The sequence below is a fragment of the Ixodes scapularis genome, unplaced genomic scaffold (genome assembly GCF_016920785.2).
Source record: "Ixodes scapularis isolate PalLabHiFi unplaced genomic scaffold, ASM1692078v2 PGA_scaffold1__304_contigs__length_218370807, whole genome shotgun sequence".
Lineage (NCBI taxonomy): Eukaryota > Metazoa > Arthropoda > Arachnida > Ixodida > Ixodidae > Ixodes > Ixodes scapularis.
The window spans coordinates 182,895,101-182,967,189 of record NW_024609846.1 but is presented as its reverse complement, the minus strand read 5'-3'; the positions used below and the strand labels follow the sequence as shown (position 1 = coordinate 182,967,189).

At 49.0% G+C, this 72,089-nt stretch overlaps 1 pseudogene; it reads left to right on the top strand.

The window, feature by feature from the left end:
- Window positions 1-29,722: 29,722 nt before the first annotated feature.
- LOC115326233 lies at window positions 29,723-59,493 on the top strand (annotated as a pseudogene).
- The last annotated feature ends 12,596 nt before the right edge of the window (window positions 59,494-72,089 follow it).

Genomic DNA, 72,089 nt, shown 5'->3' with positions numbered 1-72,089 from the left:
CCCGGGTCTCATGCAACCGATCGCAAGCCAGAGCCCTTGGCAGATTTGTTGCTGTGACGTCATGGGTCCATTTCCACGTAGCCCACGCGGAAACCAGTACTTGTTCGTAGTAACAGACCATTTCACCAAATGGGTGGAGCTGTTCCCTTTACGAAAGTTGGATTTGCAGAAAATATGGGACTGCCTACTTCAAGTTTTCGCGCGTTTTAGTTTCCCGGCAAGCCTAATTTCGAATAATGCGTCGTATTTTACAAGCAAAGTGTTCGTCGAGGCATGCGCGGTTCTGGGAATTGAACATAAACGGACTTCGCCGTATCATCCCCAGGCAAATATAACCGAAAGGGTGAATCGAAACCTTAAGATGATGCTTGTTGCTCATACGGAGCGCCACAAAGACTGGGATGCGAAGCTCCCAGAAATGGCCTTCGCCACTCGCACCACGGTTAACCGGTCAACCGGGCTCACCCCTGCCCAGCTCAATTTTGGCAGAGAGCTTGCTTTCCCTCTCACTAACACTCTCCGTTCGACAGAGCCCAGGGCACAGGACCGCAACTACACAAAGTTCGCAGACGACCTGCGAAAGCGTTTCACCATCAACCTCAAGGAAGCCCGGGAGAACCTTGACGTTGCCAGACTGCAGCAATCCGACCAGTACAACCAGGGACGCCGAGACCTGCAGTTCGAGGTGGGAGACTTAGTGCTCAGGCGCACTCACCCCCTGAGTGACGCGGCGAAAGGCTTCACGGCCTCACTGGCCAACAGGTGGAATGGTCCATTTCGTGTAGGCAAAAAGCTTTCCCCGCTTACATACACACTAATTCACCATTTCAGTGGTGAGTCCACAGGACCAACTCATGTCACCGACCTTAAACAATTCCACATCCCGGAAGATGGTTTTTCGCAAGATCAGACCGATGCCGACGACGGCCCGTTCCCGGACCCCCCCTCGCCGGCACACAGGCGGTACAACCTGCGACGTCGGTGACGGCTGAGAGAAGTTGTAAAGCGGTGGACAGGATTATTCTTTTTTTTTTCCTTTTTTTTTTCGGGCTTCGAGCGTTGTACCTCGATCGTATATCATCGCACGGGTCTGATCGCCTTTCTGAGGGGGAGAGGGGAAAATATTGCGCGATTGTGCCCACCCCAGATCCTTTATCCGTTTTTTTTTTATGCATCATAGAGCCAGGGGTTACACATGAGAGTAACCCATGGCAATTGCTCGTTTTGATTCACGAAGATGGATCATGGGCGACGCCACTACAAATCCCGGGCATCTGGACACCAGGGTCCCAGGTCACGTGGCGGTACCAGTCCCCGAGGGCAGCAACCAGCGAGGCCCACCCCGCGGAACTGCGGCCGGTGGGCAAGAAGGCACCGAAAACTGCAGCTGCCGGCGATTCCGGAAACGGCCACCAAAGGACAAGCGCGACCTGGAGCGCGCCCTAACGCCGACACAGCGCCGCCGTCCACACCCTCGACGACGACTCCTTCCCAGGGACGACCACGACAGCACTGGCATCGACATGCCAGACGCTTAAGGGGGGGAAGTGTGGGAGCAAGTCTCCCACCACGGCCAGAGGCCGCTGCCGAATGCCCAAACTGGACAACGGCCGAGGCGCGCAATAGCGCACGTATAGGACAGGCACAGAAGCCTATAAAAGAAGGCACACGCCCACAGAAAAGGTGGACGGAACGTGGCCACAGAGGCGTGCAGTTCGAACGCTCCGGCAATGTTTTACTTTGACCTTGATACTAACAATCCATTCCTGTTACTTTAATAAATGTAGTTTCTCGTTTTGGAAACCCCGGCTCCGTGTTGTTCCTCCCGGATGGGCATGCAGCAAGGCAACCCTACCACAAACTGTACAAAGTTTTTGTAGTTTTCGGAGATTTGGAAGAACTCTTGCCTAAGATCTTCCGCTGGTACATTCTTCTTGTCATATTTGGAAAGAGAAAAATTAATCGGAAGTGGTGTGATGTTTCAGGCTGCAACTGGGCTGAGAAACGCTGCTACCGGACTCGATAAGTCTATTGCAAAATTCTTGGCCTCAAATTTAAGGCGCAGAGGAAAAGGAGGTATAACAGAACGTTTGTTCTGGTACGTCCTTTCGTACCGCGTGTCCAGAAACACTTCGAGTGCAGGATGTCGAGGCATGGAGCGAACTCTTAAGTGATATTGAAGGCCCAAGAACAGACGTCTTTTTCCAAGAGAGTATTCATTAGATTTAGCGTAGATAACTGGGAACTGGAGAGGTCCGGAAAGACCCCGTTGCTAGTCGTAGTCCCAGGTGGTGAACAGGATCCAAGATCCGAAGAAGAGACGGCCGTGCCGAACCGTACACCTTGCAACCGTAATCTAATTTCGATCGAACAAGGCACTGATACAAACGCAGCAGGCACCTTCTGTCACTACCTCAGGACTTGTGAGAAAAAACTTTTAAAATATTCAATGCTAGCAGGCATTTCTATTTTAGTTGCAAGATGTGACTACGGAAGCTAAGTGTCTTACCAAAAATAACCCCTAAAAATTTATGCTCAGGATGTACGTTTAGGGTCTGACCTCCCAAAGTTAGAGTCGGTTCCGTAATGATACCCCGTCGAAGAGAAAACAGAACACAGACTGTTTTCTCTGCTGAAAAACAGAAACCATTCTCATCTGCCCAACGTGTCATTCCATTAATACATAGTTGAACTTGGCGTTCACAGATAGCTGAATTACACGAAGAGCAGGAAAGTTGTACAGCATCAACATAAAGTGCATAGGACAGAGATCGGGGAAGAACCTGTCTAAGAGAGAGAGAGAGTGAGTGTTCTTTTGTTTGTGATCACACAAACAAAATAACACCCAGCACCGACCCTTGGGGAACACCATTCTCCTGGACAAAAGTTACAGAAAGTGTCGTGCCCAACCTCACTTTGGAACGAGCGCTCATCGAGGAACCTCTTGATATGAGCTAGCATTTTCCCACGAATTCCAGCTGAAACTAAATCACTTAAAATTTCGTACCGCCATGTGGTATCATATGCCTTCTCAATATCGAAAAACACAGATAAACAATGTTGTCTCTTAACAGAGGCATCCCTGACTGTTTTTTCTAGGCGAACAAGGTGATCAACAGTTGATCGCCCCGTCCGATATCCACATTGGAATTTGTCGAAGAAGTTTTTCTGCTCTGAGAAATACACCAATCTAAAGGTTACCATTCGTTCAAACGTTTTTCCAAGGGAACTGGTTAGTGCAATGGGTCTGAGGCTGGAAGGTGATGATGGATCCTTTCCAGGCTTTAGCAAAGGAATTACAATTGCCCTTTTCCAGAGAGTGGGATAAGCTCCACTGCTCCATACACAGTTAAAAATGATAAAATGGGATATATTGTTGCAGGATGTAAATGCTGAAGCATACTGTAATGAATAAGGTCTGGACCAGGGGACGAACTCTTTCCCTTGCCAAGGGTGATCATCAATACCTTAGTGGTAAAAGGTTGATTATAAGCCTCTTTAGAGCCTCCAGTGCATTTTATTGGTGCTTTCTCTTTAGCAGCCTTGTATTTGAGAAAGGTGTCCGAATAATGGTCAGATCCCGAAACAGATTGGAAGTGTTCACCAAGAATATTTGCCAACTGTTCTAGTGTGGGAACACGACTGTCATCTAGTGTAAAGAGAGGGATGGTAAATGCACGGTAATCCCCTCTAATTCTATGGACCCTGTCGCATTCTACTTTTACACCTGTGGAACTGTTGACAGAGGAAGCATACGACATCCAGGTGTTTTGCTTTTTTATTGGCGTCTTACACAGCGGGCCTTAGCACGTAGCTTATAAAGTTAATGACATTTTCAACTGTTGGGAAACGGCGCACTATTGTCCATGCACAGTTTTGCCGCTTACGAGCTAGGCTACACTCCTCATTTCACCAAGACTTTGGTTTTGATAGTAAGCGTCCTGATATTTTTGGAATAGAGCGCTGTGCTGCTTGGACAATTACATTAGTCAAAACTTCACAGCCTTCATTAACATCTAAGCTAGATAGTGTATCTGGATGCAACTCTGACTCCTTTTTAGAAGTGGCCCAGTCAGCCTTTTCCAACTTCCAACGCGGAGTTCGAGTTTGTAATGGCTTAAAAGAGACTGTGCTTTTTAAAACAATGGGAAGGTGATCGCTACCATAGGGATTCTGATCTACACTCCATGAAAAGTCAGGCAGCAACGAGGCACTACCAATGGAGAGGTCGTTGGAGGTCGATGATAAGAATGAGGCGCTAAAATAAGTTAAAGTACCAGTATTAAAAAGACAAAGGCTTCGAGAAGTTAAACTGGTTCAATTATTTTCCCACGAACATCAGTTCGATTCCCACCACAAAGGGTAATGTGGGCATTAAAATCCACCATCAAAAGAAAGGGCTTTGGAAGTTGATCTAGAAGAAAGTGATGTTCTGCCCTTGTTATAGCTTGTGAGGGTGATAAATATAGTGAACAAACAGGAATAGTTTTATGTACTAGAACACGCACTGCCACTGCTTCTAAAGGAGTGTGTAAGGGTATGGCCGTACAAGCCGCCAGCCTTGGAATTACCATCGCTACTCCTCCAGATGAAATGGTAGCATTTAGGCGGTCCTTAAGGAAGACAGTAAAATTTTTGAGGAAGTTGGTATGTGAGGCATTTAAATGTGTTTCTTGTAAAGACAGGGCTGCAGGTTTGTGTTCCTGCAGAAGATAGTCTACGTCGTCAAGGTTAGTAAGCAATCCCCTGCATTTCCATTGAAGAAATGTTGCAGCCATGTGTTAGAGATTGTTACTTTGGAGGTATTATTTGTTTTTTACTTTTATGGTGTGCCTTGGGCGTCTGCCACTCCATGTCTTCTGTGTCAGACGCATGAGAGGAGGCCTGGGTTGCGACTCCTGCGGCGAGACCCTTCCAGAGGGTGTGCAAAGACTCTGACCACGAGGTGCCAGGCGTCGGTCACGATCACCTCCAGCCAAAGAGGCGGTGGAGGTGCAAGGCAGGGAGGCGCCGGAGACTCCCTGTTCCTGCGCTTTGGGTGCTGAAGTGGCACAGGAACCATGCCGCTCCTTGGATGAGGATGTCTTCTCCTGAGAGCGTGGGCCACTCTCCCTTGAAAGGGATCGCGGGCTACGGAGAGGCTTGGCCGTTGCCGGCTCAACCTGTGAAGGGGATGCCAGTCTGTGCTCCCTCCCCATTAACTGGGAGAGACTGCTGCCCCGTAAGAGCGGGAGGGGTGGTCGTCTGGCTAGAGGAGGCAGTGGACCCCCCAGCCGATACTGCACGCCCGGGCAGCTTGATTTTAAGCTTGGGCGTGGGGGACTGCAGTGGCTTCCGGTAGTCCAGAAAGGACGTCTGGGTAGCCACTGCAACCTTCAGTGGTGCATGTCCCCGCTGCACCACCTGCGCGTAGCCCCCCTTTGGCAAGAAAGCAAAACGACGGAGTGCCTCTCGGTATGACAAGTTTTCTTTTACTTTCAGAGTCAGTACTTCTTTCTCATCTTTCCATACTCTACATGATCTGGAGTATGCCGGGTGGGCCTCGTTGCAGTTTGCGCAGTGTGCGCTGTTTGTGCAGGAGTCTGTCTTGTGGTCAGTTTTACTGCATTTCGCACATGTGGCTTTACCGCGACAGTTCTGGGAGCCATGTCCGTACCTCTGACACTGAAAGCATTTCCGGGGGTTAGGGATATACGGCCGAACCCTGCAGTCGAGGCATCCGGCCTTGACCGCTTCAGGAAGCGTGGTGGCTTCAAATGTTAGAACAATGTGTTTCGTTATTATTTCCTGCCCGTCACGTCGCATGCAGATACGCCTTGCGGCCACGACTCCTTGGTCAGAAAGATCTTCAGTAATTTCATTGTCTGTTGTCTCTAGAAGGTTCTCCTCAGAGATTACTCCCTGGATCGTATTCAGTGCGCGATGTGGCGTGACTGACACCTTATGGTCGGACACCGAACGCAGTGCAAGGAGCGCCGTGCTCTGCACGCTGGTTTCAATTTCTACCAGAAGGTCCCCAGAAGACATTTTTTTGGCTTTGAAGCTCTTTCCCACAACACTTTCAAGTACTTTTGCAACGAGGGAGGGTGATAATTTTGAGAGCTGTTTGTCACTTTCAGAGTGAATAACCAGAAATTTTGGGTAACTGGAATGGATACATAGTCTTGGCTGGGATGATAACTTCGATGCGGCCTCTTTTGGGAGGCCGGCCAGGTTGGTTTAACTTGGAACCCATAAAGGTGGGAAGGTTTTCAGAAACTGTGGCGCACCGCCCACCACCGAGCCCAACAAGGGGGTAGGTAGCACCCCATAGCAAGTATGGCTCGGCTGGGTATGCTACACTACCAGTGCTACCCAGTAACTATAACCAAGTGTGGTTCAAAAAGGTAACTGTCGCCACCCAAGGTTAGCCCTTGCCGCCAAAGAAGCGAGAGAAAGGAGCAAGAGAAATGAGAAAGAAATGAAGGAAACAGGACAGGTAAAAGGGAAAAATCGGAGGGGATAGTAGAAGAAAAGGCGACTAGACTGAATCATCCTGGTCGGGCCTTACCAGAACTCCCATCTACGAGAAGCAGGGGCCGAAGTGTTGTATCGCCTCACCCGGGGGTCCCCGAAGGGTCCAAACCTACCCCGGGCTCGGCTCAACCACCAGGATGCCCCTTTCCCCGGACACGGGAAAGCCACGCACAGCCATACGTGGGCGGGCGCACCCGCATGGCTCGGGGTCCGTGGAGACGCCACTCTCCAAACACCTGCTTTCACAGGTGCCCCCTGCGGGGGGCGCTGCTGTCGGCACTGCGCATGCGTACACGTTACATCGCAGGAAAATCGGGTTTCAAATCAAATAAAATCAAATCTTTTCACTCTCCAGAAATTCTGGAGGGGAGCCTGGGCTCATGAGCTCATGGGATTAATTTCCGATTACGGGAACATTGTCCCTCGGAGTCCCTCAACAGGGCTTGATTCCGGAGCGTTGGTTGTCGAGCTCCAGCCACGGTGGAAGAAATACATTTAGGTGATGACTCTGGCCGCTCTTTCCGCGGGAAGCGAGCGACCAGATCGTGTTCGGAGCTAGCCTTGAACCAGGAGTAGTTAGTTCTGCGCCGCCGCGGAGGGCGCCGAGTTATGAGCACCGTGGCAATGAGGTCCCTCCTCGACGGCCACAGTGTCGGCGGTGTAGCGTGCTCGCCTTTTTCACGGTGTGGTGGTGTGGCGGTGTGCGGCCAGTGGGTCGCCTCGTGTTTTGCTTTGGTGCTGTGTCGATCACAGGTGCGACCATCGTGCAAGAAGGTAAACCTCAATTTGAAGAAGAAGGTATGCTATAAGGCTGAGAAAGACGTGCTTCGTTCCTCACTGCAATTTGGGGTACCGGAACTGTGCAGAGCGAGTGTCCTTGTTTAAAGCTCCATCCAATGACACTCGCCTGGAGCAGTGGCGTCGTGCAATCCCGAGGGCCGATAGCAAGTTACTACCTAGTGATCATGTTTGTGCCAAGCACTCCCCGACGAACTGATATCGAAACGGTATCATGCGGAGTTCGGTGGTAAAGTTTTTCACGCTGCAAAGAAGCGTGTGCTATCTGTAGACGCTGTTCAGAGCATTTTCCGAGGCTGCGCAAAGTACCTTACACGTAACCTGTAATGCCTGTAAGACCTGTAAGACCCCATATTGTGAGTGTATAAATGAAAATTGATTTATGTCCTATAACTACTACTACTACTGCTTGAGTGTTAGGCAGTATGTCATCATACTGTGTCATCATTTTAGTCACTATTTGTCATCATAAATAAAAATGTTTTATACACACATGTTTTTTGTACCACAGTACCATTTCACATGGTATGTATGAGCCATTTGCAATGTTAACACCTTTCTGCGCATGTAAATAATTATTTAGACCCCTCTATGTAACGTTACAAGAATTAATTTTTTTTTTAATAAAAAGGCAGGAGCAAGGTAGAAAAAGTCCCCCGACCTTCTATAAAGCCACGCAATGTGTGTAAACAATTTAGGGAACTGTTATCAAACAAGCTGTCGGGCAAAACGTGCGTGCACGACCCAGCTGTTTAACGGAATTATTTTAAATTACTCTAAAATATTGAAAGCCCAGTAGATTGTGTTGGGAAGTTTTGTATTTATACGAGTATTTTTGTCACGTGGAGTCATCATCGGAATGTTCGCGTTTGAAAAACAGCAACCGCACGGGTTGCTGTTTATGTTGGTTCCAATGCGCCAACATAAATTCATCATTTCACCACACAGTCCACAGCGACGGAGTAAAGAATACCTCATTTCCTTCATAAGCCCTCTATTCAAGCCTTCACAGGCCCCTCTATACTTGGGCACCATCTATCCCCGTGCGAGGGAAGCGCGCTTGGTGCGCTGAATGTAATGTGGTCGCCGCGTGAGACAGAGAGTCATTGCCTAAATGTATTTCTTCCACCGTGGTTCCAGCACAAACTGCACACGCATCGCCGAGACCTTGTGTGGGCAAACGCGGGTTTGTTTGCAAACTGTCTGTTGGTGTATATAATAGATGCAAGCCCTAGAGCACATTTTTTTGTTGTTATTACTCAGTGGGAAGGCCCGCAGGGAAGCCTATGGCTCCTATGCATGATCAGACAAGCTGCGCCTTTGATGATTCCAATACAAATCAAAGCGTGAGGCACGTTTAATTTACTTTAGCGAAATTCCGCCTCTGATGAGGAGCCAGTCTTTCTGTGGTAATACGCGAATCGAACGATGGAGGCCTATTTCGGTGAGTTAGTTTACGCTTTTTTTTTTCTTTTTTTTTTCCATAGAATGTGGGATCCTCAAGGAGGGTGTAACGGAACGCAACGAAAAACCGTCTGTACTTGTTTTCACCTCAAGAGCCGTAGTAAAAAAGAAAAAAAAAAGGTCCGGTTCCTCGTGGAGCTATACTAATTTCTCTTTTTACGGAGAAGATGAAGGTGTATTAGGTGCACCTTATATATGTTATCTTATCAATACGGTACACACTTCAAAAGCCAACAGATCGTTCTTTGTTCCGACGATCAAATCTTGTAAGAACTACTTCGCACGGCGTATGAACAATCCGCAAAACGTCGTCTTTTCTTCGGATGAAAACGGGTATAAAAAACATTGACACGGATTTCAGGGGAAACAATGAAAAACACTTAATTGGAAATAAATAATAATACATTTCAAATAAAAACAATTCCGAACGTCCTAAAACCCCCAGGATTTTATGCTACTGAGCCCGACGCTCTACCACTGTCCCAAGTGGGAAACATGTGAAGCGATTTCTTCACTTCGCTACGTCAAGGGCGGAAAGTGTTGGATTAACTGTGTGACAATTTTATAGAAACATGTCTTTGATTTGACGTAATGCAAAGTAATCCAAGGGCAGCACACAAGAGTGGAGAAGCAAGCAAAAGTAAAAGATTTTGTGCATACTGACTCGATCCGTAGATTCAATGTAAATCAAGATAGGATATATAGCGTAAGGTGACACTTGGCTGATAGAACGCGATTATGGAAGTTTCTAGTACAACTGCAAAGAACCTGAGGCTCAGAAGCTACTGCATTTTATAACAATAGCGGTAGGGCTGTGTGGAAATGGTGGTTAGAACCAAACAGCGTAACTCGCTCATAGCCTTCACGGCGTTAGTGAAGCATATAACATATTCCTGATCTTCATGCAGTGTCGAAAATACGGATGACGCTGTGCTATTGGGCTCAAACCAGTATTCGCCGCGGCTGTGCAATGACCGAGGATTGATTGCGACCACCTGGAGACCTTTTCACGTGTAACCGAAACACGGTTTTCACGGTACCTTCTCAGCAACCATCACATTGTGGGCACATCGGCCGGGTTCAACATGTGTAGAAAGGTTCACCACCCTTCTACACATCGGCCGGGATTCGAACCCGCCTCCTCATAATTCGTAGGCTTGCGCTTTGCCTCGGAGTCGCCGAAACGACGCGTCGTTTTTCATTGTTTTTGTTTCGTTTTTGTATTTTTAAGTAAAGACATTTAACACGCACGACGAAGTGCACTGCGCAACAGACGCTGTTTTCGCAAGAACACGAATTCAGCCCTTCTGTGCATTTTACTTCGGAAGGGTTCTACTGGCGGGCGTCAAAATTTACCGCTCATGTTGGTACTCCCCCCCTCCCCCCGCGCCCCCCCCCCCCCCCCCCCCACAAAAAAAAAAAAAAAAGAAACTGAACATTTTCGATCACTATAGTAGTTTCGATGGCAATTTCTCACTACTGCGGGAAAAACAAACAAAAAAGATGTCGCGGACTTGTTCGCTCTAATAGCGCCGCAAAGTGTACATTACACAGGAAAAGAGAGGCGCTTATCGGTTCATTCCCCTCCCTTGCTAAACAACTTTTTCTCTTTTTTTTTCTTTTTTTTTTTTGGGGGGTGGGGGGGGGGAGGCGCACGAGCGACGTCGCAACTGAAGCTCTAAAGAAAATTTGTAGTCCTTTCACATGGTGCGATATTTGTACAATCGGAGTGCGATTTCCATCGTTCTAAGACTGCAACGATGCAAAACGAAAAGAACCGGGGACGGTAGAAACTAAAAATCACACCAATCTTTTTTTTCACGCAGTCGTTTTATGTGAAGCGGCCTTCAGACTTTAGCGGCCCTCCAAACGTTGCTAAAAAGAAAAAGCATTTCGCTGCCGCACAAAGGGGCTTGATCATAGCCCACATACACTCGAGCCATCCCGAGCTTTCCCATATTTTATCTGTCTAGGCATATCGAAGGCGTGCTGCTTTATTAACAAAAGACGTACGCAATAACAGAACTATATCGAAAGCAAAAACCCAGCGGGAAATGGTCTTGCTGGGTTCCCTCTGCAAATAGTGGGGGGCAGATGCGCTGATGAGAGAAATCTTTTTTCGCGAAGAGCGGCTTCATTTGCATAAAGACGTTACTTGAGTTGCGATAACGTACCGGCGGCCACGAGGCAGTGTTTTTTTCTCATGATTTTAGTTTTGTTTTATCGGCGAAACTTGCGGCAAAAGAATCGAAAAGTTTTTGATCCACGAAGCCTGTTTTCGTTAATGGAATCGACCTCGAAAACACGTGAGAATCAGGGAAACCTGTCTAGCTAGAAGTGAGCTGATTCAAGATTATGTTAAGTATGTTCGCAATCTTTCCTGTGAGTTTCACCGACTGCTGCATATCAAATAGAATAAAAATATAAATTTCAGATGCGTGCGAGTAGTGTTTGCGTAAAATAGTAAAATTTCTCATTTGTTCTCATTTGTTCCTATACCCCTCGGCGGCACAAGCTCTGGTGATTAAGGGAAGCTGCCAGCGCTATGAGCTCGCGCTTCTTGCCTTCGCTACGGCACAACATAATGTGAAACGGAGTATATAATCATGTAAGTTATGAATTTGTATTATTATTGAACATGGAAGGAGGACGACGACGAAGTGTCCCATCGTTTAGATCACGACCTAGTGTAATCCTGACCTGCCGACAGACGAGAGCGGCAGCGCGCGGTGTTAAGTACACACATAATCCGCAGCGTCTCGTAACGCTATGAGTGCATGGCGCCACTTAAAGGTCTTTCTACTTCCTAAGATATCCGCACGCAAATTCGAGGCGCGCAAGTCGCGGTTGCGTCATCTGGTCCTGACCTGTTCGCGAAATAGCTCTTCTACCGCAATTTCGCCACTGCGCGTGTGAAATGTTTTGCCACTAGGGGCGCCAGCTGCCGTCATTGTTATTGCCGCGCCAGTTGCAAAGAAGGCCTGGGTCGAACATGCGCGTACTTATTAGACAGCTTCAATATCAATACCCGACGGAGGATAACCGGTTTCATGGTTATCATTATGTATCGATAAATGTTTGATAATTAACACATCAAGCCTACTTCAGTTCTTTCAGAAGACGTGGATCAGTGCGGCCGGCTCATACCGTCAAAACCTTCCTAGCGTAGGCTTTGCTTTCACTCTTTTTAACTTTGCATATTTTTTTTCTCTTTTTAACTTCACATAATTTTTTTCTCTTTTTAACTTCACGAAAACTAACTCCAGCCATCTTTCTACTTGCCGATTTACAATAGGGTACGCGGCAGTAAACCATACCATCGGTGGATCGTTACGGTTCAAGCTCAAATACAAGTTGCAGAGCCCAAAAACATAAAAGCACTTCAGAGCTGTAGTCCAATCTGGTTCTCCCTCCTGGCATTGCCTCATCGCCCTTTAATCAGCCATAGAGAGGCGATTAGATCAATATTGAAAAACTTTTATAGTCCCTCTACGAGCGAAAACGGTTGGTCCCGCCACTGACACCGCTCTGTGGCGAGGTGGAAAGGAAGGAATAGCGGTAATCAGCTAGTGGCAGGGGTGGCAGGCCGCAGGGAAGGCAGGGTGTGAGCTGCGAGTGGGTCCCAGATGGATGAATGGATGAATGAATCCGGCTGAGCCCTTTGGATCGGGCGGTAGCTTACGCCACCTAGCTATTTTGTTTTACCAGTTAAGCTTAAAATATTTAAATGTGAAAACTATATTCACTCCGACTGCAAAGAAAATGAGGCTATAAAACCCCCTTGCCATCAGTCAATACGAAAATACCTAGTTTTCTCTCGCTTTCTGCCACCATTCACTTAATCTTTGCTTGGTAATCTCTGCTGTCTTGAAATCCACTTTTCCTTCGCTGTCTCTAAAACCCAATGACTTTATTAAATCTATGTTGTCTTTGGTAGGCATAGGGTGAAGCTCTTTACAGTAGAGTATCAAATGCTCAGCCGTCTCGTCCTCCTCTCCACAAGCAGTAAATTACTGTATCAATTCCTTGGTACTTCACTCTGTATGTTCTGGCACGCAGAACACCCGTCCTCGCCTCAAACAACCATAACCTTCCCCTAAAATTATCATAAATGCTTTCTTTGGCAATAACTGTTTTGTTTAATCTATAGTTTTCCAAAGCCGTCTTTGTCTGCATTTCCTCTAGCCACCGATCTCTTTCTGTGACCTTAACTTTCTTCTTAACTGAGACTAGCTCTTCCGTAACTCCACCATAGCCCAAAAACTTTCCTCTTAATTTCCTAGCGCGCTGTCTCCACTCTGTGTTTATGTATAAATAGCTGAAAGCCTTTCGTGCCCATTGCTCCCCATCCATTTGCCTCGAGCGATCCTCAAATTCTATCTCGCTCACAGCTTCCCTGATCTCACATGACACCCATCCCATGTCTCCTTGTATTCCCTGGTTTGGCGTTTTGCAATGTGCCCCCAAAGGCAGCCTACCTACTCCGCGCTGTTTTATTTCTAGTCTTGCATGCACTTCGGATTTCATGCACAGCACTGCGTTTCCAAAAGTCAAGCCAGGCACCAAATCTCTCCCACCACCTCATGCCTGCTGTAATTCCAAAGTGCTCTATTTTTCATTACAGCTGCATTTCTGTTGCCTCTACCTATTATATACTTTTCATGCTCACTGAGATATTCTGCACCATCACATATCCATACTCCTAGACACTTGTATTTACTAGCTCTCTCAACTGTAATATTCTGTATCTTCAGCCTCTAACTTCATCATCGTTAAAAATCATGACTGCTGATTTTTCACTACAGAATTCTAAACCTAATTCCTCTCCTTTCCTACCACAGATGCTCATTAATTCCTGCAACTCTGTCCTGTTGTTAGCCATTAGTACGATATCATCCGCATACATCAATCCCGGTGAAGATTGCTGAATTTTTTTGCCGAGCTTACTGTATGAAAAGTCAAATCCAACCCAGAAAGATCTTTACCGCGCGCCCTCAACGGAGAAACCAGGCACTCCGCCGGCGACAGCTGGTCCCATCGGGGACCCTTCTGTCGGCAGGTCAGGATTACAGTAGGTCGTGGTTTAGATACCTTTTCATCGCGCTCAAGAATCCTATTTATATATAATTGTAGCTTGGCCTCAGAAGGCACTGGAGAAATTATCGCCCCCAGAAACTTGACTGGTCCCCGAAACGCTGACGGCTCCAGCATCGGAAAGTCGGACGTCCTTGCCCCCCGAGCCGCTCTGGGCCTCCCGCGCCGCGGGTAGGCCTAGTACCATTACGGCCTGTCGCCGGGCACAGCCCTCCTAGTCGACTAAGCCTACCGGCTTCAAGTGGCCCGCCACTTCAGCTGTTTCTCCTCGAAAGTGGTCCATGCCTCTGCAATGCTGACCAACGCCCCGCAAGGAACTGCGTCTACGCTCAGGCCACCGGTTCTTCAGCTTCCGGACGCTGAAACGATTTTTGAAGATAACTTCGCCGTGACGATAGACGACAAGGGATGGAAGACCGTGACGAGGAAGCGCAAGCCGCCCAAGCCGGAGCAGCTACGACTGGAGAGGGTGAGTCGTCCTCCACATATCCTGGCTGTCATACCGCTCAACAAAGTAAACGGTAATGACTTACCCAAACAGGCCATAACTCATGCTGTTCTTCACACGTGCTTCATCCAGCTTGAGCTGCTCAGGTGCAACGGCAGCTGTCTTGTCACGAAAAGCGGTCGCCCGCGCCTTGACGGCGTCTTCGTGGATGCGTGCTTGTTGCCGGGCCTCGGCCATGGTGAGGGTCGGACAGCGGCAGAGCTTGTCAGAGATAACTTGCAATGGGAAGGAGCCGAGCTAGTTGGTTGTACATACTTAGATTGTGGAAACCAGCTGAACTTACAGAAAAGGGTGAGGAGAGAAAGGAGAAAATGCAACCGATCGCTGGACTACCAACTATTTACTAACCCTCGGCTTCGTCTTCTACTGGTCTGGTGGCTGTCCTTTTCATGTCTTCTTCTTTTTCTTTTTTCTTGATCTTCCTCTATCTTCATGGGCATTTGCGTCTCGCAGGAACTTCTTTTCACTTGTTTGTAGGGCAATGGATGGTGAACTGACGCAGTTGTCTTCTTGTTGTTCTATGGCTAAGGCCTCAAGTAGTTCTCGGGCAAACCGGTCTTTGTGGTGAGCTAGGATGCTTACCGTTTCGAGCTTAGCCTCGCATATGCATTCTCTACAATGAGCTGCTCGATGTCCAGGTGCAGCCAGGTTTCTTAAGTTTGCGGCATCTTCTCGCGCTCGGTCATTTATACAACGTCCCGTCTGTCCAATGTAGCTACGTCCACATGACAGAGGTATGTTGTATACGACTCCTTTGTCGCATGGAACGTATTATGTCTTGTGTTTGGGGGTACACCTGCCTGTATTGTTAACCTGGGCTAGATTGACCTTCCTGCACATTGCGTGTGCCTTGTTGGGTGCCGAGCATACGATAATTACGCCGTGTCTGCTTGCGATCTTTTTTAACCTGTGAGTTACCCCCTGTATGTATGGGACCACCTCAAAAGGTGAACGGGGGATCTGCTTAGGTGGATCAAGTCGGTGCGTTGACAAGTTCTTTTTATGTTGCTGCAACTTCTCGCACATGGAGGCCAGGAAGGGTTTCGGATATCCGGCCTCATGAAGCCTGGACATTTGGGTTTCAAAGCTTTTCAAAGCGCCTCCATGAGGAAAACAAACGGCTTCTTTCCCAAATAGAGCAGGTGCTGGCCCACCTCAAGGTCATGGGCGTCCCAACACCGGCGCCCGACGTGAACATAGCTAAACAACCCGCCTCCGGTGCCGGGTCCTGGTCGCGGGCTCACAGTTGCTCCCACTCTCGAGATAGAAAAAACTAAAGCAAGTTCTCAGTCGCACCACACAGCCTCGAAACAGGCCCCTACAATCCCTTTATTAGACGAGCACTCCAAGTATACGAGCGTGCTCAATATCATCCGGGGCGAGCGCCAAGCGGGGAATCATTGCCTCGAACGGAGTCTCCGCGATGAATTCCATAGTGTTACCACTGTCCTCCAAAAAGAAAAAAATGCAGAACATGCTAGCAGAAATTTTTAAAAAAATGTAACGATGAATGATGAGTCTAAACGACGGCGACCTTCCGAAGCGCAATAGCTTTCTCACCGATCTGTATACAACGGAATTGCCGGAGCTTTGGTCAGACAGGAGCCTTGCTACGCGAGAACATACGGCGACTACGACCTCTGGCCATTGTACTGCAGGAGACTTGAGGCAGCTGTACACTCCCTGGCTACACAGTCTGAGGCAGCTGTACACTCCCTGGCTACACAGTTTTTCAGAAGCCATCCATCACGCATTTATACAAGGTACACTCGCAGCCGTTAGCAAAAGGCCAAGTGGCGCTCTTAATGCGCGCTGACTGCACAGCTGCAGCCTTAGACTTACCAAACCTTTGCACAGAGGTGCGGGAGATCGTTGCTGCTAAAGTGCGTCCTCCTGAACAACCTATCATCACTACATCCGTCTATTATCGCCCTTTTACGGGTAAGCATGTTGACGATGACCTTGCATGGCTTCAGAATTTGCAGGTGCACGCAAACGGGACCCCTCATTTAATTGGCAGCGACTTCAACGCCAGCCACCAACACTGGGGGTACCGAAACGCGGACACCAAAGGTAAAACTCTGGCTGACGCTATTGAATTCACAGAACTCGATCTTGGGAACATTCCGGGCACCTACATGCGGATTGGCCTCCATGCTAAACAACAAGAAACCTCTCCCGACCTCACGTTGTCAACAACGAAACACATCCGGCACTGGGAGCCATACCTCGGCAAACCTCACTCATGAGGGGCCTCACTCACCCTCACTCACCCTCACCTTCACAAATGAGGTGAGGGTGAGTGAGTTTCTGAACCAGGAAAATTCATGACTGTGAGGGTGAGTGAGGGCCGTGAGGGCGGTGAGGGCCGTGAGGGCTGTGAGGGCGGTGAGGGCCGTGAGGGCGGTGAGGGCCGTGAGGGCTGTGAGGGTGGTGAGGACCGTGAGGGCCGTGAGGGCCATGAGGGCCGTGAGGGCCGTGAGGGCGGTGAGGGCGGCACGGGGTATGAGGGCCATGAGTGCGTGAGGGGCGTGAGGGCGGTGAGTGGCGTGAGGGCCATGAGTGCGTGAGTGGTGTGAGGGCGGTGAGTGCGTGAGGGTTGTGAGGGCCAAGAGTGCGTGAGGGCAGTGAGTGGCATGAGAGGCGTGAGGGCCGTGAGGGCCGTGAGGGCGGTGAGTGCATGAGGTGGTGTGAGGGCCATGAGTGCGTGAGGGCGGTGAGTGCGCGAGGCCCCCTTCAGATCGAGCATCTTTCTCAGCAGTTTTGGTGCTAATGGCGGGTTGTTCTCTAGCTTTCCCTAGAGCGACACGAATTGCTGAGATCGGGTCCGGCTCAAAATAAGCAAGCAACTCGGAGCAATTCGAATACGTTTGAAGCGGCTGCATCCATTCAGGGACGCAAAATTTGCACGTGATACCTCGTACCGGTGATGATGACACCGAAAGACTTGGTTCTGGTTTGAAATCTATCGTTTCTTTGCAAATAAACTGTTTCAGAAAGGTGCATTAGTATTCTTAACGAGGTTTAAATGCATAAAAACACGTTTATAACGCGTAATTGTGTCCGAATAGTGCAAGAAGAAAAACATTTTATGATGACGATGGTAAATTGCAGCAATTGGTTGCTGCGTGTGATCGCGGGCGGCCCGTGTTGCTGGTGTTGCGATGTAAAGTTTCTGGGCGAAATTGCCCCATCTGAGGCTGGCCTGAGTGGCGTGAGGGCAATGCGTGCGTGAGGGGCGTGAGGGGTGTGAGGGCCGCAAAGGCGGTAAGTGGCGTGAGGGCGGTGAGTGGCGTGAGGGTGGTGAGTGGCGTGAGGGCGGTGAGTGGCGTGAGGGCCGTGAGAGCGGTGAGGGCCGTGAGGGTGGTGATGGCGGTGAGTGGCGTGAGGGCTTTGAGTACGTGAGGGCCGTGAGGGCGGTGAGGGCCGTGAGGGCCGTGAGAGTCGTTAGGGCGGTGAGGGCCGTGAGGGAGGTGAGTGGCGTGAGGGCGGTGAGTGGCGTGAGGGCCGTGAGAGTGGTGAGGTCTGTGAGGGCGGTGATGGCGGTGAGTGGCGTGAGGGCTATGAGTACGTGATAGCCGTGAGGGCGGTGAGGGCCGTGAGGGCGGTGAGGGCGGTGAGGGCCGTGAGGGCCGTGAGGGCCGTGAGGGCGGTGAGTGGCGTGAGGGCGGTGAGTGGCGTGAGGGCCATGAGTGAGTGAGGGGCGTGAGGGCCGTGAGGGCGGTGAGGGGCGTGAGGGCCATGATGGGCGTGAGGGCCGTGAGGGGCGTGAGGGCCATGAGGGGCGTGAGGGCCGTGAGGGCGGTGAGTGCGTGAGGGCGGTGAAGTTCAGTGAGGGTGAGTGAAGGGCTGAAGGTGAGTGTGACTGTGAGGGTGAGGGTGAGCGAGGGGCTGAAGGTTAGTGTAGCTGTGAGGGTGAGGGTGAGTGAGGGGCTTAGGTGAGTGTGGCTGTGAGGGTGAGGGTGGGTCAGGGCGACCTAAAATGCCGACCTCTGCTGGGAGCTCGCGACTGCGAGCGCAGCGGCCACTTTCCAACCTTTACCACTTTGGGGCACCGACCACTTTCCAATCGTTATCACTTTGAACCGAAAGAAATGCAAAGTAAAAATCACCCACCAGGTTAAAAGCTGTGACCTTTTTCGGAGGCATCTTACTACGGATTTTAACAATTTTTTTACCTTCGCCTCCGTCCTAGAGCACACCAGAGACACGGTTTCGAAGAGATTACTTGCGACGATACGGTTGGGCCCATAGATGCACATCTCGCCAGCCTATGGAAAAGGGCACAGTCTCTAACTCCCAAGTATACCGACACGGAAGCAAGCGACACGAAGACCCTATGCGCTTAAAGGACTACTCTAAGGTCCTTATCCAATACCAATGCCAGCTGGAAAGATCACGCTGGCAGGACACGTGCTCTAAACTCAGCCTTGAACCGGGCCCACCGCATCTCTGGGGCGTCTAACGCTCTATGCTAGGGCGGATGAAAGGTACCTCTCCTCTTGATGAACTCTTTCTCCGCAACGATCCCATTGCCAGTGGAAGACCAAGTTATTCGCACTTTTTTTCCGCACGCGCGAGCCAACCCCCCTCCAGCGCTCCCCGAAATCACCATCTCAACGCCACATGAACCTCTTAAGCGGCCTTTTTCTCTCGGCGAGGTCATGGCAGCTCTCCCACAGGGGAAGGCTCGCTCAGCACCGGGACATGATCGTTTAACTTGGCAAGAACTCCGAAACCTGAGCGAAACGGCTTTGCGTCAGCTCCTGAAATTCTCAATGAATCCTGGGCACCTGCGCAAGTCCCAGAAAGTCTCAAACTAGCTTTGATCTATATAATTTCTAAACCTGGAAAAGACGCGTGCACACCGAGTAATTTACGCACCATATCCCTAACTTCTACCGTTCGCAAACTTATGGAGCGCTTGATCCATACACCCATTGAACACTATCTCCAATATTACAACCCGGCCTGCACCCGGCTCAGGCAGGTTTTCGACCTAACATGGGGATGCACAATTGTCTGTGGCTCTTACGCCATGTCATTAACCGCCGAAGTAGGAAAGTGCTTCCCGACGTATATCTTAGCCTTAGAATGCGCAAAGCTTTCAATAACGTTTCGTAGGAGGCCATACTCCAAGGGTTAGCGCAGCGCTACCGGAGCCAACGTGCCCAAGACTGGATTCGCTCGTTCTTCCAACAGCGACCTATTCAATTCAATGGAAAGGCCTCGGGATGGACTCTGATGGCCTATTTCTTGGATAGGGGGGTCCGCCAGGGGTCCATCCTCGTACCTACGCTGTTCAATCTAGCAATGACACGGGTGGCCCAATGGCTGGAACGTGACACTGCAGCCGGTTTACTATATATGCAGACGATGTTAAAATTTGGACTGAAGCAGCGGATTACACGGACAATCAAACGATGCAGATCGAACTACAGGCGGCCGTCCTCAGCGTCTCGCAAACTCTCGAGGAGCTGGGTTTACAGCTATCCCTGGAAGAAACAGAACTGCTCAGTGTAGATGGCAAGCACGTGACAAACCCCGCTCACCAAATTACCCTCCACGTTGGCTCGCAAGACATCCTGTCCAGCAAAAGCCAGATTCGCATCCTAGGGATTCAGATCGCCATCTGTAGTAGCCCTAAAGCGTGGACTAAACATCTGTGCAAACGCTGGATCCCACTGCTACACACCATTCGACGGGTCTCCAATAAATATGGTGGAGCCCGGCAGCAATCTTTTCAAACAGTGGCGCGTGCTGCGGCTTTTGGCCGGATACTATACGGTACACCAGCCTACGACTGCACCCCTAGCCTGCTACGAGACATAGAACGCCTGCACAGGGTCACGCTGTGCACCATCGCCGGTCTGCCCAAACACGTACGCAACGACAGGCTCTTGGCTACGGTGCCAATACCTCCGATAGATGTCATTATGGCTGAAGCACGTAGCCAATTCACCTCTAGATTAGAAAACACCTTACAATTTCGAAGCACCCTAGCATGGGACCTTCAGCGTCACGTGGTCTGGAGCGGCCCTGATGAAGCTTCGCCGTGGGATATCCCCGTCATCAACCTAAAGCCCATCAAAGCGATACCTACACAAAACTCTGACCTCCGTAACCGTATAACCTACCAGCACCACAATGCTGAAAATAATGGGCACATTCACATTTATACGGACGCCAGTTTTTTGGCTGACCGACCCGGGCTAGCGTGGCATGGCACCTCTCGACCTGAGCTCACAGCCACTCATACATGTACTGTACCGCAAGGCACCACCCTGCAGGCTGAACTATTAGTAATCTGGGGAGGGACCTCCTCGATTCCCACCCCCCCCCCCCCCCCCTGATCTTCAAAGAGAACAGACGTTAACGCGTACCTACCGAATTTACACGAACTCCGTCGAAGTTCTAGAACAACTGTCAACACCAACGACCGAAGATGCTACCGCTGTGGAAATCCGTAAACGCCTTCAAATGCTTCAAGAATTGGGCGCGTATGTTCAGATCCTCTGGACGCCAGACCATACCGGGGTCGCAGGAGGAAACGCTGCAACACATGCAGCCGCCACGCAGGCACGTGGGAGCAGCCGTAACTACAACCCCACCCTCCTTACACATCCCCTTCAAAATTCCCTATTTGACCTTGTGACGCCTCGGAGTTTTCTTCACTATCTACGTACGCGTATCAGCAAAGGTAGTAAGGATTGCCTCCAGAGGGCGACACTCGAAGCCTTTTTCTCCCCCATCGACAAATACACGCGCACGCAAGAAGTATTTCTCAGCAAAATCATGACTAACGCTGCATATTATCCAAAAATGGCCCCCTATCGACCTCACTATTCCCCTGAGCTGCCCTCAATTCCAGAAGACAGCGAAAGCAGACCTCCTTCACCTTATATGTATGGGATTGCTCCGCATTCACGACAGGCCGGGACACGAGTGTATACATCCCCCGTTCCGACCATGCAACCGTTGCTCAACACTTCTTCGATCAACCAGCCAGTAAACACTCTCTCGCCACTTTTGGTAGCGTTAGGGGTCTGACCAGGATAGTGTAGGCTGACTTACTCTTTCGATTTCACTGCTCTAGGATACCCTGCATGACTTAGGTGCTGTAGAAGACACCGAAGACCAAAGACGGCGGAGCTGATGCGACTTCCGTAGAAACCAGACAGTCCACCCCCTTCCCTCAACCCCCTAACCCCCACAGCGGCCTTGTGCCATTCTCCCTCCCAAAGGATCAATAAATAAATAAATAAATGGAACATGGTCTCAGTGTGAGATTTATAAAGGGCATTGTAGATAGCTCTCACGATTTTTTTTTTGGAAGAAGGTAAAATTTACAAAGATTGCTTTCCGTGGTTTTACCCCAGACAATGGTGCAATAACTTACGTGTGGAAAAATAGCAAATTATAAATAATTATTTTAACTGCAATTGCAAAATTTGAGTTGTTTCGGTACGTCGAACAATTTTGAAATCAAATAATTAATATGACTGTCTCATGACATATAAGTAGAAAAAACTACACCCAGCATTTTAAAGTTATTCACAATTTCCATGAACCTTTAATTAAATAAGATTTGTCCGGTCCGTATAAACTTGTTTATTTTTAGGACGAAAGATAATAGCCTTCGTTTTATCAGTGTTATGGCTCAGTCCGGCTATCCAGTGCCCATGTCTCTAACCTTAGTAAAGTAAAATTAACAGCCCCTACACGCTCATCACTGTTCAAGGAGCAGAAAAATATCCTGGCGTCGTAAGCATACATTGCAAGTTGTGGTCGGTTTGCCTTGCTGCATACCCGACCCGAGGAATAACACGGAGCCAACGGTTTCAACAACAAGAAACTACATTTAATGGGACATGGACGAGACGATTAATATGGTTACCAGCGGCGCCTGAGTCCAGGCAGCGACTCCCCGTGCGCCGCCTCTGATCTGCCTTATCAAGGCGGCGCATCCGATGTGCGCGTGGCTGGCGTGACGTCGCCGCCACGCGGGAAAAGTTCGGCTTGAGCCTCGCAGTCGGGCAACTTGGCTTGGGAGCCGCCAGGGTGCCCACACTTCCCCCCCCCCTCAAGCTTCGTCCGGCATGTCGATGACGGAGACGTTGTGGGCGTCAGGGGGTGGATGGCGCTGTTGGGCGGACTGACGTTTAAGTCCGGCCGGCGCCTGCTGGACGAGCGCGGCGGCTGCTGACGAGCGCGGCGGCTCGGTCAGCTCCAGCTTGTCGCTTGTTCGGGATCAGGGCTCCACCAGGTGGCTGCTTTGCCCGTGGTCCTGTAGAGGGTGGCCGCGGTCCACGATGAGACCAGCCGCCGTGTCGTTCAGATGGCGGGTGTGGCGACGGTTTTGTCCATGAGTCAGCTTCGTAGAAAACATGGAAGCAGACGACATGGGACTCTGTTGAGGGCTGAGCCTGACGTTATTTTCGGACCCCTTCCAGAAAGTTTGAAATAACGGATCTGAGGTGGGCACACAATCTTCTCCCCCCTCTCTTGAAAAAGGGGCAGATCCGTGGAAGTAGAAAACTACCCCCAAAATGCGAAAGAGGCCAAGGAGACAAAAAAAAAGTTCCTCTCTCTTTGGTGTCACCGACGTCGCAGGTTATACCGCCGCCTTGGTGGAGACAAGGGGGTTTCCGGAACGGGACTGCCGTCAGTGTCGTTCCGGTCCTGCGAGGAATCTTCGTCTTCTGCTTGGAAAAATCGTTTAAGGTCGGTGACATGAACAGGTCCGGTTTCCTCACTAGACTCACAGTTAACTAGTTTATAAGTGAGTGGCGAGCACTTTTCACGCACGCGAAACGGACCTTCCCACCTGTTGGCGAGGGAGGCTGCGAAGCCTCGAGCGGCGTCACTCAGTGGGTGAGTACGCCGGAGTACAAAATCTCCCACCTCGAACTGCAAGTCACGTCGCCCCCGGTTGTACTGTTCAGCCTGCTGTACCCGGGCGACGTCGAGATTTTCTCTGGCCTCTCGAAGGTTATCGGAGAAGCGCTTTCGCAGGTCCTCTGCGAACTTCACGTAGGGGCGAGGCCTTCCTCCAGACTCTGTAGAAAGGAGGCTGTTAGAAAGCGGGAATGCGAGCTCCTTGCCGAAATTTAATTGGGCAGGAGTGAGACCCGTTGACCGATTAGTGGTTGTACGGGTTTCGAATGCCAGCTCGGGCAGTTCCGCGTCCCAGTCCTTGTGGCGCTCGGTGTAGGCCACTAGCATCATCTTAAGGTTTCGATTTACCCTTTCCGTGATGTTTGCTTGCGGGTGGTACGGGGAAGTTCTTTTGTGCTTGATTCCCAGTACCGCGCATACGTCCACAAACACCTTACTCGTGAGATAGGAGGCATTATCGCTTACAAGCTGTGCAGGAAAGCCAAACCTAGCGAATGTTTCGAGTAGACACTCCCAGATTTTTTGCGAATCTAGCTTCCGCAAAGGGAATAACTCGACCCACTTCGTGAAGTGGTCGGTTACCACGAATAAGTACTGGTTACCCCGGGTACTACGTGGGAAGGGGCCCATGACGTCACAGCAACAAATCTGCCAAGGGCTCTGACTCGCGATTGGTTGCATTAGACCGGGGGGCTGGCCACCACGTGGTTTTGCCTTCTGGCACACCGAGCAGCTACGAGCGTATCGGAGCACATCCTGCCTCATGCCTGGCCAGGTAGCAATTTGGGATAACTTTTCGTAAGTCTTGCTCCCACTGCTGTGTCCTGCCAAGGCAGAGTCATGCATGTATCGGATGAAAAGCTTACGTAGCTTGCGGGGTATCACGGTCCGGAATGCCGAGCCATCCGGATCGTCGTCGGCCTGGGGGATGTAGCGCAGCAGGAGGCCGTCGTCGCTCATCAAGTAGGAGTCGAACTCCTCGTCACTTGGGCGGTCGGCTGGACCTCTTGCTGCCAGCCAAGCGGACACGCGTTGGCAGAGTCCGTCATCCAGCTGCGCCTTGCGAAGCTCCTCGCGGCTCACCAATGTACCCCACCGTGAATCTGGGGATCCTCGTGTCGTGGCCGCGACGGTCACCAAGCCATGGGTATCCTGCGAGTGTTCCTCGGGAAGTGGAGCACGAGAAAGCGCATCAGCAACTTTGTTAGTTGACCCCGGGCGGTACACAATGGAGTAGTCGTACTGTTGTAGCGTAAGCGCCCAACGAGCAAGACGTCCAGCTGGATTCTTAAGTCCCCTTAGCCATGATAGCGCTAAGTGATCAGATTGAATCTGGAACGTTGCGCCATCTAGGTACATATCGAAGCGCTTCAAAGCATGAATAATGGCGAGACATTCACGTTCTGCGACACTGTAGTTGCGCTCGGCTGAAGTTAGCGTGTGGCTCGTGAAAGCGACTGGCCGAAGCACACCGCCATACTCCTGCAGCAATACAGCACCCAGGCCACAGTCGCTTGCATCTGTCTGCAGAACGAACGGCTTGTTCAAGTCTGGGAGCTGTAAACAAGCGTTGTCAGGCACGGCTTTTGAAAGGGCTGCGAATGCGCATTCTTGTTGTTCGGCCCAACACCACTTGACGCCTTTTTTTAGGAGGTGATTTAGCGGTTGCGATATCTCGGAACAGTGTGGAATGAAATCCCTGTAGAACGCAATCATTCCGAGGTATCTTTGTAGGCTCTTTACGTCATGTGGGCTTGGGTATTCCGTTAGCGCGCGCAACTTATCTTCGTTGGGGCGGAGCGTGCCGTTATCCACAACGAATCCAAGGAGGTTAATCTTGGGCGCGGCTAACTGAACCTTTCCGGGATGAATCGTGAGCCCAGCATTACGCATTCGCTCAAGTACAATGCGAAGGTGCTCGACATGCTCTTCGATAGTTCTCGAGAAAACAACCACGTCATCCATGTATGCCATGGCAAATTCGTACTTCGAGTTCCCAAGTACAACATCCATCAGGCGTTGAAAACTGGCTGGAGAGTTAGACAAGCCAAACGGCAGTCGGGTGAACTCGAACAACCCTCTGTGGCAGATGAAAGCCGTTTTTGGAACGTCTGATGGGTGAATCTCTATCTGAAGGAACCGGCGACTGCAATCCAGCGTTGTAAACACGGTCGCGTTACCGAGCGCGTACATCACGGAGGAAATGCTGGGGAAAGGGTAGCTGTCTCGTACGGACACATCGTTAAGCCGCCTGTAATCCACACAGAGTCTGGCTGTTCCGTCTTTTTTCGGGGCGAGAACAACGGGGAATGCCCAGGGGCTCTTCGACTCACGTACTGAACCGGTGTCGATCATTTCCTCGAGCGCCGCATCAAGGAGTGCCCTTTTGTGGACGCTGATCGGTCGAGGGTTGCACCTCCGAGGCGGCGCGTCACCGGTTTCAATACGGTGCAGCAGAATGTCAGTCTTTCCAGGTGTTTCCGTGAACATCGGTGAGAAAGACTCCAGGACGGCTTGCAGCTCCTGCTTCTGCTGGCTGCTTGCGGGGCACTTTCGCAACGATTCTCGAACGCCGGCAGGCAAGACGTCTGGCACCGTGGTGAAGTGGGCTGCAGTGGTCGAGTTAGGGATGCAGTCCTCCCTTTTGGTAAACGGAGTCAGCTCCGGTTGTTGTCCCAGCCGGTATCCACCACCAGAAAAGTCGAGTGTCATGCTTTCGCCTGTAATGAAATCTCGGCCCAAGATCACAGGTACCACAAGTCCTGGCATATAAAGAAATCGCTGACGTCGTTTTTTTCCATTAAACCGAATCTGCAGCCTCACGGCTCCTCCAGCTGTTATCGCTGTACCAGAAGCTAGCTGCAAACGGGTTTCGCACTCCCGGAGGCTTATCTTTTTTGCTTTGCAGAGTTCGAAAACGAAATCCCCTATGAGCGAGATAGCGGCCCCAGAATCCAAAAGTGCGGCAATGGGAAAATCGAGCAGTGATATTGTCATGCGCGGTTCAATGATGTTAGGCTCGGGCTGGATTCGACATACCGATGGAATCTGTGCCGCGGCCTGACCGCTCCCAGGGACTGCACCGGCCGTCGGCGAGTGGCTGTCTGCTTTCAGCGTCGCCGGCCGTAGTAGTTTCCCTGGTTGTTTTGGTTCCGGCCCTTTGCCGCCGTCTCGTGCCACCTCTTGTTTGTAGTGTCCAGAAGCCTTGGACACTGCTTTCGGTGATGGCCGGGCTGCTCGCACTCGTAGCAGCAGTCCGACGACAGTTGCCTGCTTAGGCCACCGGCACCGAGGTGCCCGTCGGACCGCCTCCAGTGATCGGATAAGGAACCACTATGGGAGGGCCTCCACCAGGCTTGCGACTGGCTGTTGTCAGGAGGGCTTGTTCCGTTGCGGCGGGGGTCAATGCTGCTGGGCTGCGGGTTTGCGACCGCACCGTGCCAGTTTTCGCCAGCACTTGCAGGAGCAGACTTATGAAGATGGTTCGCTTGGGTGGTGATCTCCGTTGGGCCCCAGCTTACGATAGGGCACGGCCAACGACCTCCCACCTGTCGCGGCGACCCCCGCCCGAAACCCTCACGGGCCTCGCTGTGACCTCCGGGGACCTCTCGGCGAGAGTTAGGCGAACATACGCTTATCCCGCACGGGATATCACCATGCATGCCACGCCAACTCTCCTGGTTGACGTGGTGGGGAAGGGAGGTCTCGTTCGGACAGTCCACTTGCGTGGAGGCCTCGGGGCCCCGCCATGCGCATGCCGGTTCGAGCGCGTACTTGGCTGGTGGCGGCGGCACGTAGTTCCGCTCGGCATGAAGAGCTTCCTCGATGAGGCGGGCGCCCCGGGCTAGCTCTTCAAGGGTCTCAAAGGTGCGGTTGATCAGGTAGACGTGGTACCTGGGGTGACACTGTCTTCTGACCCGAGCTACTCTGTCCGACTCCGGTGACTTCGGGTCCGCCCTCTTGAAGAGCTCCTGCATGACCCGAACGTACCGGACCAGACTTTCATCCGGGTGCTGCGTCCTTGCCTCGAGCTCTCGGAGAATCTGCGTCGCGTAGCCTGCAGGCAGGAACTCTTCGCGAAGCCTTGTCTTGAAGTCCGCCAGGCTGGTGAAGGGCGCCTGTGACCCCAACCAGCACCTGGCGCTGGCTTGCAACGCCAGCGGGACAATCCGCTCCACGATGAACGCTTCCGAGGCACCGGAGGCAAGGTGGTACGTCTGCAGCTCGCCCAGGAAGTCTGCCACGGACTTGACGTCGTCGTACCCCATGTAGACCGGAACAGTCAAGTGTGGTCTGGGCTCTCGCGGTGGGGTTTCCTGCTGGCCAGGCGTGTTAGCCAGGCGCTGCATCACGGAGTCGCACATCTCCGTGACCTTCGTGAGCAGGTTCATTTGTGCTGCTGCGGCCATCGCGGCTTCCTGCTCCCGCGTGAGCATGCCTGCGAGCACAAAAAAAGAAACGCCCCCAAAAACCCAACACAAGCGCGCAAAACGATTGCCGCGTTCACAAAGACACGGTCACAAACACGCCAATACAACAAACGTAGACGTGACGGAAGCACGAAACAACGATAGGAAACACGGGGAATATGAAAAAGGCTTACCGAAAGAAGAAACCAAGCCCCGTGAAATTCCTGCGAGTGGGTAGCATACCACGGTTGGGCGCCATTGTGGTCGGTTTGCCTTGCTGCATACCCGACCCGAAGAATAACACGGAGCCAACGGTTTCAACAACAAGAAACTACATTTAATGGGACATGGACGAGACGATTAACATGGTTACCAGCGGCGCCTGAGTCCAGGCAGCGACTCCCCGTGCGCCGCCTCTGATCTGCCTTATCAAGGCGGCGCATCCGATGTGCGCGTGGCTGGCGTGACGTCGCCGCCACGCGGGAAAAGTTCGGCTTGAGCCTCGCAGTCGGGCAACTTGGCTTGGGAGCCGCCAGGGTGCCCACAAAGTTCAGCATCCATATTCAAGATATGGTTGATTTTATAGTTAAAAAGAACACGCCCCAGTATGCTTTCCTGTGGAACACATGAAATTATATCTTTCTGTTCCGATGAATTTCCAGACATGTTAACAAATTGAAAGCGGTAACTCAAATATGAAGTAACGAGTAATAAAGGTAGACCTCGAATACCACAGTAATCGAGTTTACTTAGTAGAATGTAATGGTTGACAAAGTCAAATGCTTTGGAAAAATCAACAAACTCGCCAGCTATCAGTTTTCTGGCCTCCAAAGTTTGTAGCACATACTATTTTATAACTAACAAAGCTAACTCCGTTGAACGGCGTTTCCTGAAACCTAATTGAGATGGTGACAGTAAATCATACTTATTTGAGAAATGTGCGAGACGGGACTGTATAACTTTTCCTATGCCTTCGGAAAATATTGGAAAGATTGAGATTAAAACTTGTTGTTGGCCTAGTTAGTTCATGATGCAGTCTTGAAGTTTTTTGCGCGACAAGCGAGTAGACACGGACAAGCTTGGCCGTGTCTACTCGCTTGTGATTGTCCCTTGTGTCGCGCAAAAAAACTTCTGGATTGAGATTGGTACACAATGGCTAAAATAGGTTTTTTTTTCCTTTCTTATATAAAACGGATACTTCTGCTAGCTCTAGGAAATATACCAGATGAAAAAACATGAATTTAAAATGTGCGCTACTACGGTGAAAGTGTGTCAGTAACGTGCTTTAATGGGAGTATTTGTATATCGTCACAATCGAACTTAGATTATTTTTAACTGTATAAAAGTAAAACAATATCCCGGCATTCGTAACAGGTTCCAGAAATATAAAAGAACTATTACGGCTGCCTATGTATTTGCGCAGGTCAGAGTTACAGTTCGCAGTAACTAAATTTGCAAAGTTTTTACGGAAGTCGTTGGCTAATGAGAGTCCACTTAAACTTAGACCGCCTCGTTCAATGCCATCAGCAGGCTGACGGCTTGAACTGCGATCTAGATCACAAATCAATTTCGTACGGCAACTAGCATCGTTAAAACAGACTTCTTCCTATCTCAAATACTCTACTCTAGATACTGTACCTCAAATACTTTTTGAAGTATCTTGGTATCTTGCAAATACCTTTGATCGAGAGTATTTGATACTCTACTTTAATTAAAATTCCGAGTATCTTGTACTCCTTACCTTAAATACATTTTTGACATTCCACCATTTTCCGAGTTTTTCGGTATGAAGTGGCGTGGGCGTGGCAAGAGCAGACGTGCACATTCTTTCGAGCGACCAAATCCTGTTGCTAGTTCCGATTAGCTACAGTGACTTTGACTGACCTCGTGAAAACGTCGCTTTTTTGCCGATTGTGACTCATATTTCAGCCCAAATTTCGTACAATGAAGGTTCTCCCCTCGGCCTTCCCAAAGCCGCCTTTTGTTTCTATTCGCGACCCCAAATCACGATAGGGGGCGCCGCTGCATTTTCAAAATGGCCGAGTTAGTGAGGGTCGGTTGGACGGCGAGAGCCCTGCTCCTTACGAGTATTTTGGAATATGCTAACGCTACGAAATAATCGCGACGCTACAAGGAAGCAGACCTTCTGTTACAGGACGGGCATCTGTTTCTTTGCGGCAAAACATCGTCTTCCGAGGACAACGTTGAAATATTGGCGTTGTGCCTCGCAACGAGCAGCGTCAGAGGCGATCCGCATGAGATCACTGTAAAACTTGTCGCGGGAGATGGCCTAAAGTTCCGCGTGGACAGTGCCGTCTGCTCGTGCGTGGCGGGATCATCAGAATGCTGCAAGCACGCTGTCACCACGCTTCTTCACTGCAACAGGTAGGCACCTAGCAGCCTGGACAACACGGTATGGCTAGCGCGAGTTCAGTGTAGTCTTGCGGCGGCTCTGATTATTGCTCGCTCGTATCTCATGACCGCCGGCGCGTCGCATACTGATATCGCACGCAGGTGTCGCCGCTTTGAAACACGATAACGATTTTCACGGTGGTGGTTAAAACGCGTGCGTAGGGCAGCCCCTAAGTGTTTCTCTGTTGCCGGCGCCGGGTTTCATAGGCGCACAGAGCGTCGGCGCGATCGTAGCACGGTCCCATTTTTAAACCAACGAACCTGTTTCTAGCATGACAGTATTTCGCTTGTATGATGCACTGTATCGCATACTCAAAGCACAGTACAGACGCGTCACTGATTACGTGTAAGCCGTGCGAGTTCTATAGTTTCGGTTTCATTTCACAGAAAGGGAATCCAGCATCTGGAAGATCTCAGCTGCACTGACAAGAAGTGCGCGTGGAAAAAGATCGATGGAAAGGCGTTGTATGGCGATCCTGTGCCGTACAAGTTGTTCTGCCATGTAAAGAAGCTCTGACCTACGCTGGAGCCTTCACCTGAGGCGCAGGCAGCTATCCTCAAGCAGCTGACAGGCGCCTGCTTTAATTCTGCGCTCGCCAAGCATAGGTAGGAACAAATTCATCTTATAAGTGCCTATTACTCTGCACGCCCGTCCTGAGACACAGGTAGGTGTCCCCCGCCTAGATTTGAGTGTTGCTAAGTGCCAAAAACAAACCATATTGGTTACATTTTTTTGTCACATATTGAATATTTAGAGGTCGGTAAGCACGTTGCATCTTATCAGCATATTCCTATGGTGTCTAACTGTTATCTCAGGTGGCAGTAGCTGCGACTTAATCGCATCGAATCCAGTTGTCGCGTTCAATGCAGTCATGTAAACGGCATAATGTGCTAGGGAAGCGTATTGTATTCAAGTTGCTAGACAGAGGTAGATTCAGACGGCAAATGCTCATTCATTCAACCCATGCAAACAGAAGTTATATCGAATTTTGGAATGGAAAGGATTATGGGAAGGCTCTGGCTGCGGAGAGCGGTCCCGGGAGGTCGCCCGCAGTTTTCTCCCGAGAAGAAACGCAAACTTTTATTACCAAACTAAGTGAGCGGGATATAGTTGAGCTGCTCGGTGAGGGCGGCCCCTGTTCAAGCCTTGCAAGATACAACTTGCACGACCGAGGGAGTCCCTAGAGGCTTCGACACAAGCACAAACAACGAGCTCCGAGCACAGCATGGTAACGCAGAACGAGTAGCTCCTGCCTCGGTTACCGTTCTTGGCTGCGCCAGAGCTTTTCGGCTTTGGGGTCCGGTCGCAGTTCGCAAGGTTTGGCGAAGAGAAGCAAGGTTGAGTCCCCGGAGTGGTTGGAAAAGATCTCGCTCGCCACGCCGTGTGCATGCACATCGCCTCTGACCCAAAGTGGCCCGGTGGCCCGACCCGGAGCCCACAACCTTTGTGTTTTGATGTTTCTTCCGTTTCGTAACTTCTTGTACAGCATCGAAGACAGCTTGCACAATCTTTACGCTCGCCGAAAGCGTTGAAAGGCCTTCACGTGCGATGCACCGGAAAAGTTGGTCACGGGGTGCGGCCGGTGCCGGAAACGCAGCTTTAACTTCGAGCTTTGGCCGGCGTGGCGCCACCTTTGCATAGGGCTTGGTGCACATTCATGTAAAACTTTCCGCGTCGGCTTCATTCGAAGGACGATTGGGGTCGATGTGCTGAAGTCCTATTCATGTAAACGCGGCTATGAATGTTACTTAGTTGCACCGATTCAAGTTGTCGCATTCAGTGTGGTCATGTACACGGAATAATGCGCTAAGGAATTGCTTCGCATTCAAGTTGATAGACGGAGGTAGATAGAGATGGCAGATGCGCATTCATTCAGCCCGTGTAAGCGGAGGTCGCATCGCATTTCGGAACGGGGAGGCTTATGGGAAGGCGCCCGCTGCAAGAGCGAGTGAACAGCTGAGAACATGGTGGCGGCCAACCTCTTCGGCGGTGCGGAGAGCGGTCCTGTGTTGTCGCCCGCAGTTTTCTCCCAGGGAGAAACGCAAGCTTTTATTGCCTTCATAAGTGAGCGAAAATAGCTGAGCTACTCGATGAGGGCAGCCCCCGTCCAAGCCGACTTGCGCGTCCGAGGGAGCCCCAAGGCTTCGGCGCAAGCACGAACGACGCCGAGAGCTCCGAGCACTGCGTGGTAGCGCAGAACGAGCAGCTCCTACCTCGGTGCCGTTCCTGGCTGCGCCGGAGCCTTTCGGCCCCCGGTTTGTCCGGTCGCAGCTAGCGAGGCGATGCGCTGTAGCTTCCTTAGGGCGTTTGGAAACGATCTTGCTCGCCACAGCGTGTGCATACGCGTCTCCTCTGGTCCAGAGTGCCACGACGGCCCGGAGCCCAAAACGCTTGGGTTTTGATGTTTTTCCGTGTCATAACTTCTTCCACAGCATCAAAGACAGCGGGCACAATCTTTATCTCTAATCTTTACGTTCACCGAAAGCGTCGAGAGGCCTTCACATGCAATGCACCGGAAAACATCGCGTGGTGCGGCTGGTGCCGGAAACGCAGCTTTAGCTTTGAGATTTGACACGGTGTGGCACCACCTTCGCGTAGGGCTTGGTGTGCATTCATGTAAACGTTGCCGCGTCGATTTCATTTGAAGAACGATCGGAGTTGATATGCTGAAGTCGCATTCATGCCAACGTGGCTAGTGGGAGCCTTCAAAGCTGGCGGTTGGGAGCGATGTCAGAGCTAATTGTGCTGAATGGGCACACTTGGCCAATGTAAAGCCGTATTTGCTGTTTGTGTTCCACCTGCTCATTTCTTCATTGGTGGATGTCAAATTACCGTAAAATACCAAGAAAGCGCCTCCTCAAAATATGAAGATAATAGCATAAATTAAGGGATGAGCGCTTGTTTGGTGAGTTTTACTTACCGTAAAATACCAAGCAAAAATGCCCACTCAAAATTTGGAGATAATCAAGAAAAACGTGGGGATGGGCGCTTGTTAGGTGATCAATTCTAAATATATATGTACCGAGCAAGCTAGCTGTCTTCTGCCTATTGAGCAACCACCTAGGTGTCGCCGCACCTGTCATCAGCTGGCTCGTGGGGCAGCATCGCATTGAGCATAGTCGTCACCTTCCGGCCCTGAACCAGCTGGAAGAGCATCACACCAGTCGTATCTTTCAATGCCGTTGTAGGCAAACGTGACTTAGCGTAATACCTCGTCCCACGTCTTGTGCTCCACATCGACATACATGGAAGTCATGTCGGCGATGGCCTTGTTCAAACGCTCTTTCGGCCCGTTGGTCTGCAGGTGGTACACAGTGGTGCGACGATGGCTGGTGTGTCTGAGCCGAAGGATTTCTTGAATTAGCTCCGCCACAAACGAGGATCCTCAGTCTGTGAACAGATCCTTGGCAGCGCTGTGTCGGGGGACACTGCACTTGACGAAGAATTTGGCGACTTTCACAGCAGTTTCCAACGGGAGGGCTTTCTTCGCGGCATATCATGCAACGTAATCCATTGCGTCGATTATCCACCTGTTTCCTCGCATTAGTGGTGGGAATAGTCTAAGCAAGTTCATTCCGATCTGCTGGAATGGTGTTGTCATTGGCAACCGGTTGCAAGCCCTTTGTCTTTTGTTGTGGTAAAAATTTGCCAGTAAACATTAGTTTCTTCACTTCTACCCCGTACCTTCACGAAATTGTCACAAATGACAAATTACGAGGCAGTGAAGAACTGAAGAAACTAAAGTATACTGGCGAACCTGTGCCACAACAGAAAACAGACAGCAGGCCTCGCGGGTGTTGATGTCGGCGATAACGATGCATAGAAGTGCATAGTTCCTGAACGATAACTCTGTCGTTCGGGAGCTATGCCACTCTGAACATAAACAAACAACACGGTTCTCCAACCTTCTAAAATCATCCACTTTAGGTTTAAAAAAAGATAAGATGTTATGCAGTGGTGGGAGTCATACCCGAGCGACATGCGCGTGAGGCAATTAAGAGCGCTGCCGGCTCGACTGGGTCTGATCGCGGCAATATGTCAAGAAGGCCATACCTACCGACCTCCGGCAAAAAGTGAGGTTGTAAATTAATGCGCGTAACCCGTAAGATTTCTTTTCCTACTACTTACAAATTGAATAACATATCATTAGAACCTGTTGACTCTTACAGGTATCTGGGTGTAATCCTTAGCTCTGATCTTTCTTGGAATCTGCATGCTGCTTACGTGACTAATTACGCTAACCGCATGCTTGGTTATCTTAAACGGAACTTTTATCTGGCCCCTTCATCCTTAAAGCTTTTTCTTTATAAAACTCTAGTACGCTCTAAACTTGAATGTGAAGCTTCCATCTGGGATCCGGATACGACCTACCTTAGTGACCCAATCGAATCCATTCAAAATAAATCCGCACGTTTCATACTAACTAATTATAACCGTACCGCAAGCGTGACATTATGAAGAACATTTTACTTTCACCCAGCCTCGCACATCGCCGTAAAATTTCTGGCATTTGTCTTTTTCACAAAATATTCCACCACAACCCGGTACTCAGAAATCAGCTATTAACCCCACCATCCTTCCTTTCAGCACGTCTAGATCATCAGCACAAAGTAGGAGTTCTTTCTTGCCGCTATAAGAAATATTTTAACTCATTCATCCTGAGAGTCACAAAAGAATGGAACCAGTTACCTCCATCCCTTGCATCTATTGTTGATTGTGACCTTTTTCGCACAAGTGTTAGTAACAATGTTTTTCCTATTACTTAACTAATGTTTCACTGTTGTTTCATGCTATTTTTGTTTTGTTTGTTTTTCCCACTCCCCTCTGTAATGCTTCTGGCCCTGAGGCTAAAATAAATAAATAAATAAATAAATATGCCCCTGGTATGTTTTAACCTTCCTCATTGCTTTCTGTCTCCTTTCATAACAATTTAAGGAAGTCTATTCTTCAGGTAGTTGAACTTTTCATGTGATTTTATTAAAGTTTATGAACAGTAACTTTACGAATATGGTGTCGCAATATTATGAGGGCCTAATAAGCCGTTCTATCAAAGGTAATGGGTGGCATTACTCAGTGATAAGTAGTGACTGTTGCCATGTCTATTTATTTTATTGCTTAATGGCAGCCACATGTTTTGGTTTAATTTCAGTTTTGTCTATGTATCAGAAACCTTGAGATTTGACTTACAGTAACTTTCAAACATTGTTCGCTGAGCCTTCAATACATAGACGCAAGATTTAGTGTATTGTTTACATACTGAATCCAATTGTTTTTTTTTGTTTTTTTTTCTTTTTACAGGAGGAGGAGGCGGGCCGATCGGTCATGCAGGTGAGCTAAAAATGTAGTTGTTTATCCTTTGTCGACTAAGTACAGTACAAAGGCTGTTTCACACAGTTAACATTGAGTGAGATTGCAACTGCTTACGGCTAGATGTGACCACCTAGCTTCCCTCTACCGAAGTAGGAAAGCTGTCCTAGCTTTCCTTTGCTCACTGTAAGTATGAGATTACGCTGAAATGCCGCTTTGTTGTTTTGTTTACATACTTGTCTGTGTGTGTGCTGCAATCCAGTGCAGGAATCTGCGCCTAGGAAGTGTGTGTGTGTTCGACTCTTCGAGGATGGCATTCATAACTGACTGAAAATACCGACCGGACAAGTATTTTCCGGTTTACTTCTTTTTATCCTACCATTGGCCACATGTTGAAGGGTGGCTAGGCTTAATGGGTCGGGTGATGATCCCGTAAGCATAAGGGGAAAGTTTGCTCTGCTTGGTTGTGCTGAGTGGAATGATGTCGCTGATCGGGTGGGGATACCGGCGTTGGGAGAGCGGCAAATGCGGTGATGTGATTTCTGCACAATTTGCGCCAAAGTGCTTACCCTGCTACATTTGACCAAAATGTGAGGAATTTGCGGCAACATTGCACCAGAACTTAAGTTCACTTAAAAAATACTGAAAATATAACAGTTGCAGGCCTCGCTACTGGGCCGGATCGTTAGGGTAGGCTCGTGCGGGTTTTCAGGACTTTCGATAATCTCCTCAAATAACTTATTATTCGATTTCATTTAGCACCAAGCACTGCCAGTACTCGGAAGTTTCACAATAAGTCTCGTGGTCTGTTCTGGTGGGTTACTTAGCTTTGTCGAGTGCGCTTCTCACCGCATACTGGTGTGCTGCAGTGAACCGACAATTGCGAACTAGGCGTCGCGATGTTGTGTGTTTTGCTTCGCCGCAGCGCACCCGCGTGCTAACGGAAAAGGTCCTCCTCCAGAGCGAGACGTGGTCCAAGCTTTTGTAGGTTTATTTTTTATGCTTTGTTTTTCATCTGAATTATGCATTGCAGCTTTGTTACAACCCCTTCATAGAACTTGAAGGACACATAAATCTAAGTGTCAAAAATGATTGTATTTTAACATTTGTTCATTGGGATTACGTACCTAAAATAATCATTTACGGCAGTTTGCGCTGTCCTTCATCAGTCGTCTTCTTGTTACCGTGTCCGGTGCTTCCACACGCAACTAAACAGCTCGTATTTGCTCTCCTAATATTTGCCGTCTCTCCTCCACACATTTGCAGCGATATAAATTAAAATGAAGTGTGCGGTTATGCTCCAAAAGCTCTTTTTGCTTCTCCAAAATGAACTTTTGGCTGCTCCAATAGCTGGTTCAAAATGACTATGACCAATCACATCACTGCAAATACTTTGGTCTTTCAGTTCCAATTTCTGAGGTAAAAAGAATTTAGCACAAATGTTTTGTCGTGGTACTCGGCAAAGCCAGCTTTCGCTATGATCGCAATAATGCATGTTGATTCAACGCTGTTTTTGCTTTCCTCCCTGCTTTGTAATCGCACCATTCGCCAAACACACTGGATCTGTTGAAAAATATGGCCCGTTTGTTATCATCAATTTTTATTTCAACGAGGGTTTGAAAATATCAAGAACAATTTTTATTACATCCCATTGGCCGTCGCCATTGTTTGGGTAAGTTCCAACTAAAACTCATTACTTGCCGGGTGCCTTATTATTGCAACTACGTTCGCTGGTGTGTCGCCGGCACAACATTCGCTTCACCAAGAGGGGCCACATGCACCGCACAACAGCTTGTTGATCGTTTTGTGTTGCCGAAAGCTGTCACTTCTACCCATAGGCGACAGAGGAAGCAAGGAAGAGACTTTTCGTGTTTCCCCAGCTTCCCTATGATGGGTTGCGCATGTCGTAGTGAGCGGTCGTAGTTACACTCGCCCGCAACTATGGGAACGAGCCTTAACCTCGGACTAGTATGTGCAGTATGTACGAATTAAAATGTAGCAAGTGCAGTAAGTAAGATAATCTCAGATTTAACAATGGACCAGCATTTGGATGACTGTACAAACATCGCTCTCATAGTAGCTTGGTGTTTCACATCCCATTATTATACAGGCAAGCTGGAACAGTGTGGGGTCTGCATAAGACAAGTATTTCAATAAAATGTACACTAGACATGAGCGTTTTTTCTGTGTTTCATAGTAAAGAAAAACAAGCAAAGTTCACGTTGCAGAATCTCTATGCATCACTTTTGCTTGAGCCACTGTCATGAGACTCTATTTGATCATGTTCACTGTATAGCTTGGCTTGTGGTCTATTTCCAGTGCCTCAGAACCGTCAAGGCTGGACGAGAAGTACCGGCAGGTCATAGAGTGCGCCGAAGGCAGTGATTTTTTGGCAAGGCTTGACGCAGTTCCGGCCTCTCCTCCGGAAGGCTGCTCTTCTTTCTACAATCAGCAAGTCGCTGTCTCTGTTGAAAGAGCCGCTCTCATGCTTCGTGACACAAAAGAGAACAAGGCAGCCTGGATGATGCAACGTCGCTGCCGGATTACACGCAAGTGTATTGTGTATTAATAACTAGTAATGGGACAAATCTTTATCTAGATAAGGATTCAAAAGAACAACCAAACATTGAGTCTTGGAAAGGTTTGGATAACTGCTATACTGTAATTGCATACGTTTCAACTGTTTATAACGTGAAACATTAAAAATGTTAAAAATAATCAAAGTTTTAAGATAAATATTTTATTTGGAAACTACCAATCCTCTAGTTGCTTTTCCACACGGTAGGTGCAGCTCACTTTCAAAAAAGGCTTTCGGACTACGGAAAGTTCAAGAACTCCCTTGTTCCCTCGCAGTTCTGCCTAGTCATGGTGAATTTGTCTGCATTTTTCTCGAGTGCCCACACCATGCAGAGAGCAAAAGGTTTAATAGTTCAAACCAAAGCGGAAGAGCATTCACTTGGTTTCCTCCCATAGAAACCGGTTCACTTGATGAACGAAGCTTTACTGAGTTATCAGATAAGCGACATTGGTCTTATTTAATCAGGATGTACACCCGGGAGCAAAAGCCTGGCTACCATGCAAGTGCTTCGGTGCCTGCTTTTGTAGTTTCCAAACTCATGTTCCAGGGCGTGTCATGTATGACCTAAGAAGCATGCCTGGTGCATTAAATTAGTGCTGCCTGTAGCCCGACATGCAATAGCCGCGTCCCACTAAAGCGACAGACAGCAACAAACGACAGCGACACACGACAACGAGCGACAGACGACGCCGACAGACAGCCTGTTTGTAGGAGTCCGCCGTCCCACCTGGCGGAAACGACGCAGAACACGGGGGCAAGGAAACTCTTTTCCTATTGGGACTGGAGCTGTCTTCAAAATACACAGAGAAACAGAGTCTGGCGACGCGGTTTTTGTGTTTTGCTCTTTGGGTATAAAACGCGGCGACAAACACGGTGAAAGTGGAGACGATTACTTTATTTCTTGATTAAAGCTTCCGGTTCTGTTCATTTGCCGTTGGCGACTTTCCGTAAACAGTCGTGACAATCGACACCAAACTTTTTCCGAACTAGAAATACCCTAATCGTTCCTTTTTTCGGCCGTTCAAGGCATTCTAGGTGAGCGCTTCGGAGTTTCACGCTGATTTTGAGGATGTTTATAACTTCAAATTCGAATAACCGAGGGCAGGCGTTTATTGGTAGACAATACGGCATCCCGATGATCACAGAACGTGATGACAAATCTCTCGTCTGCCGGAATGGCTTGCCGCGGAACGTCGTATCCTACTTCGTGGTGAGCGGTCTTACTTTGGTCAGTCCTCGCACAAGGGTGTAGCCATCCTGATGCAGGGGCGTAGACTTCGGCGTCTTGAAGTACCACCTCGCGCACCAAGTTGTCGCGAGCAAAACCAGCCACAGCGAATTCCCTTTTGCAACACGACCGCCCGGCGCCAGCCAGCCAGCAAGCCGCGCCCGCGACCACTACGTGCAATCGAGGGACCGGAACTGCGGGGCCGGGAACGAGGAATGGCCGCCAAGGGCCTCTCGTTCCGGGAGGAAGGGTAGAAGGGTGGGAAGGGAGGCAACTGAAGGCATAAACGAGCGAGGAGGATAAATTTGTCTCCGAGAGATGTTCCTCAGTGGGACTGCTTGCTGCGCTTCAAGTCCAACGACAGACAAGAACTCGTCCGTCGTCGATTGTTTGTCGGCGACTGTCGCGGTTGTCGGTCGTTGCAGTGGGACAGCATCGGCGACACGGAACTTTGTGGTGTTTGTCGCTCTAGTGGGACGAGGCTACAAGAGAGGCGGATTTTGTTACGTTGTGTGCTGTATTTACTGGAATGTAAGCTACCCAAGCAGCACCAGAAAGTGAATTTCGATCGGCCGACGGTTGGCCAGTGTCTGGACAGCTTAGCCACTTTAAGTGCTTGGGCACCGGAGACATAAACATGGCCGGCAAGTGTCCGGCCACAAACTAGCTGTTTTTAGCTTGTCCGCCGGAGACATAAACACTGCCGGCAAGCGCCTGGCCAGAAGTGCTCATTTTCAGCTTGGCCGCCGGAGACATAAACACGGCCGGCAAGTGTTTGGCCAGCAGTGGTGATTTTCAGCTTGGCCGCCGGGGACATAAACACGGCCGGCAAGTGTTTGGCCAGAAGTGCTGTTTTTCAGCTTGGCCGCCGGGGACATAAACACGCCCGGCAAGTGTTTGGCCACAAGTGCTGATTTTTAGCTTGGCCGCCGGAGACATAAACACGGCCGGCAAGTGTTTGGCCAGTAGTGCTGATTTTCAGCTTGGCCGCCGGAAACATAAACACGGCCGGCGAGTGTTTGGCCAGCAGTGCTGATTTTCAGCTTGGCCGCCGGAGACATAAACACGGCCGGAGTGTTTGGCCAGCAGTGCTGATTTCCAGCTTGGCCGCCGGAAATATAAACACGGCCGGCGAGTGTTTGGCCAGAAGTGCTGATTCTCAGCTTGGCCGCCGTGGACGTAAACATGGCCGACAAGTGTTCGGCCAAAAGTGCTGATTTTCAGTTTCGCTGCAGGTAAACCCTTAATCTAAACTTTCATTGCGTTGACGAAACTTTGGCATAACGACGGGCAGCGAGAGAAGCATCATGAGCGAGTGGTTGGCAGGACATTAGTGCGTGCATCGCGCGAACACTGTTAGCGCAAGCAAACGATCACCGTTTTATTTAGTTTTTGTTTTCGTTAGACTTGAAAGGTTATTGTCTTAACTAGCACTGTCGTGTGATATGTTCATTTGGAACATTACTAGAAGTGGGAAAATATTGTGCTCGTCGTTGTTTTATGAAAATAAAATACGAAAGCAGCGCCGACGTCATCTCTCGCTGCGCGGCACTCTTATCGCGAATACCACATCCGCGATTTTTCGGTTAGTGCTCCAGATATTTACTTCCCAACTGCACTCGCAGAAAAAAAAGTTGTAGTCGGGTGCATCGGGCGCAGATGCTCCCCTTTCCTGGAAGACGCACCCTCCGTTACCCAGCCAGTGTACCTGTATACCGACCATAAGCCCTCTTCTCTACCTTAAAAACCTATCAATGCACTCAGCTTAGTAAACCGCCACGCTAGCTACGCACCCCGATCAGCTTGTGCTTGACTCGGATAAGATTGTATCTTTCAGGCTTTGTGTGTTTGGAAGAGCCTAAACAAGACGTCTCTCATATATTGATTAATTATATAATTGAGGTTGTGGGGATATTTATACAGCGTGTAGTTGGTCAGCCATTAAAGTTGCGACGAGTCACACGCTGTAGATGAGCAATTTAGCCAGTGCAGTACAACCGCTAGCCTGGGGTCTTCAACGTGCACCACGCAGTAGTGATACACGACCGCACGCCGGTACGATGCTCATCCAGATCGGAACGGGCAGGGGTGGGGCTCGAACCCAGGATCCCTGGGTTCTGCAGCGCGAGCTTTCGCTCCACGCGCGTCGAGCTGGGTGTGCGCTTCAGCCCACTCGGTCACCGATCTCCCCTATATTGATTAAACTTAAGCTAGCCTCAGTAATGTTTTATATAGGTGCTAGGATACTGATTTCCTGAGCCAACAAAAGCTAACAGCTTCAGTTAAAATCGCAACGGAAACGTTCAAAATCGAACCACATGCAAAAGAAAAAGAAAATTAACATCTCAACCTAGATGTGCAGAACGCTAATTTTGTTAACAACATGGTTGTTGGCGGGTGGTGGGCAACGCCGTGACGCTATTGACGCTATCGTGGTGATTGACGCCAGTGATGCTCGGCCGTACTACACAGTAAAATGTTTACACCATTAAGGGTGTAAAAGGGGTGTTGTAGCAACTTACACCCTCGGCTACACCCTTTTAACACCCTAAACCTAGGAATACAACCTAATAATTTTACCGAAAAAGGTGCTGTTTCCTGTTACACCCTACATTTAGTAAAGAATATGGGAAAGGTGTAGAAGAGGGTGCTAAATAAATAATGTGAAATGGTTTTGGAAAGCTTATATATGGCTCTGTACATAATGTACAGGTAAGATTTCTGCTTGAAAAGCAACAGTTGTTAGCAGTCTAGTTTCTCATAATGTCAGTTGTAATTCATGCAAATAGCTGATAATAAAGTGCCTCTTTTGCATACAATTTTTATGTTTGCCAACAAAATTTTATATATGAGTTCATATTTAATTTTCTTACAAATCACTCCATGCTCAGAAATCAGAAAGTAGGGTGAAATGCTCTATACTAGCATTTTTTACAAATATTTATTGATGGAAGTGTACAGTAAGAAAATCAGTCAGTCTCGAGTTTATATCTGGACACATGAAATCAAAATATTGTGAAAATGTTTGACAAATATTCATGACATGCTGCTAGAACCTGTCTCATGACCATGTCAGCCCGAGTAAAATATTCATTTGAGAATATGGTGACATGCACAAATACTCACACACATAAAGATGCAAATCCCATAATAAACCAGTCCGAGACATCCCATAAAAATGGCCTGTGGTCGTCTATGGGAAATTCAATGGGAGGCTATCACCCCCTCTAGCTTTGCATGGTCGGCCTTAAAAATGTATAGATACAGCTACAGCCAGCTATAGAAAAGTTTAGGGTCCTGTGTCTAAAGTCTCAGGGCTGTTTCAATAACAACAACAGCAATAATAATAATAATAATAATCATTAACTAGTGTTTTAACAGTGTCCAGGGACATCCAATTGTTCTTCTTGCGGGCGAAGTGCAATAGAACGAACAAACAGACGCTTGCGCGCTCGCAGTCGCACACATACACGCGCGCACGCACGTACACACGCAAGCACACGCGCAAACCCACGCCCGCGCGCAGACGCACACGCACGCACAACCAGAAACGCACACGCGCATGCACGCGGACGCATCCACACGCGCGCGCACAAACACACGCACGCGCATCAAACACACACACACACGCAAACAATTACGACGAAGGAAACGTTTCTTGAGTTAGTTTCGGTTTCGGTTTACACAAAAAAGAAACAACCTAAAGTTTAAATAAAACCTAAGATTTACTCACTTTTTGTAATGTTTTACGTTATTATTTTAGTGAAATTCTTATTGTTACTAATGTAATAATATTTTGCTTAGTATCGTTCTGAAAAAATAACAATAAATAAAAAGGAAAAGAGACTCTTGAAGACTGCGCAAGACCATCGCTATCGCAATCAGCTTCCGTTGGGCTCGGTTGAATGGTCGTTGAAGTTCCAAAGCTTGGTAGAAGAGCGTGTTGAAAGATGTGGTTGTGTTGTCCCTGTTTTAATTGTTTATTCTTTCTTCATCAACAACAAAAGTTCCAAAGGCTTCGGAAATCTCCTTTTTTTAACGTTTTAGCCGTTTTAGTGGATATTTTAAATATCTTCCTTACGAATACCGTGTTCAAGAATAACAATCGATGACTGATAGCTGGGAGACGCTGCGTCTTGCCAACGCCCGTAAGTTCAGAACCGCCCATGCACGACTCGTGCAAACGCCGGTTAGCAACTTTCTTTTGTTTCTGCGAAGTGGGCTGCTGTTTCAAACTTTGTCGTGTACCGTGTGCTTGCTAAGCTATGCTTGATTCTAACTATGCTTCTGCCCTGTGTTATTTCGTTATTTGAAAAGAGCGTATCTTCTTCAAAACCTGTGACTCGCTCCGCAGTGTGAGAAAGATTCCCGCGCGGCGGAACAGTGGGCATGTTCTTCGCGCCGTCGTGCGGCGCTCGTCCGACGACGCTTGTGCGGAGCATTCAAGTGCAGTCTGACGGCAGTTCAAGCATTCAGTCGCCGTCCCAAAGTGTCAATCACAGGTCATGCTAGTTCTGACATCTTGTCCTAACAGCCGCTCGCTACCGATTTGATTCATAAAGCGGGAGCGAGAAAAACGTTAGAAGAGCGAGCAGGCAACATGATTTTTTGCATAAGCTAATGCCTGTGCGTAGAGACGCGCGGTCTCTTCGTCATATTTCCGAGGGTAAAAGCGCTAAAAACAACGGACAAACAACGCCCTGTGTTTGTTTCTTTTACTTGTCCGTTGTTTTTAGAGGTTTCACCCTCGGAAATTAGGTATCTTCGCGTTTACCGAACCGGCACACTTTTTAAGTTTACGATTGTGTGATGCAAAAAATAAAAGGAGTTTAGATGTCACGTTTTTTAGTAGTGGCGAAAGCCCTTACAAAAATCAGAGCAGCTAGAAGAGCAAAACCATGAAAAAAGGCGGAAAAAGTTAACTAATGTCAAACCTGAATATTTGATGGAGTTCAAAGACTACCACCGTATCAACTCGCCCGGTTATTCTTTCTGTCAAAGAATAATAACCAACAGTAATAAACAAATAAATACCAACTATTAATTGGTTACAAAAACGTAATTGGTGCAGTGCAGCCATACGCTACTCTACTCTTTTGATAATAGGGAGTTTTAGTAGATCGTCTTCAAAGGCTCGCTACCGCTACGGGCGCGCGCTTCGGAGCATGCATTGAAGTGGCAGCGCGAGCTCCCGCTACGAACAGCGTGGCCCGAAGACACGATCTACTAAAACTCTCCGATATCAGGTAATGTGTAAATGTATAGGGCAGTTGATAGCAACCATTTATGCCCGACCCATTATATTGAGTTTTTTCTTTTTATAAAAGTTATATGAAAAAAAGTGTTCTTCCTAAAATGAGCCGCACCATTGAATGTACAATAGCGTGAAACGTTTATGTATGTTCTCACAGGGTGTCTACCAACCGGGAAAACCGGGAATTGTCAGGGAATTCTAAACCGTCTGGAAAATTCAGGGAATTGTCAGGGAAACTGCCAGAGATTTGTCTAAGTCAGGGGAAATGACTGATGAAAGCGGCAGAGTGGCTCGTGATTGAGTGCGATAGTACGTTGGAATTGCGTACGGCGTCTGTGGTCGGTTGCGTTAGTTTAGAGCGTAGAGAAAATCGGTAGCCACGGCAACGACATCAGTGCGCCGCCCTCGCAACGTTCGCCGTAATAGTTGGCCAGGACAGCGCTAGGCGGCGCGAGCTACCAACCGAAAGAACATTAACAATCGCTGTTTCTCCATGCTCGTATGCACAACTCGCGTACCGGTCTATTCGTGGGTCCTCGTGTTTTGGTTGGTGCTGTCGTCGCGCTCGGCTACGTCAGGCAGGTTTTGCCTCGTTTTCTAATGCGGCGGAATCCTTGATCCTCAGAGTGAGGTTATGCGAGCATCACCATGTCGTTGTCAAAGGAATGCTCTTTTATTATGGACTGGATCAACCCTGACATCTGTGAGCACGCAAGTTGGATTAGGCCTGTGCAGAACGATGCAAACAGTGCTTACTGCGTTTTGTGTTCCAAGAAGTTTTCGTTAAGCAATATGGGGAAAACTGCTATTTCGAGCCACGTTTCGAGTAAGAAGCATCAGGCTGCTACCAAATTGCTTCAAAGCGGCTCGCAAACAAATGTTTTGTCGTTTTTCACAACGAATGCGGCCTCCTCCCCTTCGACTTCAACCAACGTTTCGTCCCGAATGGGTACCGACGCCACAAGCGCTCCTGTGACACTTCCAGTCGTCGCACCCACCGGGAAGACCTCGACGGTTGGGACTGGCTTTGTTCTGAAGGATGATGTCACAAAGGCGGAGATTATGTGGTGCTTGAACGTGATTATGACTCACGGATCCTTTCGTTCCGCGGCAGCGTCTGCCGCGCTTTTTCTTTGATGTTTCCCGCACGCGAGATCGCTAGAAAAATGCAATTGGAAAAAGACAAAGTCGGCTATACCATCTGCCATGGTCTTGCCCCCTACTTCCGAGAGAAGCTACTGTCAATCCTTGCTGGGGTGTCGTACCTGGTGGTTTCATTTGGCGAGTCGCTAAACAAAGTCAGTCAGAAGGAGCAACTGGACGTGATGGTTAGGTACTGGGCACCAACTGATGCCACTGTACGAACTCAGTACCTAACCTCGTGTTTTTTGGGACATACCGGCGCAGAAGACATGGCATCAGCTTTCAGAAAGGCCACTGAAGACGTCAAAAAGGCAAAGTTACTGCAAATGTCAATGGACGGGCCAAATGTAAACATAAAGTTTCTGAGGTCACTCAAGGAAGAACTGCACTCTAAGAAAAAAGGGAGCGCGACTTAGTCCCCGAAGGGAGCAAGTGCGTTGCCACAACCATTAGTCCCCTCGGGGACTAACGGTAAGGGGAGTAACAGTTGCGCCCCCCTTATTAGTCTTTCGCACTAGCACCGTTAGGACTAACTGTTACACCGTTTATATTGTACCTCGAAGACCAACTGTTAGGCCCTTGCACTAGGTCTCCTGGGACCAATTGTTACACCGTTTCAATTGAACCCCGAGGACGAACTGTTAGGCCCTTGCACTTCGACCCCAAGGACTAACTGTTACACCGTTTCAAATGAACCCCGAGGACCAACCGTTAGGCCCTTGCACTTGAACCCCTGGGTCTAAACGTTGCGCCGTTGGATTTAGACCCCTGGGACTAAAGGTTCAACCTTTGCATTTGGTCCCCAGCCACAAATCACCAAAACGAAATCGTCCAGTTCAGGTTAAACGTAGCTTTATTGCCTCGTAAATACACATCGCATTCAAGGATGACTAAAGTCAAAATTCCTGAGCGGTAGACTCCACGATAAGGCCAGATTCCGAAGAGTGCACTTGCGTCGACGATGGCTTGAACACTGGGACGGCTGTTCAAACCGGTCGTGGTCCAAGCACCGTTTATTGGGGCACCTGCAGCTTCTTGCCTGTTTGCGAGGAATTTGGATTATTAGCAACAGGGGCAGCATGAAATACCCGATCGCTCAGCAAAAGTATGAGATATAACACACACATATTAAAATAACAAATAGGCTACAAAAGTGCTACAATGGTTCACATCTAACATGCGATCTGTTGACAGCAGACCAGCGCAATATTATATTTTTAGTAGACCGTTCGCTGCGAATTACAGACCCAGCGTGTGCGTGCCCAAACTATGCTTCAAAGTGACGGAACGAGCTCCCGCCATCAACGCGAAAGTCTGTACAACCGAATGAATGTCTCCATTAAGGCCGGTTCTCACACGCAGCGAAGCGCTGAAGTAGAGCTGCTCACGTGTCGTGAGCTGCTTTTCGTCTGCCATGAGCAACAGTTTTGACGGTGTGATACACAGCTGGTGAAAGCTCCCGTCAGCACGCGTTTAGCGCTAGGTCAGCGCTATGCTTGTAGCTCTCAGCTGCATATGTAAAGAGGCCTTTATGGTAAAACGATCCTGCCAGGGTCTGCAAAACACAAAAAATAAGCGATCGGTAGAACTGGAGTTTTGCTCGATACGATTGAATATCAGGTCTCTGTGCTGCGTAACAAAATAAGCAACCATAGTGCCAAAAAGAATAGAGCATGGCGCGTGCTTTGGAAGCTAGAGTCCGCGCTCAAACTAAAACACTTTCTGACGCCGCAGTTAGTGAAAATACCATAAACAGAAGTACTTTGACATACCTTAATCGAGTTCCCTTGTCTTGTGACTTCAGAACAGATCAAGTGCAACGTTGCAGCACCGCGATTCCAAACCGGATTTCACAATGATCGGAGACGACCAGCTTCTAAGTCCTGACGAAGGCTATACTAAAACAGGTTCTTTTCAAACAAAGACCCCTTCCCATTTGCCCGACGGACCCTCTCTGGCCCATCTGCCCTGCCCCCTGCGGGAGCGAGGAATGCGGGGGAGGGGGTTGCTGGGAAGGGGAAGGGAAATCTCTTTTCCCCGAAAATCTCTCTTCCCCCTTTCACTACACACGACACACGTGACACGACACCAATGCCCGAAGGACGGGAGAAGGTCGAAGGTTCGCCTTCTCCAGGGATTATGTTCGCCATTTTCAACACGCCGGTCAAGTGACGTACAAGCAAGCACGCTTTTCTTTTTTTGTTTTCTCTCCCTCTCTCTCTCTCTTCAATTTTCTCGGGGGCCTTTTTTTTTCGCATTTGTTTTGTATTAGCAGGGTGTTGTCATGAATGACGTCCGGGCGCGGTTCGTTCTCCGTTGTTCATCAGGAATGTTATGTGAAACATCGACGACGATGGCATGAAGTCGTCTGGATACTGCCCCTGAATGTGCTGTTTAAGTGGAACGTGCCGTGCATCAAGTGTGTCAGTGCGGATTTTGAGTTCAACATTGGACTACCAAGAAAGGTTAGTTACGGGGAGACGCAGAGACGAGGCCCGACCTGTTCTTAGTAACTCAGTTTTAGCGAGTGAAGTGACCATTTATTCTGACTGCGAGACTCCGGTGTTGAAAGCGCGTCTTCTACGAACTCTTAAGTTTCATTTAAAGAAAAAAAAAAGTGCTCGTATTCGGAGGTGTTGCGTTTGGATTAATGCTCATTTTTTTTTTGCGCGAAGGCAAGTTAAGTGAATGGGACTTGTGAAATGTCAAGAGATTATTTTTGACGAGATGGTTGGGTGAAGTAGAGTCAACACTTTCGTTAACTCGCATTCGAACTACGCGCGAAGCTCTACCATGTAATGTCTGAACGTTCGTGGCACATTAAACAAATTCGCTAGTTTCGTCCGAGTTTTGTCATCACTTTCAGCCGTGCTGGGCAGAGTCTCGCCGATCCCCAAGACGAGCGAAATATGATCCGTCCTCCTGGCGAACATTCCGTTTGCCTTCGGGGACTAAATCCTACAGATGCACCCTGTCTGAGGGGGACTAATGGATGCTTTTGCTCGTGCAGGCCTATCGGTTAGTTCCAGTCGAGCGCTGTTAGTCCCCAGCTTTTGCGCGCGGTACCTAGCTTGAACCAGATGGTCCTTACGGGGAGCAACTGGAAGTTCAGAGGACCAAATGCTGCCGTTAGTCCCTTGAGGCCAACTTTTTTCTTAGAGTGTGCGATACTCTGATCAGGGCTACGAAATCCTGGACATTGGTAGTTGTGGGCTGCATGTTGTCAACGGTACATTTAAAGCAGGCCATGCCGCGACATGTTGGGATTTGGTGGTGTTTCTTCGCAGCAGCTACAACCTCTTCAAGTGTGTGCCTGCACGTCGCGCAGATTATGTTCACTGTACAAAAAGCACTCTCTTTCCTCTGAAGTTTTGCTCAGTGAGGTGGCTTGAAAACGCCAAAGTGATTTCAAGGGCTCTTGACATTCTTCCAAACTTGTTCGACTATGTGGACAGCTCGAAGAAAACAAAGAAGACACCAACATGCACCAGCTACTATACACTGTCGAAAAGGCAATACATGACCAGATGCTGCCCGTGAAACTGGCCTTCATGTTGTTCATTGCTGAGGAACTGGAGCCATTTCTGGCAGAGTTCCAAACGGACAAGCCGATGCTTCCTTTCCTCGCAACTGCATTGGATAACATTTTGCGGTCGCTGTTAGGAAGAATCGTCAAAAAGGAAGTTTTGAACGGGGTGGACGCATTCTCCAAATTGCTTAAGCTTGACGTGGAGAAGCCCGAGAATATCATCTCTGCACCAGCTTTTGACATTGGGTTTTCTGCCAAGATGGAACTAAGAAAAATATCCAAGCCGTCACAGCTGAGTGTGTTGAACTTTAAGAAAGAGTGCATTTATTTTCTGAAGAAGCGTTCTCAAAAGGTGATGGAGCGGTCACCTTTGAGGCACAAGCTGACGAAAGGTGCTACGCGCTTGGATCCAGCCTGTGCATTGCTTGTGGAGGTTGGTGAAAAACGGCTGACTATTACACTGGAAGTGCTCACGGAACACCAGTGGCTGACTGGTCTTGAAGCAGAGCGAGCTCACCGTTCCTATGTGCAAGTCTGCTCGCTAAGTTCTACGCAGGCATGCCTAAAGAACTTTGACAGGAAGCAGCACAGGCTAGACGAGCTTTGTTCACCTAATCACACAGAGCTGCTGTCATTTGTCAAGCTCATTCTTTGCCTCTCCCACGGCAATGCTGCTGTGGAAAGGGGCTTTTCCGTCAATAAGGAGTGTCTGGTGGAGAACCTCAACGAAGAATCACTGATCGAGCTACGAAGAGTCTATGACGGGGTGTCGGCAGCAGGTGGTGTGACCAAGATTGAGATTACAAGCAGAATGATGCAAATGGTTCGTGGTGCCAACATCCGGTGGAAGGTAGAGCTGCAGAAAAGAAAACAAGAAAGACTGGAAGCGGCAGAGGCGGAGAAAAAGAAAAAGAGAGTGGGCACTCTGATAAACGAACTCAAACTAAAAAAGCAAAAGCTGATCAGCGAAGCGCAGGCTGAGGCTTCCCTACTACAGGATAAGATCGACTCTTTGAAGCAGTAGAGTGAGATGGCGGTTGTTCCCTAGTTGTGTGATATCAATAAATTGGTTTGTGATGTTAATGGCACCTACGCAGGGATAGCCACGTGTTTTTGTTTTATTGTATGGGTCAGGGAACTTAATTAATACTGTCAGGGAAAACCTGGAAAAGTCAGGGAATCTGAAAAAAGCAATTTCGTAGACACCCTGTCTCAGCAAAAGAAAAGGATGCATTAGAAAAAGGCCAATCAATTTGTTTCCTCTCTGTTAGAGCTTCTTTCACGTACACACAAAATGTGGGTGTCTACGTCTAAAAGAGTGGAATTGACATTTCCTGCAGGGTTGGAAGGCCTGACTCAATTTGGCTAGCAGCTTGAAACCTATGGGAACCTGGGGAACTGAACCACAAGAGTGAGAATGACACCCGCCTTGCACTTCCTCAACGATGGCACCATGAAGAAGGGGGAGCTTCCCTAAAGTGAATTAAATAGCAGATGGGTCGTTCCAATGAACCCCCCATACAGATGATACCAAGCAGAAAATTATTAATAAATGTTTTATTAAAAACATGGAATGTGAATGGCACGGACAAGAAGGAGGAGATCAACACAGCGCTGTGTTGTGTTCATATCCTCTGTTCCCATATTCTTCATGATTTCTTTTCAATAATTTGCTACTAACTAGTCCAATCATCAGTATGCTGCTATTTATTAGTATGCATTAACACCGTGCTTGGAGTTGAATCCTACAGTCATTTATTAATGGACAAAAACAAAAAGGAGGGTGCAAGCTAGCTAAACAGGCTAAGCACATAATTTATTAAAGACGGGTTCTCTGAAGGATGACACAAACGCAGAGAAGTATCAAACACAGCTGAGTATTAATGGGCAAAAATGAATAGGCGACCCAAAAAAGAAACCGCAGGAGAAGACATGAAGTCAGTCTTTACAACTTCTCTTCTGCTTGCCACCACTTTACAAAGGGAATTCCTTCCTGGGCTTTACAGCGCTTTACTGTTCAGAACCCCTGACATACCCAAGGACAGTAAACATAAAAAAGCAACCTACTAACATTTGGGTAAATGTGATTGAACAAACAACAGGGAATGCCTGGAGCTTTCAACCTAGGAAATAAAAAATATGCGCAACATCAAGATTTAAAAAAAACAGACGGACGCATCACACCTGTTTCTAACAAAAATATAGGCCAAGAAACTTCTTCCACTCAATGGCAGAACACAGGGAAGGCAACAATAGATTTCTAGGTTTCATCATTGTTAGTGATTCTTTCAGTATACCCTTGTGGTCACTCTCTTTAGTCAAAATTATTTCATCATCATCATTCATTAAATCATCATCACAGTTGTGTTCTTTAAAGGGGTACGGAAACAAAAATGGAAATATTCAAATTTCGTACGGAAGTAAATCAAGTATGAGGGATAATAACCATAAATCATAATCGCACGTTTGTATTTTGAACGATTGGCTATATTTTGCGTTCCAAACGGTGCACTCGAGCAAGCGCTCGAAGAGAAGCGAACGGAGAGCGCGATGCGTCATGGGATATCCGGCGCAAACAAAGTCAGAAAGAAAAGATTCCCCGCGTTCGTGGAGTAGCAAGGCAGGCGTGGTTATCAGCTTTGCCCTTGGTGGCGCTGGCAGCGTTGTGGTGGTGTCAATAGCGTCAGCGCGTTACAACCGAGCCGTTCGAAGTACCCGTGGCGTGACGAGATTGTGGCTGGCCCACGTGGGCTGGCCCAAGGAGCACGTAGCTTCCACAACACTGTCAGCTTAGGGCTCAACGGAGTGGGGAAAGCAACTTTTGTTCGAGTTTTGAGCGACGGGCTAATCTTCTAGGGGGAGAATGGCTGTTTCCGGTTGCACGAACGAGGGTCCGAGAATGAGGGGAGTCCTTCCTTTCCGTCTTCTTGGACCGTTTGGTACAATGCGCGATTTGTGAGTTGAGCCAGATGCGCGTAGGAGACAAGTGATAAGCGAAGCGTGGGTTGCCTGCAATCCTCTGAGACAAACAAAACATGTCACTTGATCTCCAAACAGGAAAGCTTTACATGCTTCGTTTGTGGCAGACCATCATGTTCACAATGGTTCAGCCGTGCAGTGCGATGCTTGGGGCCTCTGCTTGCTCACTTAGAGTTCGAGAAAGGGGGGTGCCGTAGCACTTCCCAGTTGACCTTTTCCAGAGGTCGCTGGGCGCATGCGCCGACTCTGAGAGAGGAAAAGGAAGGGAAAGGCGCCATTTTTGGTGGCTCTCTCGCCCGCTCGGTCGCTCAGACAGTGTTGGTTATGCTTGACTCTTCCGGTATTCTCCCGGCTTGGTTTCATATTCGTCATGCCTCACCACCGCGTAGCAGAAGGTTCCACAAATAGAAGCAAACATTGTTAAAATGCCAGATTTTATAAAGTTCTTGTAGCCTTTCGCGGGTGGTGCACGAAAGCACCCGATGTCAAACACTCCGCCGTTTTTGCCCTGCTTTCAAAAGCCTATGACGAGATTCCCCCGTGTCAAGTGGCTGGAACATCAATGTGACGGCGGGACATTCTGCTTTTAACTTAAATACAGTAAATGTGAACAGGATGATATACCTGAAACTGGGGTAGGAAAAGGAAAACGCAAAAGGACACAGAAAAAGGACAGGCAACGTCTCCTGAGACGCTGCCCGTTTTTCCTTTGCGTTTTTCTTTTCCTATCTCAGTCTCAGGTTTAATAATTGAAAATGAACGTGTTGCTGATTAGATACGAGTACATGAAACGATAAAACATCAAGGACATGGCCGGATACGGGACTTCTTGAAAGAGGTACTCTTTCCGTCCCTCTGATGGAACATCGAGGCCTCGATGTTCCATCAAGCTTTCATGTATTCAACTTACACCAGCTCGCCTGCACCCTGACCTTTTTTTGTTGATAGTAAACGTGCAAACGAGGTTGTGTGACGTAATCATGCCATACACGGTACTGAATTAAAAAATAACAGCATAAAGCTTTCCATTTTCAGGCGTGCGCTATACACATTCGCGTCTTGCCACGTCAAAAAAAAAAGAAAAAAAAAAAGACATGCAAAACATTTAAAGCGAGCCAAACGAATTTAAGCCTTACGGAGACAGAACCTTGATGAAATTTCTTGGCAACCAACCGTGAACTTGATGCTGTTTGCCCTGTTTGCTGCCCACTTTGTCGAAAATTCGTAAACGTGCCGAATTCAAAGATGGATTGTTTCTAACATACCGTTCCTTACTTTTTGACGGTGCAGGCCATCTTTCGCGATATCAAGACGGCCCGGATTTCGCACCGTCCGAGTTTGTTTACGCAGTCCCGAATACGGCAATGTCCCGTGCCCTCGCGCGGTACGCCGGACCGCAAAGTGACGGACGCGATAAGCTTGAATAAATTAAGCGATCAAGGAGAGTAAAATTAGCTGATATTGTAGTGAGTGCGCAGGCGAGCTGGTGGAAATTAACCATTCTGATGTTAGCCTGAGACTGAGGCAGGAAAAGAGGAAGTTTCAAAGTAGAAGAAAAAGGAACAGTCGAGGATACGTCTCTAGTAAAAGGAACAGTCGAGACGTATCCTCGACTGTTCCTTTTTCTTCTACTTTGAAACTTCCTCTTTTCCTGCCTCAGTGTCAGGCTAACATCAGAATGGTTAAAATCAGCTGTTTGTAGTGACCGGGCCTCATAAACGGAGCTCACAAGCTCCGCACAAGGTGGATGGTTGGGTCGGTATCCAAGCTGGTAACCATTACTTTCCTTACATAACACTGTGTGACTCTGCTTTGAAAGCAGACCCCTTTTTTAGTTGCTTGCAAGACGCGATACCGAAGTGACGATGAAGTGACTCCGAGTAGATGGTAAGAACCGATGCGGCGTCGGCGGTCTATCCATCCCTGAAGGTATAAAAACGAACGAGGTCCTCTGTATCCTAGACATTGACTTTTGTTAATCCTCCAGGTCGTTCTCAGCCATTTCGAAGAAAATGTGCACGCGAAGCGACGACAGAAAGACACGTTCAGATTGGGGAAGGACGGAACAACGCCACCAGAGAACACACGCAAACGCATAGACCGGGAGACAAGCCACGCCTGGCGCGGACGACGGAGAGACAGTCCCGGAGCCACGAAAAGTGCTTCGAGGGATTCCCGCGAGGGCGCGCCACGATCGTGGCCAAACTCTGAAAAAGGTCAATTGCCGACGGGGTTATGATGTGGCTTGCAAGGAGCTCTTTTGCATTACTTCATGAAGTGAGTTGTGTTTAGTGTGACTCATTATTTCTTTATCACATGCCTCGTATGTGGTGATGTGGCAATTCTTCTAAGTGAAAAAAGTGTAAATGTGTTCAGTAAACATGATAAGCTGTAAATCATGTAATAATAATATAGGAATATGCAATACCATATATGATTTTTGTACAATTTACAAGTTCTGATATGTGTATTGAACACATTCCAATGAAATCTTCACTGGGGTCTATACTTCATTTCACCCTTCGTCCGAGCGCGGCGGACGCTACCAGCCAATCCTGCGTCGAGAGAGCGTCATGTGACCTTGTATTCCACATAACCAAAACGTCGCATGATACTCTCCCGGCGCCAGATTGGCTGGGGTGGCCCAGCATCCACTGGGCCACCCCAGCAGGTGCCCATTTCATGCCAAGCACCCTTTACCAAAAGCGTTAGCAAGCACCCTTTATGAAGGGTGCTTGCTTGAACGCCATAAGGGTGTTAGCACAGGGACAAACTGATTTACACCCTTAAGTGTGTAAAACCTTTTACTGTGTACTCAAGACTTCTTTTTCCCATTAGTGCCAGTAAGCTTGTGTAAAGTGAAAAATATTGTAACTGAAGAGTAGAGAGTTTTAGTAGATCGCCCCCCAGACTCCGATAACGATACCCGATACTCCGCCACCGCCTCCCTTGCGCATGCATAGTATCGCTATCGGGGCTATCGGAGGTATCGGAACGATCTACTAAAACTCTCTATTGTTGCATTGTCCCTTCACCTAAAGTTACTTCTTTTTATTTTTTTTACTGCTGCACTACCGGGGGATCTTAATGGTGGGACAACACACCATCCTTGAACCCACGACGACTGGAATGGTGGTCGCAACCAGCGTCGTAAGACTTAGTACCCAAAAAGTTCAATAAATATTGAGCAGCCTTGCAGCAGCTTCGCGTGTCATTACTATGTAAAAGTTTCTGGGGTTGAGTTCTCAGGCTTGACCTCCCGAAACTCTTGACAGTCTTCTGAGGAACACCTAAATTTTCTGGCAGTCTGTGATAAATTATGTATTAAGTGTATAACTACAGCCACTTTCGGCCAGTGACTGGCCGGAAGTCAATGGCTAGTGGCTGGCCAAACGTGAATGGCCAGTGGCTGGCCGAAGGTGACTGGCCAAAGGTGAATGGCAAGTCACTGGCCTAAAGTGAATGACCAGTCACTGGCCAAATGTGAATGGCCAGTCATGGCCAAAGGTGAATGGCCAGTCTCTGGGCTAAAGTGAATGACCAGCCACTGGACAAAGGTGAATGGCCAGTCACTGGCCTTAAGTGAATGGCCAGTCACTGGCCTAAAGTGAATGGCCAGCGACTGGCATAAAGTGAATGGCAAGTCACCAGACGAGGACGAAAACACTGCTATTGCCGAGCATTTTGGCCAAGCTTGGGCCATCGAAAATCTGGTTGGCACACTTGCCAGCGATGGCCCATTCACAACGTGCTGCTTGGGTACGCTCTAAGAAAAAGTGAGCACCCCCCTAGTCATCATGCGTTTTGACGGCTGTAACTACCCCACAGGCTTACTTAATTACCCACTGGGTTCGAGCCATTGAGCGTTACCACCCTGTTGGCAAGTGACAAGCATGGGGTAGTCACGTTTTATAAACTCTTGAATTGAACATTCACGTGCATGCAGTCGTTCACTAGTAAAAGTCACTTCAAAAATCTCAAAAAGTACTTGAAACCTGTTTTCTTTGTCCGTTGGTTACCATTTATTCAAATTTGAACCGGTCGAAACAGGCGTGTGGCTCAGATTGCCTAAACTGGCAGAAAACAAACATGCCAAAGAGTACAGGCAACCTTGGTAGGCACCTACTAAAACCCGACGCAGATAAAAAGTATCGCGGTTGTCCTTTTTGGTTCCGTCGCGGGTTTTACCATGTACTGCTAGTAAACAGCTGGCAGCTGGCGTTGTGCTTGAGCAATTTAACCAAATCTCTAGAAAAGCACAGGAAGCTACGCACAGGCGTGAGTTGACTGCAATGTTCGCCGGACGAAATACTCTTGTCTTTTATTGTGCAGTTCAGTAAAGAGCGCGCTCTCATTAAAGGTGTGATCGGTCAGTTCTGCGTGCAGATCAGTTGCAAATGGCCCACTCGGTTCCGCCGAACTTGCACGCCTGTCATACCCAATTTTCTTGCTTTCAAGTGCAGTGAAGTATGAAGCATTGAACACCACGACTGAGGCCGGACAGGACGAACGTACACAGATATCTGGGATCATGCCTGTGTATTTGAGTATTTCTCTGTCTTGGGATATATGATTCGCCTTCACTGGCTCATTTCGCACATTTCATCAAGCATACTCGATAAAAAATGCTTCAAACAAGTGTGTGTTCTCCAAGGTGGAGTACTTTGAAGGGGACTAGGATTTCAGGCCTTGCGGCACGCGTTCCTTTTACCTATATAAAGGATTCCAAGTAAATTTCCAAAAATAAGGCGTTGGCAAACATACACGTGCTATTCGGTTTAGATTCTTGTTTGTTTTTTTTTTTTTAGAAAAAGTATTGCTGGAGAAGCCAGCAGGTGCAGCGCAGAGAACTATGTTCTCGGCGTTCTTTGATGCTTGAGGCCGGTCCAGACACTTGCGTTTGAATGCGTTTGACAGAGTTGCGTCGAGAACCGAAAGCGACTCACCGGCACATCTGTGCTTCGTATGACGCGTGGAATCCAATTCAAGGAATCGTCTTGGCACGCGATATAAGCAGCAGGGATGTCCTGGTTTATCGCTGCCGCAACACAGTCAAACGCAGCTGTCTGAACCAGGCTTCAGATAATTTAGCATACGTATTTCGCGTTCGCTGTAGGTGAAGGCACGGGCCCGAAAACGGCAATTCTGCACTGTGTCTTGGCGCGAGCGCGAGCGGATAGAACGCATATTTGAAAGACACGCGCTTGAGCAGAAACAATTGTAGCGAAAAGAAGAAAACTGAAACAACGCTTCGGGGAGGACCGGAGGACGGGCTTCGCTAGAATCACCTGCGCGCGCTCAGTGTACTCAACATTTACTCCACCGCCGCTGAAGTCATTCGGATATGTAAAAAGAGAAAAGAAAATGCATCAGCGTGCTCAGAAAGTTGTGATTGCAGAAATTGGTTTCGATATTTAATACAATTAATTAAACAGGCTTCTGTATACTTGAAGTGTAAGCAAGCGAGAAAACGAAACTGATCAAAACGTGACGTGTAGCGACAATTCAATTTGATTTATAACCTGTAGTTCACATTTGCAATTGATTACATTAGAGATACTAGCGCTTTTATAAGGGAAGTAGAGGAAAAATATTATATACGGATAAATCTGGCACAGTCTTTTCGTATTTATGCAAAATATGACAGTGGTCACCATCCTAATCGGTCACAGAAAATACAGCAGTATATAAGCTGGTGGTGTCGACTAGTTGTGTGTATACGAATGTAGAGTGTCAATATCTCATGTTGTACCTTGTGCTGTGTGTGAACGCGTTCATGTATAATATTGTATGGTGCCTGTATGTCGCGTATGTTGAAGTGTGGTGTGGAGCAATGACTGTTGGTTTCTTTTGTCTTAGTTTGAGCGCTGTCCGTTAGGTGGCACGTGTCGCCGCCCAATTCAAGGAGTCGCGCGTTTATGTGTCTACTTATTTGAGTGAAAAACATGGAGGCGCTCCATGGCTCCACGGAGCAGCCACAAAGGGTTCGGTTCTCGGCCTCTCGTCCCAGTGGGATCAGTCCCATAGCCAGTTGAATGGGTGTTCTGTGCGGTGAATAGTGTGTGCACAGACGCGGTGGGGATTACCAGGGACTTGAAAGAGGATAACGAACGCTAACAGGTGAGCAGGAGCGTTGAACGATCGGAACCGACGTCGCTTGAATCGGTGATGCCTCGCCTCGCCGCTGTCAACCGAAAACGCCGGATCACTTGCGGCAAGCACAGCAAGCAGATTCTCTGTTCAATAGAGACATCATTTCATTTGTCGCTATACGATTCCCTCTTTGAATGTTTTCTGGCCGCGAAGTAAATGCAGCCGGCCGCGCGAAAGCAGTCGGGACAAACCCCCTACTCGTAATAGGTGCGGTGCCGGTGCTTCGGGGCGCGTTTTGGAGTGCTTTATTGCCACGGAAGGCAGCGAACGAGCGTGCGCACTTGAGAATGTATTTTAGCAAAAAGCAGTCCAGCTCGCTAGGCCTTACTCGTATTGCTCCACTGTCGCTTGCCAGCCGCCATGTTGCTTTTGGGGATGCTCACTGTGACTACCTGTTAATTGCACGCCGCGTGACTACCCATGCGGTCTTTAGTATTACTAAGCGGGGGGTAGCGATATCTGTGATGGCTTCTGACTACCCCAAATGTTGTACCCTACGACTACCCTTTTGTTGAGAGTGTAGGAACCACCTGTTGGCTACATTTTATTGCAGGAACAACATGCTACCCCCTCTCTACTTACAAGTTAGGAGACTGGGAAAAGAATGTGTGGTCCATAATGCAGCCATCATTCCGTGGCAATGCCGCAACACCCCATGGTCTACGATACGAGCCAAAGGCACGGGAGGAGTGTGCGAAGATCCCACAGGTTAACATTTTCAAATGTGGACTCGTTGTTTCGCCACAAAACCCCTGGCTCGGCTGCTCCCCTGATGGCGTACTGTGTTCGAGGGGGCACGACCAGGCAAATTGATCGAAATCAAATGTCCCAAGAAGGGAGAGGTGATGACTGCAAAGGCACTCTTGACCACCTGTGATTTTCTGGAGACTGACGAAGCTGGCACCTACAGCCAAAAGAAGCGCCACACCTTCTATGGGCAGATGCAACTGGGGATGGTTCTTCTTGATGTGAAGAACTGTGATCTTGTTATTTATGCTAGCATGGATGATTCAATCGAGGTCATATGCGTGGATTTCGATGCAGCCTTCGTTTGGCCTCTCCTGACAACCGTAAAGAAAATTTATTGTGCGTGTACTTCCAGTGCTATGTTTGTGGGTAGAGTTAAATACACGACTAGTCTGACACTTGGTGCGGCAGCTAGTGTACTGTGTTGGACCGCTAGAGTGCAGTACTTTTCTTTGTTGTTTTTAGAGTGGACTAAAAGACAGTTTCCTTTTGTTTTTCTTTTTGCCATTTTTTGTGAGCAGTAGCATATTTGCAGTGAAGCAAAAGTTTTGCCTTGTTAAATATTTTTCCTGTTGGCTTTGTCTCAAGAGTTTGGTCACCTCCTGCATTTTGTAGTAGGAAAGTAGCTGTGCGAGTACAGTTGGAAAGAAACTTGGCGCTTATTTCTACTTTGAGGTCAAAATACAGAATTCGCTCAATACTGTCCTTTTGGAGGCTCTCAAACTTCTCGTCATTTCTTTGGATTGATTGTTCATCAGTATTTATTTCTCCTAACTTCAGAAGGAACTGTTGATGCGGTATTCCTAAAACCCCATCTTCTACATGAAGGCGTATGCATGTGCTTGTTATGTGATAAAATAATTATTTATGAGATATACCACTAGCTCAATTACGTTCATGTTATAATTTAAAACTAATGTAAATGTTCTACGGTCGTCACCATCTCAAGAAAAACGAAGTTTTGTGGTCATATGCTGTTCCTAGTTTTTTCTAGGTTGAACTTTAAATAAGAACCGGCGCTTTCACATTCGAAACATGCATGTTAAACAAAATAACAAGAATTTATCCTAAACTCTTATACACGCATCTTCATTCACCATGTAAATTGTAGAATTAGTAACTATCTTCAACAAGTTGAGCTTTCCTTATTGTGATCCTTGCATAAAAGCAACTATATAGAAGTTTGCAATATTTTATTAATAATAAATCTACACAAAGAAACTGAAGTTTCACTCAAAAACTTGAGTACCTCAAGACCAGCTTCCTCTGCGACTCCATGTAAATTGTTCTGCAATGCCTTTGTACCAAAACATTGCTACCTGGTCTTTGTTCCTTGGCATTTGCTGCCATCTCCTCACATTGGGCACTAGCAGACAAGTGTGAAGGCCAAACAGAACACGAAAGTACTTGAAGCTGGCCTAAGATGTTGCAGAGGAATGTCCTATAACTCTCAGAGTGAGAGCCGATGTTTCGCTAAGAGACATTTCATTGCCTACAGAAGGCAAGTCTCTTAGCGAAACATTCAGCGTGATTCCGAGGTCTCTGAGTGACTTCCTCGCACGTCATGCGACTTGCAAACTGCATACCAGCAAAAGCATAGCTTATTACACAACACTCAAAACATAAACATGTGCATATCTCAAAATAAAAAATATTGTGTTCAAATATCAAGGAACAGACATGTTTGAGGGGATACTAACAAGTTTTCATTGTGCAGGATATTGCTGCACGGTGACATAAGGTAATGCAACGAATGAGGTAGAGAGGTGAACCATTGATATAATATCACTATGGTGATAGCAAAACATGTAAACATAGACATGCAGGCCACACATAACGAAATATGGAGTCAATGTGAAGTTCTGAAAGTGAATGATGTAAAAATTAAATAGCGCAAAGGTTAGACAAAGGACAAAGGACAGAACATGTAGACAGGACAAGCGCTAACTCACAACTGGCGTTTTAATAGAAAAGAAGAGAAGGAAGCAGCATAGAAATACGCCGAAAAAGGAAGAAAGAAGATTTATAATAAAAGGAAAAAGTGAAAGGTATATAAAAGAATGAATAAAAGAAAACAGAAGAAAATGAGAGAAAGGGAAGCTGCGTAAATAAATTAATTCCTGGGAATATATTGAAATTAAGAAAAGGCTGTAGCTTAAAGAAAGAAGAAGTGGAGAAGACTAGAAGTTCCCGCTGAATCAACCTCAAGTTGGCCACCGAAGGTAAGTTAATTCTTTTTCAGTTAAAGCCACTGACGGTGCACTCACACAGGCGTCTTCCTTGTCTTTGATGGTTAAGGCCTCGTAGATTTCTCGCGAAGTTTTATCGCGGAACCGTCGTAGGATTTTCGTTTTTGTCAGGATCGGTTGGCATTTACAGTCTCTTACATGTACTGCGAGGTGTCCCGCTGGAGTTGAATTGAGTGAGGAGGCGTGTTCCCGCAACCTGGTGTTGACGCAGCGGCCTGTCTGCCCGACGTACATCTTGCAGCGGGAACACGCCTCCTCACTCAATTCAACTCCAGCGGGACACCTCGCAGTACATGTAAGAGACTGTAAATGCCAACCGATCCTGACAAAAACGAAAATCCTACGACGGTTCCGCGATAAAACTTCGCGAGAAATCTACGAGGCCTTAACCATCAAAGACAAGGAAGACGCCTGTGTGAGTGCACCGTCAGTGGCTTTAACTGAAAAGAATTAACTTACCTTCGGTGGCCAACTTGAGGTTGATTCAGCGGGAACTTCTAGTCTTCTCCACTTCTTCTTTCTTTAAGCTACAGCCTTTTCTTAATTTCAATATATTCCCAGGAATTAATTTAGTTACGCAGCTTCCCTTTCTCTCATTTTCTTCTGTTTTCTTTTATTCATTCTTGTATATACCTTTCACTTTTTCCTTTTATTATAAATCTTCTTTCTTCCTTTTTCGGCGTATTTCTATGCTGCTTCCTTCTCTTCTTTTCTATTAAAACGCCAGTTGTGAGTTAGCGCTTGTCCTGTCTACATGTTCTGTCCTTTGTCCTTTGTCTAACCTTTGCGCTATTTAATTTTTACATCATGCATATCCAACTAGCCCACCTCAATATCTTAGTACAATTTCTGAAAGTGAAGTCTTAAAAGGATGCACCAACAAAGCCCCGTTTTGCAAAATCACTTCAGGGTGACAGAAGCAAGTGCGACAAAGCACTAACAAATGTTGCAGGGATGATTCAATTCAATTCAATGTTTATTTTCGCGTGCTTACCAACAGCTCACAGGCCTTGGCGGTAAAGCACGGAGCATAAAATACATATTCATCACAAATTGCCATACTTTAAGTTCTACACGTATTAAAACTTAAAGATATACTTTACAGTAATACCCATGCAAACAGTTTTGGCAATTTCGCGGCAATCCCGTACAAACAAGGGGCAATTTTGTACAAACTATATCAACACTCCAAAACTCTGTTCAAAACATCTTGAATTTATGATATGTGATACCGGTGACACGTTGCTATGAATATCTGGGCAAAAAGCTCTGAGATTTCTAGAGTTTGCACTAGCAGGAATGCGGAAGTGAAAATAAATAAGAAATGCAGGACTGTCTATCGACCCATGAACCAACTTGTGCAAAAACCTAATACCCCGATCCCGGACAGACCTCCTGTTATGTAGAGTGCACAGTTTTAGTGGATAAAATGAAATTATATTCAAAATAGCGTTTACGACCAAAGTATCTGTCACAGACAACCCGCACAAATCTCATGATTAATTTTTTTACTCACTGTACTAGAGGTAGAGTTCCAAATGATAGATGCAAACTCAAATATTAAGCATACGTGAGTACTGAAGAGTCGCAACATACAAGGATGAGTGCTAAATGGTCTAGTTAGGTGGGCCGTTATTCCCAACATGTGCAGACTCTGGCTAAAAATGAAGTTCACGTGAGAATTAAAAAGTGATCATCCACAAAAACCCCTAGATCGTTTAACTATTGTGGTCCGACTTATAGTCTCATTTCCCAGACAGTACATATAAGATAATGTGCTACGCTTTCTGGACAAAGACATCACTTGGGTTTTGCAGGGGTTCAAAACTAAATTGTTCAGAGTACAACACCTTTGTACTGAAGACATCTTGCAGAAAAACTCATGATGACATTCTTACCTTGATAGCAATGCTGCAGAACAGCCAAAGACACACAGTTTTGGTTCAGCTTGTTCTACTGTAAATTCATAAAATATATATATCCGAAAATGGCCCCAGTAGATGTAAATTAAACCTCAATTCTCTTGAGGAAAAAAAAGGTTCTATTTCTGATCTCGACTGAAAAGTGAGTGCTTACCAGACCCTTAGAATGGCTTTGCAGACCCCTGTTTAACAACCACTGTCTCAAGCTAAACAAAACCCCGCGCCTTTACGAAAAACTTAAAGAAATCTGTTGTCTGCCAGAACTGGTGGAGACAAATTGGTTAAGGCACACGCAATGATAAGAATGTCATCTGCTAGTGGCACCATGTGCCAGGGCATCTTTTGAGGTGCAATCTTGAGCAGCTTGATTCTTTGAATTACCCTCTCTATGTGAACCTTTGCTGCCGCTATGCGCTTTGTTGCAAGGGCTTCACACTTTGAGAGCTGCTTTCTTGCATGTAGGAAGGGGGGCCTCACCACAGCTACCAGCTTTGTTTCGCATGTGCTGTCAACGGGAAACCCCTTGTCCACCATTATGTGGTCTATTCCTGGCAAGAGCATATCTACCAAACCACTTTGATCGAACACAGCCTTGTCCGATGCTCAACCTCCGTAACCACTACTGATGTAGGTCACTAAACTACCAGGTGAAACACCTAGCATATATTTTATGGTACGGCCCTTTCTGTACTGGTAGTATGTGCTGATGCGACACCTCAAGCACTTTGGAGTGCCACACAGGAATTTCCGTACAGTCGAGCACAACACGAACATGCGCAAACTTCTCAAAACAGACCGGCAAGTTATGCAGAACTTCATCCTTAGACGGCCAAGTTATGGCAATCTTAAGAAATGCCGCAAAAACCCTTGTTGTCTTCCGTACGGTGGTGCTCACTGTGGCCGGACACACCCCAAAGATTTGAGACAGGAAGTCAAATGCTAGAGCATGTCTCAAGGCCATCATAGTCATGACTATTTTGCCTTTTGCTGACAGGTAAGCTCGTGCTGATGTGGGTGTCGTATCAGACACGAGCTTCTCCGGAACAGTAAGAAGCTCTATGTGGGGAAGGCTTAGGGTGACCACCTTCCTGCTAGCGAAATGCGGGACGCGCGAGAAGGGTGGGAGAAATTTATTAACACACGCGCTACAAACCAAGGCTCTCTTAACACATTTAATATCCTTTGCTGTTTTTTCACCTGCTAATTGTATTGCAGCAATCAAGCTTAATTAAGTTTCACTCCCAGTGATATATTTCTATGCCAAATGGCAAGAAAGAGCGGCAGCTATGCGGTCGCTTGACAATCCTCTCTGCTTCGTTGTGCAGATTTCGACCCTGTTTTGGACGTGGCTTCCGATATATCGTGGCGAGCCAAATACCCTCACCGCTCCGTCACTGTGCAGTGTTTTTGCGCTGCCTGTTGGGGACGACGCCTAGTCTATCTTCGATGTGACGGTTGAGCTTCCCGCCAACACCAAACCGGCGCCCTCGTCAACGTCAACAGAGCTCCCGCCGGATTTAAACGCTTGGATAACACCGGACTCCTTCAGTAGACAAGGAAGAGAGGCAGCAATGCGGTCGCTTGACAATCCTTTCTGCTTCGTTGTGCAGATCTGTAAATATCCCTCCTTACACTCTAGACGTCCTCGCAATGTGTCTGTGCCACTCTTCCGATGCCCACTTATGGTTTCTAGCATTATTCTTGAGTGTGTGAATGTTCTCAAGTAATTGCTATTGTCTGGGGATGTTGAATTAAGCCCCGGGGCAAACCAGAGTGAGGCAATTCTTGCTGCCATTGCTGCACTATCGACTAAAACCGACACACGGCATACTGAAATGATGGAAATGTTAACTGACTTCACAACTAACCAACATCAACTGGAACAAAGTGTCTGACCTAACTACAAGGCTCGCAGCAGTCGAATCTCTTGTCGAGTCTCTAGACGTGCCCCAGCAAGTTCCCGATCTTTCTAACGTCGTAAGTGAGGCTGTTCGGGGTGAGACTGTTGCACTGAATTCCCGACTTGACGAGCTTGAAGATAGATCACGCCGTGACAATTTAATATTTTATGGCCTCCCCGATAGCTCTAACGAAAATTGGTCACAAACGGAGACGCTCATCCCTAATACTCTTTCCAGGATATTAGACTTGAATTTATCTGATGAAGCGATATCTCGTGCTCATAGGTTAGGTTCGTATATCAATAATAGTTGCCGCCCAATAATTGTTAAATTTTCTTCCTCTAAGTATAAGGACTGTGTTCTTTCTAAACGGCCAAAGTTTAGAGGATTAGGGATTTCAGTGGGTGAAGATTTCTGCCGGGCTACGCGACTGTCGCGAAAGAAGCTGGTTGAATTTGGCAAGGCCAGCGGCCAAAGGTTTTCGCTTCGCCTCAACAAGTTGCACGGTCTCTGACAAGACGTTTTCGGTGCCGTTTAATTTGCTCACTCGTATCGTGCGCGTCGGCTGCGGTGGCGGTGAGAGCGAATAACCGAAGACTGCGCGATCTCGGACAAGACGCTTTCGGTGCCGATTAATTGGCCTACTCGTATCGTGCGCGTCGGCTGCGTTGGCGATCAGAGCGAATAACCGAAGACTGCGCGGTCTCTGACAAGACGCTTTCGGCGCCGTTTAATTGGCCTACTCGTATCGTGCGCGTCGGCTGCGTTGGCGGTGAGAGCGAATAACCGAAGACTGCGCGGTCTGTGACAAAACGCTTCGGCGCCGTTTAATTGGCCTACTCGTATCGTGCGCGTCGGCTGCGTTGGCGGTGAGGGCGAATGACTGAAGACTGCGGGGTCTCTGACAAGACGTTTTCGGACCCGTTTACTTGGCCTACTCGTATCGTGCGCGTCGGCTGCGTTGGCGGTGAGAGCGAATAACCGAAGACTGCGCGGTCTCTGACAAGACGCTTTCGGCGCCGTTTAATTGGCCTACTCGTATCGTGCGCGTCGGCTGCGTTGGCGGTGAGAGCGAATAACCGAAGACTGCGCGGTCTCTGAGAAGACGCTTTCGGCGACGTTTAATTGGCCTACTCGTATCGTGCGCGTCGGCTGCGTTGGCGATGAGGGCGAATAACCGAAAATTACGCGGTCTCTGACAAGACGTTTTCGGCGCCGTTTAATTGACGTACTCGTATCGAGCGCGTCGGCTGCGTTGGCGATGAGGGCGAATAACCGAAAATTACGCGGTCTCTGAGAAGACGTTTTCGGTGCCGTTTAATTGACCTACTCGTATCGTGCGCGTCGGCTGCGTTGGCGATGAAGGCGAATAACCGAAAATTACGCGGTCTCTAAGAAGACGTTTTCGGTGCCGTTTAATTGGCCTACTCGTATCGTGCGCGTCGGCTGCGTTGGTGGTGAGAGCGAATAACCGAAGACTGCGCGGTCTCTGACAAGACGCTTTCGGCGCCGTTTAATTGGCCTACTAGTATCGTGCGCGTCGGCTGCGTTGGTGGCGAGAGCGAATAACCCAAGACTGCGCGGTCTCTGACAAGACGCTTTCGGCGCCGTTTAATTGGCCTACTCGTATCGTGCGCGTCGGCTGCGTTGGCGGTGAGAGCGAATAACCGAAGACTGCGCGGTCTCTGACAAGAGGCTTCCGGCGCCGTTTAATTGGCCTACTCGTGTCGTGCGCGTCGGCTGCGGTGGCGGTGAGAGCGAATAACCGAAGACTGCGCGGTCTCTGACAAGACGCTTTCGGCGCCGTTTAATTGGCCTACTCGTATCGTGCGCGTCGGCTGCGTTGGCGGTGAGAGCGAATAACCGAAGACTGCGCGGTCTCTGACAAGACGTTTTCGGCGCCGTTTAATTGGCTCACTCGCATCGTGCGCGTCGGCTGCGTTCGCGGTAAGGGCGAAAAACCGAAGACTGCGCGGTCTCTGACAAGACGTTTTCGGTGCCGTTTAATTGTCCTACTCGTATCGTGCGCGTCGGCTCCGTTGGCGGTGAGAGCGAATAACCGAAGACTGCGCGGTCTCTGACAAGACGCTTTCGGCGCCGTTTAACTGGCCTACTTGTATCGTGCGCGTCGGCTGCGTTGGCGGTGAGAGCGAATAACCGAAGACTGCGCGGTCTCTGACAAGACGTTTTCGGCGCCGTTTAATTGGCCTACTCTTATCGTGCGCGTCGGTTGCGTTGGCGGTGAGGGCGAATAACCGAAGACTGCGCGGTCTCTGACAAGACGCTTTCGGCGCCGTTTAATTGGCCTACTTGTATCGTGCGCGTCGGCTGCGTTGGCGGTGAGAGCGAATAACCGAAGACTGCGCGGTCTCTGACAAGACGCTTTCGGCGCCGTTTAATTGGCCTACTTGTATCGTGCGCGTCGGCTGCGTTGGCGGTGAGAGCGAATAACCGAAGACTGCGCGGTCTCTGACGAGACGCTTTCGGCGCCGTTTAATTGGCCTACTCGTATCGTGCGCGTCGGCTGCGTTGGCGGTGAGAGCGAATAACTGAAGACTGCGAAGTCTCTGATAAGGCGTTTTCGGCGCCGTTTAATTGGCCTACTCGTATCGTGCGCGTCGGCTGCGTTGGCGGTGAGGGCGAATGACTGAAGACTGCGGGGTCTCCGATAAGACATTTGCGGCGCCGTTTAATTGACCTACTCGTATCGTGCGTGTCGGCTGCGTTGGCGGTGAGAGCGAATAACCGAAGACTGCGCGGTCTCTCACAAGACGCTTTCGGCGCCGTTTAATTGGCCTACTCGTATCGTGCGCGTCGGCTGCGTTGGCGGTGAGAGCGAATAACCGAAGACTGCGCGGTCTGTGACAAAACGCTTCGGCGCCGTTTAATTGGCCTACTCGTATCGTGCGCGTCGGCTGCGTTGGCGGTGAGGGCGAATGACTGAAGACTGCGGGGTCTCTGATAAGACGCTTTCGGCGCCGTTTAATTGGCCTACTCGGATCGTGCGCGTCGGCTGCGTTTGCGGTGAGGGCGAATGACTGAAGACCGCGGGGTCTTTGATGAGACGTTTTCGGCGCCGTTTAATTGGCCTACTCGTATCGTGCGCGTCGGCTGCGTTGGCGGCGAGGGCGAATGACTGAAGACTGCGCGGTCTCTGACAAGACGCTTTCGGCGCCGTTTAATTGGGCTACTCGTATCGTGCGCGTCGGCTGCGTTGGCGGTGAGAGCGAATAACCGAAGACTGCGCGGTCTGTGACAAAACGCTTCGGCGCCGTTTAATTGGCCTACTCGTATCGTGCGCGTCGGCTGCGTTGGCGGTGAGGGCGAGTGACTGAAGACTGCGGGGTCTCTGATAAGACGCTTTCGGCGCCGTTTAATTGGCCTACTCGTATCGTGCGCGTCGGCTGCGTTGGCGGTGAGGGCGAATGACTGAAGACTGCGGGGTCTCTGATAAGACGTTTTCGGCGCCGTTTAATTGGCCTGCTCGTATCGTGCGCGTCGGCTGCGTTGGCGGTGAGGGCGAATGACTGAAGACTGCGGGGTCTCTGATAAGACGCTTTCGGCGCCGTTTAATTGGCCTACTCGTATCGTGCGCGTCGGCTGCGTTGGCGGTGAGAGCGAATAACCGAAGACTACGCGGTCTCTGACAAGACGTTTTCGGCGCTGTTTAATTGGCTCACTCGCATCGTGCGCGTCGGCTGCGTTCGCGGTAAGGGCGAACAACCGAAGACTGCGCGGTCTCTGACAAGACGTTTTCGGTGCCGTTTAATTGTCCTACTCGTATCGTGCGCGTCGGCTCCGTTGGCGGTCAGAGCGAATAACCGAAGACTGCGCGGTCTGTGACAAAACGCTTCGGCGCCGTTTAATTGGCCTACTCGTATCGTGCGCGTCGGCTGCGTTGGCGGTGAGGGCGAATGACTGAAGACTGCGGGGTCTCTGATAAGACGCTTTCGGCGCCGTTTAATTGGCCTACTCGGATCGTGCGCGTCGGCTGCGTTTGCGGTGAGGGCGAATGACTGAAGACCGCGGGGTCTTTGATGAGACGTTTTCGGCGCCGTTTAATTGGCCTACTCGTATCGTGCGCGTCGGCTGCGTTGGCGGCGAGGGCGAATGACTGAAGACTGCGCGGTCTCTGACAAGACGCTTTCGGCGCCGTTTAACTGGCCTACTTGTATCGTGCGCGTCGGCTGCGTTGGCGGTGCGAGCGAATAACCGAAGACTGCGCGGTCTCTGACAAGACGTTTTCGGCGCCGTTTAATTGGCCTACTCTTATCGTGCGCGTCGGTTGCGTTGGCGGTGAGGGCGAATAACCGAAGACTGCGCGGTCTCTGACAAGACGCTTTCGGCGCCGTTTAATTGGCCTACTTGTATCGTGCGCGTCGGCTGCGTTGGCGGTGAGAGCGAATAACCGAAGACTGCGCGGTCTCTGACAAGACGCTTTCGGCGCTGTTTAATTGGCCTACTTGTATCGTGCGCGTCGGCTGCGTTGGCGGTGAGAGCGAATAACCGATGACTGCGCGGTCTCTGACAAGACGTTTTCGGCGCCGTTTAATTGGCTCACTCGTATCATGCGCGTCAGCTGCGTTCGCGGTGAGGGCGAACAACCGAAGACTGCGCGGTCTCCGACAAGACGTTTTCGGTGCCGTTTTATTGGCCTACTCGTATCGTGCGCGTCGGCTCCGTTGGCGGTGAGAGCGAATAACCGAAGACTGCGCGGTCTCTGACGAGACGTTCTCGGCGCTTTTAATTGGCCTACTCGTATCGTGCGCGTCGGCTGCGTTGACGGTGAAACCAAATAACCGAAGACTGCGCGGTCTCTGACAAGACGTTTTCGGCGCCGTTTAATTGGCCTACTCGTATCGTGCGCGTCGGCTGCGTTGGCGGTGAGAGCGAATAACCGAAGACTGCGCGGTCTCTGACAAGACGCTTTCGGCGCCGTTTAATTGGCTCATTCGTATCGTGCGCGTCAGCTGCGTTGGCGGTGGGAGCGAATAACCGAAGATTGCGCCGTCTCCGACAAGACGCTTTCGGCGCCGTTTAATTGGCCTACTCGTATCGTGCGCGTCGGCTGCGTTGGCGGTGAGAGCGAATAACCGAAGACTGCACGGTCTCTGACAAGAGGCTTTCGGCGCCGTTTAATTGGCCTACTCGTGTCGTGCGCGTCGGCTGCGGTGGCGGTGAGAGCGAATAACCGAAGACTGCGCGGTCTCTGACAAGACGCTTTCGGCGCCGTTTAATTGGCCTACTCGTATCGTGCGCGTCGGCTGCGTTGGCGGTGGGGGCGAATGACTGAAGACTGCGGGGTCTCTGATAAGACGCTTTCGGCGCCGTTTAATTGGCCTACTCGTATCGTGTGCGTCGGCTGCGTTGGCGGTGAGGGCGAATGACTGAAGACTGTGGGGTCTCTGATAAGACGTTTTCGGCGCCGTTTAATTGGCCTACTCGTATCGTGCGCGTCGGCTGCGTTGGCGGTGAGGGCGAATGACTGAAGACTGCGGGGTCTCTGATAAGACGCTTTCGGCGCCGTTTAATTGGCCTACTCGTATCGTGCGCGTCGGCTGCGTTGGCGGTGAGAGCGAATAACTGAAGACTGCAAAGTCTCTGATAAGGCGTTTTCGGCGCCGTTTAATTGGCCTACTCGTATCGTGCGCGTCGGCTGCGTTGGCGGTGAGGGCGAATGACTGAAGACTGCGGGGTCTCCGATAAGACGTTTTCGGCGCCGTTTAATTGACCTACTCGTATCGTGCACGTCGGCTGCGCTGGCGGTGAGAGCGAATAACTGAAGACTGCGAAGTCTCTGATAAGGCGTTTTCGGCGCCGTTTAATTGGCCTACTCGTATCGTGCGCGTCGGCTGCGTTGGCGGTGAGAGCGAATAACCGAAGACTGCGCGGTCTCTGACAAGACGCTTTCGGCGCCGTTTAATTGGCCTACTCGTATCGTGCGTGTCGGCTGCGTTGGCGGTGACAGCGAATAACCGAAGACTGCGCTGTCTCTGACAAGACGGTTTCGGCGCCGTTTAATTGGCCTACTCGTATCGTGCGCGTCGGCTGCGTTGGCGGTGAGAGCGAATAACCGAAGACTGCGCGGTTTGTGACAAAACGCTTCGGCGCCGTTTTATTGGCCTACTCGTATCGTGCGCGTCGGCTGCGTTGGCGGTGAGGGCGAATGACTGAAGACTGCGGGGTCTCTGATAAGACGCTTTCGGCGCCGTTTAATTGGCCTACTCGGATCGTGCGCGTCGGCTGCGTTTGCGGTGAGGGCGAATGACTGAAGACCGCGGGGTCTTTGATGAGACGTTTTCGGCGCCGTTTAATTGGCCTACTCGTATCGTGCGCGTCGGCTGCGTTGGCGGCGAGGGCGAATGACTGAAGACTGCAGGGTCTCTGATAAGACGCTTTCGGCGCCGTTTAATTGGCCTACTCGTATCGTGCGCGTCGGCTGCGTTGGCGGTGAGAGTGAATAACCGAAGACTGCGCGGTGTGTGACAAAACGCTTCGGCGCCGTTTAATTGGCCTACTCGTATCGTGCGCGTCGGCTGCGTTGGCGGTGAGGGCGAATGACTGAAGACTGCGGGGTCTCTGATAAGACGCTTTCGGCGCCGTTTAATTGGCTTACTCGTATCGTGCGCGTCGGCTGCGTTGGCGGTGAGGGCGAATGACTGAAGACTGCGGGGTCTCTGATAAGACGTTTTCGGCGCCGTTTAATTGTCCTACTCGTATCGTGCGCGTCGGCTGCGTTGGCGTTGAGGGCGAATGACTGAAGACTGCGCGGTCTCTGACAAGACGCTTTCGGCGCCGTTTAATTGGGCTACTCGTATCGTGCGCGTCGGCTGCGTTGGCGGTGAGAGCGAATAACCGAAGACTGCGCGGTCAATGACAAAACGCTCCGGCGCCGTTTAATTGGCCTACTCGTATCGTGCGCGTCGGCTGCGTTGGCGGTGAGGGCGAATGACTGAAGACTGCGGGGTCTCTGATAAGACGCTTTCGGCGCCGTTTAAT